Genomic DNA, 72,089 nt, shown 5'->3' with positions numbered 1-72,089 from the left:
TACCTTTAAATACAATAACATTTTCCACCACATCTATTTGAAAACATGTTTGGCTAACCCCATGTTTGTAAATTGTATTCACTAGCTGCATCATGCATCATGCTCAAAGTGAAATCATTTGGCGAGGGACTCCTTATCATGCTTGCACCCTCGAGGAGGTCAGTGTATGATATGGAGAGTACTTTGAGAGAAAATGATAGCCACTTCCTGTATAAGAGTGGAAAGTATCGTCAAATGGGCGAGGATGTTATTATTTTGCTAGCACCCTCGGGGAGGTCTGCGCAATTTATGACATTCTGAGATCGAATGCATCATCAAACGGTGAGGATGTCCATAATTTTTCCAGCACCCTCGGGGAGGTCCATGCACTTTACAATATTCTGAGATCGAATGATGGTTACCCTACACTACACCTCACACACGTTCACTTATGGTTCCACCAACCTCGTAGTGGTCCTTACCATCCCCTTGTGTGAAGTGATGTAGAATGGGGGTAGGGAGCTACACTCTTATCCAAGTACCCTTAAGGTGCATTAAAGGATCAGTATCTACAGATATCGATCTTGTCAAGGTAGCCTTGTTGGTCCTATTGCATTTATTGCATACTCAGCATCATGTAGAAAATAAATGGAGAAGCTAGGAGCACCACAAGCTAACTGTAGAACTTGTTTGTGGTCTTGAAAAGGAATTTTTCTACACTATATTCTTATCATAAAGAATTACTTTCCCAAGTGGGTTTTGTATAAAAGGTGTCCCTCCACCTTAAGAAAAATGTCTAAATAAGTGACTCAGGGGCAATCTCATCAAAGTCAAGTAAAGTCCCAAGAAGTCCCGAGAAAATCAGAAGGAAGGACACCTACTGGGAAAAAGAGCAAGGAAAGAATGACTTTATTACATGGAATGTCTTATGGGAATATTCTCGACTAGCCATTTGTATGAAATTCTCACCAATGATATCAAGTGGACTAGGGGCACATTCCCCTATCCACTTTCTATCATACAGTGAATTACCTTTGGTTAAAGTATTGATTAATCAAAATGAATGAATGATTGAACATGGGATGGGAATATCATAACCCTAAAATAAACTGTCTTTTGGTTTAGGCACAAGTCCACATCTCAAGTATTTAACGCAATCCATTTGGACACGTCAAGGTAGTCGGTTGACTCGTTTAAGTCCAGTGTCACCTACGTTGTCTCTCTGAGATTGTCTACTACCAAGTGAGTGCACTTTGAAAGATATGGATCCAACAGACAGTGAAACTCCAGTTCAGGCATGGGTACGTCCCATTGAGGCATTACAAGAAGAAATGATTGAGGTCAAGAATGGACTAGCACAAGTATTCCACCTAATTTGGAACCCTCCCAGGATCAATCCCACCCCAACTCCAGGAGAGCAAGAGCAAAATATACCTACTAGGCATCGGGGAGCTTCCCCCACCTGTCAGAATGGCCAGAGAGGAGTCTACTCTCAAGTCCCCCCTCCAAGGTGGTAATCGAGGATGAAGAAGAAGAATTTACAGCGCATGTCAGAATGGAACCTCTTGAGATGGAGAGAGAAAGAAAGCTCTGAGAGCAGTTGGAAAAGCTGGAGGATCTAATCCGAGTTGGAAAGAGTCAAGAAAGTCAGATGGTAGACTCTGATGAAATGAGTTTCTTATCTGGAGCAAGAATCCCTAAGAAATTCAAGTGGCAAACTGATAGATTTGATGGATTAGGGGATCCTAAGGGTCACTTGAAAGTTTTCCTTAGCATTGCCAAGTCATGGCAACTAGCAGACAACCAGATGGATCAAGCATTTATGTTGACATTATTAGGAATAACTTTGAGATGGCTCACACAGTTGGAGCCAGTACAGACATAGAATTGGGAAGTATTGGTGAAAGCCTTCACCAAACAATACTCTTACAATAATGAGGTAGATGTGAAGCGCTGAGAGCTAGAAACCTTAAGGCAGCAGCCAAGAGAAGGATTCACTGCCTTCCTCATGAGATTCAGGGATAAGGCCGCCAAGATGGCAGAGCGACCGTCAGAATCCAAGCAAGTGAAAATGCTAATTGAAAATATGTGCAAGCCCTATTATGATGTCCTCTACTACCAACATCTATAGACCTTTGAGGCATTGATAGCCACAGGGACACACATTGAGAATAGGATCCTAAGCGAAGCACAATACCTTGGAACTTCTCAAGATACAGGAAAAGGTACAAAGGTTGGACGAGGGAAAGGTCCCAAAGCCAACGTTGCTAGCTCAACCCAACAATCAGTGGCGGCCATCTCTCCATCACAACCATTTGTGATATAAGCGGATGCTCCGAATCAGAAGCCCCCTCGTCAAAGAAGACAATTTTTAGACTTGGAGAGGCCAATCATAACAGTATATGAGAAACTGAAGAAGCAAGGGTTGTTGGGAACAGTGGCTCCAAGAGTAATTCCTACTCCTCTCCCAACTTGGTATTGAGACCATGAGTATTGTGCTTATCATACCTAGAAGGGGTATGCCACAGAAAAGTGCCTAGGGTTACAACATGCAGTTCAAGATCTAGTGGATAATGGGACGATTAAAGTCAAGGTCAAACAATCTCCTAATGTTACCACCAACCTACTCCCAGATTATGGTATGGTCAACAAGTTGGATGATGATGAGTATAAAAAAAAAGTGACCCCACTCAGTTCATTCAGCCTAAGAAGCAAAAGGGTGGGAATGTCCACGGTTTTCCTCCATCCAACTATCCCCAATACCCGCCACATAACCCTCATCCTCTACCTCTACAATATTATCATCCCCTACAACACCAACAACCTTTATCCCCCCTCAAAGGGAAGGGACCCCGTCTTCATCCTACCATATGCAATCTTACCATTCACCATCTCCATCAGAACCTCCCATCTCCCACATAACACCATCATCATATCACCCCATTTCATACCCATCGTCAACTTCATATGACTCCCATTCCCAGGATTCAGTCTATAACCTAAGAGAAGGGTGGATTGGTGGATATGATTAGAGCAGCATGCAAGGATTGCCCGAATCCCCAAAAATGAATTCATAATTAGGTTTAGTCAATGCCCTTGAAGAAGATCAAGTCATAGATCCCACGCCTTTGATTCAGCAGAGCGTATCATAAGAGGATAGATCAGAGACCATTGAGGAAGTTACAGATAATCTCTTAAGGGTAGTAATAACACTATCAGTAGGAGAACAGATCAAAGAACGTACCTCCCTAATCCACATAGGGAGTGACACAGAGGAGGATGAGTCTGATTTGACCCAACTTCAAGCTAATAACAATGGGTCAAACCTCACAGAGATCTTTCAGTCCATACTTTCTGAGTATTATGAACGTTTGGACGCAGGAGAATTCAGGGGGCTTAATGAAGGGCCTGATGAAAGCCAAGTGAAGGGGGAAATCAGTGATGATGACGATGACGATGTGGAAGAGGAAGAAGATTTGAACAATGATGAGGAAGATGAAAGTGATGACAATTATCCAAACTGGGATGGTTACCTTGGGCCCGAAAATCAGGATGTGGATGATAAGTCAGATTATTACTCACCAGATCACCAAACATGTTTCTCAGTTTATGCTATTGGTGGTGATGACCTAATAGCTGATCCGACAGGTGGTATTCAGCCTTCCCTCTGCATAAGAGGAGATGATTCTACATTAAACTCAGAAAATGATGAGGAATCTAGAGAGCCGATGCAAGTTTATATGGACGAATGGGAATCCGCATTAGAAATGGAAGTTAAGTTGTGTGAAGTGTACTAAAACACATTGAGGATGCAGAAAAGAATAGAAGAAATTGACAATATGCTGAGTGAAGTAACTATCGGTGATCGTTACTACCGTAAATAGTTGAATAATCTGGAGGAAATAAGGCCAAACGACACATTCACAGGGGTAGTAGATGCCGCATTCCAACAGCTTTCTAATGCAATAAAAAAGTTACGAGCGAGGGCTATCAACATTTGTGGAGGACCTCGACTTCCCATTTCGAGTCGAGAAGGAGAATCTGAAGAAGATGATCAGATGGATGGAATTTTCACCATTATAAATAGTGATGATGAGGACCAGTACCCCATTAAGATTATTATAAAGAAGCCCGCCAGAGTGATGGAGACCCGAAGTGGGAAAGACTACAAAGGCAAGGCTCTAGCAGTGGAACAACCCAGCAAGTATGAGGCAGGGTCCAGTATCTTGAAGAAGGAACCAGAAAATCCAGTGTTGGCTCAACTGAAGAAGGCTCAAGCCAACATTTCCATCTGGGGATTGTTGATGGCCTCTCCCTCTCACCGTGAGGCAATATTGAAATCCCTCACTCATGTGCAAGCACCGATTGAGATAGACCTAATGTAGCTCTCCCACATAGTAGGGGCAACATATGCAGTGCAATCTCTCATAATCTCAGACTCTGAAATTCCCAAAGGGGGTTCTTACAACAAAGCTTTGTACATCACGATGGATTGTCTGGATAAGACCATTCCTCAGGTGCTTATTGACAATGGGTCCGCCTTGAATGTCCTACTATTGAGGTCAACCAGTAGCATCGGCGTCAATGTTGAGAAGATGAAGGCATTAGGTCAAACCATCAAAGCCTATGATAACATAAAGAGGGAAATTCTGAGAGTAATCACCTTGACTATGGTAGTTGACCTGGTGAAGTTTGATGTAGACTTCCAAGTGATTGATATACTGGCTTCCTTCAACATATTTCTAGGGAGGCCATGGCTACATTATGCCGAAGCAATATCATCTAGCCTCCATCAGAAGGTCAAATTCCTACATGAAGGGAAAGTGATCATTATCTCAGGAGACCCTGAAGTGGTCAATACGTTGGCTAACATAGAGAAAGGGGAAGAGCAAACAGATGATGTCCGCCTAGGTGGATTTGAAATAGAGGGGACTTGTGCGGTGCTCACAAAAGGGCAGCCAAAGAAAGCATCCCAGTTGAATATGAAGCAACTTTGAGCCCTCTAGTGGGCCGGATGATGAAAAATATGCAATACTTCCCCGGCATGGGATTAGGAAAATAAGCACAAGGTGTATCCAAGTTGCCCATTCCCATTGTCAACAAGGGTAAGAATGAATTGGGGTATATTCCTTCAAGAAATGGCAAGAACAAAATATTAAAGATGACCAAAAAAATATTTTCCACATACTACCCTACTCTTAATGGTATTTTGTGAAGGAAGGAGAGGATTTCCTGTTTTGTGGGAATGTTGAGCTGTGGTTTGATGAAACCACTGCCAAAATGCAATGGGGGTTTGAAGTGTTCTTCCAAGATGAGTTCGACTGGGTAACTCATGAGGTGGAACAACTACAAGTCAAGGGAAATGATCAAGAAAGCTGTATTACTGGGATAATTGAAGTTGCGATGATTGAAAAAAGATCTTCCAATAGCAATTCCACAGTTTTGATCCGATCAAAGAACCCACCAAGCCCTCGGATTCTTTTAAAGGAGTGGGAGAAGAAGATAAGACTCACCTAGAGCGTACCTCTTCCCACTGATCTGAAAGTACACATCTGTACTCTCTTGCAAGAACCTCAAGCTCAAGAGCTCCATGATCTCAAGCTGAGTTCAGAGGAAGAAGCGTCTATGCTAAACACAGAAGAGCCCAAAGATTGATGGTCTGCATGTACTATGCTAGAACCAATTGCAATAGGAAGGCTCGTGAAAGTGATCAAAGGTGTGACCAAGAAGCAAGGATGGCCTCACTCAACAAGCTCATGAAGTTAGATTACATCGAGAAGGGTCTGAGTAGTCTCGACTGCCACTCGGCTCTCAGCAAATTCGATTTTAAAGATCATAAAATCAGACAAATTCAGTAGGGCCCAACGAAGTAGCAAAGCAAGTACACTACAGTGGCGGAGATAGTAATTAGCTTGGAGGAAGAAGAAGATGGCCCTTTGCCTCACTTACTCATTCACCAATCTACTGAACCACTCTTGAACTGGATGAGCATTGGAGAGAACTTTAAGTTCACCCATGCTATTGAGTCAACCAACCAAAGTACCACTAGCATCAAGTCGGTCATCGAGTCTGTCAATGAACCTTATGTTTACAATTCTGTCATCGAGTCTTCTGTTTATGAGTCTATTGTTCTTGTAGAGGAAAGTCAAGAGTCCTTGTATGTTGGGTCTATTACTCCTTCATTCATGAATGAAATTTCCTAATCCGAGTATGACTTGCCTCCTTTTTTTGATGATGATCTTAATGCATATAAAACTTAATAAAACAATGCAAACCAAAGAAAGCCCAACCCATCTATGAGGATACACGGGTTATTAATTTGGGAACCGACCAATGCCCTCGAGAGATAAAAATTGGTAGCACCCTAGAAGATGAAGAAGCAGAACAAATGATCATCCTCTTAAAGGAATTTGCAGAAGTCTTTGCTTGGTCGTATGAAGATATGCCTGGAATCGACCTCAACATTATACAACATCGTTTGTCGACTTACCCTGGGGCAAGGCCCATCAAGCAAAAGCTCAAAAGGATATGTCCTGAATGGAGTGAGAAGATTAAAGAAGAAGTTATGAAGTAATAGAATGTTGGGTTCTTAGAAGTGGTGAAGTACCCCCAATGGTTGGCCAATATCGTTCGAGTTTCAAAGAAAGATGGAAGGATATGTATGTTTGTGGATTTTCGAGACCTCAATAAAGTGATCCCGAAAGATGATTTCCCATTACCTCATACTGATGTATTGGTCGACAACATCATAGGGCACGCCTTGCTATCATTTATGGATGGATTCTCAAGATACAATCAAGTGGGTATGCACCTAGAGGATTGTGAGAAGACAGCCTTGACTACTCCATGGGGTACTTATTGTTATAAGTTCATGCCCTTCAGATTGAAGAATGCTAGAGCAACTTGTCAAAGAGCAGCTACAACTATCCTACATAACATGATACATAAGGATGTGGAGGTCTATGTGGATGATATGATTATGAAGTCGAGAGATCAACCTGGGCACATTCCAGCATTAAGACGTTTCTTCGAAAGGATCAATAAGTATCAGCATAGGTTGAACCCCCAGAAGTATGTGTTCGGAGCGACAATAGGAAAGTTGTTGGGTTTCTTAGTGAGCGAAAGAGGCATTAAGGTCAACCCCATCAAGATCAAGGAAATCTAAGAAATGCCCGCACATTGCACGGATAAGCAGATACGAGGATTCTTGGGTCACAACTAGTACATTAGTAAGTTCATAGCCCATCTTACTATGAACTGTGAGCATATCTTTAAATTGCTAAAGAAAGATTAGTCCACAAAATGGAATGATCAATGCCAACAAGCTTTTGACAAGATAAAAGAATATCTTATGAACCCGCCAGTGTTGACACCGCCGGTGGAAGGAGAACCACTCCTGCTATACTTATCAGTTGGAGAAAGTTCCATAGGCTCTTTGCTAGCTCAAAAAGAAGCAGAGAAGGGGGCAGAGCATGCCATATACTACCTCAATAAGAAATTCTTGGAATATGAGACATGGTACATATCTCTGGAGAGAACCTATGGTACATTAATTTGGGCCACCAAGAGGTTGTGACACTACATGATAGTATATCCGGTACGATTGATCTTAAGGATGGATCCAATAGCATACCTCTTCGAGAAACCAGCTCTCATAGGAAGAATGGCTCAATGGCTGCTATTATTATCAAAATTTGACATCACTTATGTTGCTCAGAAAGCTATTAAGGGGCAGGCTATAGCTGATCATTTGGCTACCTACCTAACAGAAGATGGAAGAGCCTTAGATGATGCTTTCTCAGATGAAGAGATTTCAACAATTGAAGAAGAAGATGTATCCAATGAATGGTAATTATTCTTTGATGGAGCAGCCAATAAAAAGAGGGGTGTGGTGTAAGAATTTTTCTTATCACTTCAGACGACCTTTACTTGCCTTCATCATTCCGCCTTCATTTTCTTTGTACCAACAACATTGTTGAGTATGAAGCTTGTGCCTTGGGACTTGAGATAGCCCTAACCATTGGAGTAAAAAGAATCAATGTATATGGGGACTCAACCATTATCATATGTCAGACACAAGGAAAGTGGAAGACTAGAGATGAAAGGCTGAAGCCATACCAAGAACATCTGGAAGAGGTAATTAGACATTTTGAGAAGATCTCATTTGAATACTTCCAGAGAGATAACAACCGGTTTGCTGATGCCCTTGCGACCCTACCTTCAATGGTAGAATGCAATCCGATGGCCAAAATTTGACCATTCTTAGTGAAAAAAAAGAAGCAAGCCCATCTACCAAAATACAGTGAATTCTCTCACCATGGATGGCCGATCTTAGTTTGCTCACATTGTGGACTTCATCAAGGAAATGAATTATCTAGTTGAAGCCACCGACAGGGAAAAGAAGTTCCTGAGGAGATATACTACCCAGTTTATCCTCCAAGGAGATTTGTTGTACAAAAGATCCTATGATGGGATACAACTATTGTGTGTAGATGAAGAGCAAGCTCAAACAATCATGAAAAAAATTCATCAAGGCCTTTGCAGACCCCATATGAATGCAAAAATGTTAGCCAGGAAGATCCTCAGATTGGGATACTATTGGAATAAAATGGAAGTAGATTGTGTTAGCTATGTCAAGAAATGCCACAGGTGCTAGATATTTTCCAAAATCATACATATCTCGCCAACGGAACTGCACTCACTCAGTTCCCTCTGGCCGTTTTCCACTTGGGGCATCGACATCATAGGGAAGATCAACCCCAAAGCATCCAATGGGCATGAGTTCATCTTGGTGGCCATTGATTACTTCACCATATGGGTAGAAGCCCAATCATATATAGTGCTCACTTCAGCCAAGGTAGCAAAGTTTATTCAAGAAAACATCATTAGCGGGTATGAAGTACCACAAGAGTTGATATCAGATCAAGAATCCCATTTTTGGGGGCAAAACTGATAAGATTTGCACAAATTTTGGCATCAAGAGGCCTCGCTCTACCACCTATAGGCCACAGACCAATAGGGTAGTAGAAGCAGCCAACAAGAACATCAAGGTCATTCTTTAGAAGATGGCCGAAACATATAAGGATTGGGCAAACAAGTTACCACTTGCATTATGGGCATATCGGACTTATGTTCGGTCCTCAACTAGGGCAACTCCATTCTCCTTGGTATACGGAGTCAAAGCAGTGTTGCCAATAGAAATCCTAGTACCATCCCTAAGGATACTTTTAGATAGTCAGCTACCAGAAGGAGAATGGGTGAAGACTATGATGAGCTCAACTTTCTTGATGAGAGGCATATGAAGGCCATGGACAATCTAAGAAATTAGTAGCTAAGAATAGCAAGGGCTTTCAACAAGAATGTGAAGCCCTAACACATAGAAGAGGGCGAGCTTGTTCGTCGTGAACAAAGAGCCCCAACTCATGAACCCAGAGGAAAATTTTGATCTAATTGGAGTGGCCCGTTTACTATCAAAGAGATTCTACTAGGCAAAGCAGTGAATCTCACAGACCACAATGGTAAAAAAAATACAAGGATTGGTCAACATGGATTAACTCAAGAGATATTATGTTTAATTGGGTGAATAACTCGAACTATGCTAGATCTGACTCCTCCCAAGGGATATGTAAGCAACTTGACATGTGCAAGTGTGATCTTAACCATCTCAAGGTAAAAAAATTAGTTCCCAGATTAATAATCAAGGTACCTAAAAGATCATCATAGCTTGTGTCCCACAAGAATCACCATTTGGCACACATGACCATTAGGAATCTATCATTCCCCTATGGTCCATCACATCTCATCTAGAATTTTATTTTTCCCAATAATCACCATTCAGCATGTATGACCATTAGGAATCTGCCATTCCCCTATGGTCCTCCCGATACCTATTCAGAATTTCATCTCTCCCCAAAAGGTCGCCACCTAGCACTAGTAATCAAGGCCAGTTCATTTCCCACCCTTGATTAGTTAAGACTTTGATGTACAATGGTAAAAGTTTGGTTGTGTCAATAGTTGAAGGATGTCATCACATCTCTTCTATGCTTGCTTTGGTTTCAGGAAAGGTTATGGACTCTCTAAATGAGACACTGAGGAAGTGGACGTTTAACATTGGCATCTCTGCACCAAACCTGCTGAAATCAGTAAATTTGTCTATTCTTGACTGGATCAGATGTATGGAATTTCACTATGGCTTACTCAAGCAAGCACCTCAACATTGGGATGATGATCTCCATGTATTTCGATTTGGAACCATTGAGATATGTCCAACTCTAGAAGAATTGGTGGATTTTCATCCACCCCAAGAATTGTCTCCTCACATTGTAGCTCATCTTTCCTTCCTTTGGTAGAAGAATTATATTCATGTAATCCATTTGCTTTCACTTGGTAGTAAAGTATGGTGGCATTTGAATTTTCACATTCCTAATTGCCCTGATGGATGTTGGAGTTGTGGAATTAATCATGTCTAAATAACCAAAATATAGAAAAGTTTCTTAAAATTAAGAAATTCTTCATTACAAAAATGTCAAAGTACATGAAGAGAAGATAAATAAAAGATAAAAAAAAATGAACAAACATGGGGAGGGAAAAGAAAAATCCAAAAAGAAAGCAGTGTATCTGTGTCTTGCAAGGAAAGGATCGTTAAAGATTAACATCCTCTTTTGTACCATATTCGAAGCAATCCATGGTAAGCATTATTACATCGGCCCCAAGTGGCCAAATCTCATTACATCGGCCCCAAAGTGGCCAAATCTCATTGCATTGGCCCCAACTGGCCAAATCATCATTACATCGGCCCCAAGTAGGCCAACCTTGTTTGACCGGCCCTACTAACCCGCAATCATTTGCACCGGTCCAAAGGAGTCGATTTTCATTGTACATCCAAACCAAGATCCAGATAGCCCAGATTGTTTTGAAAGACTTAACTTGGAGACTAGATAGTCCAAATTGTTTTGAAAGACTCAGCCTGGAGACCAGATAGTCTAGATTGTTTCAAAAGACTCAGCCTGGAGACCAGATAGTCCAGATTGTTTCGAAAGACTCAACCTGGTGACCAAATAGCCCAGATTATTTTGAAGGACTCAACCAGGAGACTAGATAGCCTATATTGTTTCGAAAGACTTAGCCTGAAGACTAGATAGCCCAGACTGATTCAAAAGACCCAACCTGGAGATCAAATCCCCTAAGATCGAAGCCCGGTTAAAGAAAACTAAGGTGAATTTGTAAATCCCTTCTATAGAGAGGGTTCAAACCTCTGCAAACAACAATTCTGGAACGACATTGTCCAAACTAGATCAATTCAAGTACTAACATCTTTTTTAGGAACGGTGCGAATCCCTGCGAATGACGGCTCAATATCAACACTTTCTATAGGAATGGTGTGAATCCCTATAGGTAACAACTCTATTTATTTGTGGGAATGGCACGAATCCCTACAAATGGTAATCCAAGATCGGTAAATACTGATGACCTCCTACTACAATCTACGATGTGAGAATCGTGATACTGAGGAGATGAGGATCACCTCGAGGGTGGAGGGTGTCGATATCTCTTTTGGCATGGCTGAGTTGACCAACATACTGATGACCTCCAATGAGGGAGAGCTGGCCTACTACCCGCCTAGGACTCCATCCTTCGAGTTCCAGAACTTCAATGTCTAGGCAGAGATGGACATGATGCTCACAAAGGAGGCTTCGGGGTGGCACTTGACTGCTAATTATCGGACTACACCGAAAGTCATATGTAGGGCCATTTAGCTAAATGTCCTCCCTCCCAGCGGTCACTTCGATGAGGTATCCATTTTACAGGCCTATTTCATTTACTATTTCTACATAAGACTACAAGTTCACCTCCCATATCTGTTGATGTGGACCATGGTGACAAGGGCCGAGGGAGGGGCTCGTAGGGCTGGAAACCTCTACTACGGTCAGATTCGGACTGAGGTCTTCCTACGGCTTGGTGTGAACTTGGAGGTTGAGGAGAGCTTGGGAACCGTTGTCTTGGATTTCAACCAAGATTCTCTAAAAAATATGACTCTGAACATGGAGGAGGTCACTAAAGAGGAGGATAAGGTGGATCAACCAATAGATATAAAGAACCAACCGTGAGGTGGTCATGGGGGTGGCCACGAGGGTGATGGAGGTGTAATCCCTCCATATGTGCCTCCTGGTGGGGTGGTTCCACCACCTAATCCTCTGGCTATGGGGACTTCTGTGGCCTCTTCATCTCATGGCATTAGGGGTGCAAGGCCCTACGGACTAAATGATGTGATGGCCCGTTTAGTTGCCACCACTAACATACTAAGGAGGATGGACACTCAGTTGGAGAGTTTGGATAGGAGGTACTACCCATTGGACAATCGGTTGGCCTCCCTTGAGACACAGATGTAGGCAATGGTCTTCCACCTTGCCATTCCAGTGCCGGAGCCAGGAACACAAGGTTAGAACCAGGCTTAAGGCCGAGGGCAGAGCCAGTAGCAGGATCAGCAACAGTAGTGGCTTAGGTTGCCACTATAGCCTTAGGATTTCCCTTTTCCATGCTTTCTTTGAAATTTTATATTCTAGTTGTTAGTTAAAGTTTATTTTCTGTCATTTGCTTCTATTATTTGAATTCCTAGATTTAGGCTAGTTAGGATTTCCATTTTTTTGTCTTTTATTTTTAGAAAAATTGGTGTAAGCTTATGTACTTAGTTCTTGATTATAATGAAATGGCTTTGACACCTATGCTTGTCTCCTATTTGTGTAATTTCTATTATTTTTTGTCTTTAAGATTTTTATTTAAATCTTAATCCCCAAGTCATGGTTTGGTTGAGATTGTGAGTTAAGACAGAATATCGCGCTCTGATATCAAGCTATCACACTTCAATTTTAGTAGACCCAACCTACCATTAGGAATACCAGTGGTGTGAGTAAGACGCATACCCGTCTTACAAATCTACCAGGATCTCTGATAGTAGTACCTTAACATAAACAATCTCACAACACAAACCAACCAATAGCAGTGGAATCAAAGTATAATAACGGAATCATAATTAAAATGGGGAACATCTAGTGATATCACATATATGCATAACTAAGTTATTCCATTACAATCATTCATGACTTATAAATAATAAGTCCAAAAGTATACCATCCACAATTCTATATCAGAATAACAAATATACGCCAAGCATCTCATAGGGTAGTGTATGCATAGAAGTCACAAGCATAGTCCTGGTCATGCTTTCCTGCTTCCGGCATCCACCAGTCACTCACTCCATACTCGGGTCCAAAGGAAAGAGAGTCACAAGTCATGGGCATGACCGTACCTGCATCATCGTCTAAAAGGAGGCATATACGTGGGGTGAGCTTCCAACTTGCTCAGTGAGGAGGGGGGTTCATACACAGTAAAGCACAAACATTCAAATATACAATAATTGATGATGACATAAATACAGAAATTAAACACATAGTCCATAATGCGAATGATCCAATCCATTTGATTATTAATCCACCAAATATACAATTAAGTCTAATAAATGCTACTATGACACATTAGGCTAATCCCTGGTTTCAGAACCAACGTTGACTACACAGTGATACAAACCCTAGCCATGATTAGAAGCCCATCGAGCCTAGGATGTGACCATCGATCACCCAGCAAACACCTGATAACCCCCTCCTAGTAGTCACGGCATTGGTATCACCATCGGCTACACCGGACAAGTTTCTGCCTCCGACAATAATCACATCGTACTGCATATGTGGCATTCCGGGAAGGTTCATCGAACATACCACCATTGGGTTATCCAACACCTTACCCCTATTGGCAAGGGGATATAGCATGGGGAATGTCACCTAACCGCATTATTCTACATGTCTTTCATAATGGTATAGTTAGTATGGACCACGTAACACCGGTATCACCATCAGACACGAAGTGGGTCCATTTCCAAGTATAGTCCCGAGGTACATGATACCAAGAACACATCGGCCACAAAGTGTAATCCAAGACTACAACTAACTCTAATGCACATAATCAATGCATGAATGCAACAAACATAAGGCAATCACGGTACTGGTACCACCTCAACCACACCAGATTTCGTCTCACAAAATACATCTCATGTCATTTCCATCAAAATGTAATATGTCATAGGACATCATCATTATCTAATAAATTTAAATAATCATATAAAAATCCTACTCATATGAGCAGTTCTATAATAATTAAACAATCCAAAAATATGGACTACACAACACGGGATTCCCATTGGCAACGAAGCGTATGCATTTCCAAATGCAGTCCCATATTACACTATACCAAGAACACATCAGCCACAAAGTGTAATCCATGACTGCAACTAACTCTAATGTACATAATCAATGTATGAATGTAACAAACATACAACAATCATGGTACCTGTACCACCTCGGCTACACTGGATTTCATCTCAAAAAATACATCTCATATCATTTCCATTAAAATATAACATGTTATAGAACATCATTATTATCTAAGAAATTTAAATAATCATATAAAAATCTTACACATATGAGCAGTTCTATAATAATTAAACAATCTCAAAATAAAAGTCAACCATCCCTCACCTTGTTTAAGTTCGAAAGGATTCGGTTTCAATTACAGCCATCGAGTGTTCATCCAATTTTGGCCTCGGGATACATGCATGTCTTTGTCCTAGTGACAAAGGAAATTGGATGTTAATGGGTATCAAAAACATTGAAGGGGGACCCACAAGGTCTACCCCCAAGGGTACAAGCACTGTCAAAGTTGATAGCACTAGGAGGGTCACCAAATTCAATCACCAAAAAAAGATTTAGAACCCACCAGATTCATCAGATGTGAATCCGGTGGCCTTGGTAGATAGCTCCTAAAGCTCAGACACTTCATCGAAAATAGCCACTAGATCCTGTCCCAGTGTTTTCAGTGGGGTGTTTCCGGTGGAAACACAAAAATTACCTATGGGTATTGGGGCTTTCCGGCTCGGGTCCGATCTTCGGGATTTGTTCCATGGAGTTTGTAGGGGGTGTTCTTAGCATCATTTTATGATAAAGAAATCCCAATTCCACTGGCACCAGGGTGAGTTTCTTTCCTCCTTCCTCTTCTTCTTCTTCCTTTCTTTTCCCTTTTCTCCTCCCTCTCCCACGTTCTTGTACAAGTGAGAAATGAGGAAATGATTCCTCATTTCCACTTATATAGTAAGTTAGGTCCTTAAGGTCTGTTTCGCTGGTCCTAGTCCGGTCCAAGTAGGTTAATCCGACTTTTGGGACACGCGGGCCTGTCTCTTTGGACTCACAAGAAGCACAAGTTATGGGGAAAGTGTGGGAGGGTGTGTGTGTTCATCTGAGGTCGCTCCCGATGCTAGAGGTGGGGTCCATGGGCATCAGAGCCAGTTCAATAGCACAGATGGCCACCGGATTTAGCCCATCGAATTCAAGCCCAGGTGCTTCTAGTGGCTTATTTTCGGTCGTCAAGACAGTTTGCTATCTTGACTGCTTTCTGTCCACCAGGTGGTCTTGCACAGGTAGTTGCCCTAGGCTATACTCATTGTCCTCTGACAATTTTGGTGCATTCTGGGATTTAGGTGCGGGGTGTCGGGTCACTTACCGTCTGTGATCGGAAGGTCTGAGTCCCCTCCAGTTGGAATGGCAAGCAATACACAAACATGTGGTGTCATCTCTCCCCCTTTTGTAATGGGCAGCCACGAGCCAAAACCTGGTGGTACTTTTCACCTCCTGTCTGAGACCTATCACAACAATTCAAATTAGACCGGGGTAGGGCATGGGTGTAACATAATATCACTTGTTTTATTTTATTTTATTCAATAAAAATAGTGGAACCCACACCTTTCTCTCCCACTTCATCATTTCTTACTTCTTTCTCCTCTTACTCTACAGGTGGCAACGATGAGAAAGTAACACATCTCTGCATTACTAACCACCTACAAAGGAAATAGTCATTTCCTAAATTAGAAGTCGGTCTCTCTCCTCCCTTTCCGCTCTCACCCTAGCTACCCTACCCCCACCCTCTGCAACTTGCACCTCCACGCCTTCTCTCACACCACCATTCCCATCTCTTTGATACCTCTCGTTTCTCTCATTCCTGCCCCCCACTGGCCCCCACCGTCAACCTCACCCTCTAATTCTCCCTTATAAGGGTTTTTCCTAGTCAAAATCAGTTGAAGATTCTGAGGTTTTAGCCATGGTTAATGAAAGTTTAATTTCAATTTCAATTTCAATTTCTAGTCTTACTTGTGGGTTCAGACATGGATAATTAGGCTTAGGAGAAAATGTTAACTGTCCTATTTCAGTAGCAACCGCACCCTTATTTAATTAAGTATAAAATTAGAAAAAAATGGGTTGGAGTTGGTTGCAAAGGTAGGGGTTGGGATCGTGTTGGTTGCAGAGGGGGTCTAGGGTTGCTCAGAGTTGGGAGACTAGTGAAGTGGCAGAAGGGTAGGTCGGAGGTGGAGCTAACTAAAGAGAGGTGTAGAGAAGAGGGAGGGTGGGAGCAGGTTGTAGAGGAGATGGAGTAAGAAGTGGGATGTTCCGATTTGTACATGAAGATACACAAAGTGGGTGATGGTATTCTAAGAAGAAAAACATGGGGTGCGGAGGTTGTAGGACATGAACAGGGGACAAGCAAGGAAACAACTGAGAGAAGAAAAACATACCTAGGTAGTAGTTTCAAAGTGGTCTACGGTGAGATTTCTTCACGAGTAGAAGAGAAAATTAAAGAGAGTTGTAGGGTACGAGTAAAGGGGGAGAGAGAGAATATATGACGATTAACATAAAATGTACTACATATTCCATATAGTATATAATTTATTTTCGTACCATGTACGTTGAAAATATTACATATATTTTCATTTTTTATCCAACGGTAAATATTGCAACTTTATCATCTAACATTAGTAGATGCTAGCGTAGATTATTCCTAAGTAACCTGCTAGCATGCCCACCCTTTTTTCATATATATATATGTAGCTACCTAGGTTACCTACATACACTTACTACGAATCAAGTCATCATGAAGTTCAGGATATTTTGAAAAACAGTTTTAGAGCTATACTACAAACAACAACAACCGATAGTATAGTTTTAGAGCTACACTATGCATTGAAAATTTACTGGAAGTAAATAATGTCAACCTACATGCCTCGTCGATAGTTTGAAAATGTAGAGAATAGCAGAATACCTTGAACATAATTCCATGGCGGTAAGTTTCTTTAGATTTTTTATTTTTTATTTTTTATTTTTTTTATTGTACCGTGTTTGGTTGTTACAACCACCCCTTTATTTGGTAAATTTTACTATTTTGGGATGGAGATTGTCCTCCTCTGATATTGCCTAATAGAATTTCCTTATTATAAAAAAATAATAATAAAAAAAAAAATGTGATTAGTTGGATTTCTATTCACCATTGAACTCAAATAGTAATGACAAATCTTGTGGATCCGTCCTACGAAATTGGGTGAAGGGAACGGGTCAATGTATTCTATTGTGAGACAATGCCTTTGTCAATTCATCTAAACGACTAGTACGTAAAGGCGAGGCCAGATCCTCCCATGAATCGGTATTTTTTGTAATAATTTCATACTATTCAAGAGGTTTGAACCACCGCTGAGTATGAGACCCACATCCATAAATAATGTGAGATTGTTATAGAAGATCATGATCCAAGAGAGGATCTAGGTTCGGTAAAGGCCACTGAAATTACATAAAGGGCTGACTTTCACAATCACACTAGTTTGGGTAAAAGATGGCATTTAATGAGAGAAAGTCATGTGTCCTCGGGTGGGGAATTGGTCATTTATTGTAGCTTTGTACAATTATCAGCCAGCACTCTTCAGTCAATTTGTAAACCATAAATAACAATCTATATTGAGGGTCATTAGCATATACAATAAAAAAATGACTTTGGATGTTTTTTTTCTGGTGGAAAATGACTTGGATCTTACAACATTCTTTTGTGGCCTCAACCTGGCTGATCTGTTTTCGTTTTCCACGTGATAATCCTAATTCTTAATTGTAATTTTTAAGAGATGGGATCAGATTCATGTACGAGAATAATCGTACGTCCTTGATTCTTAGATTTGAAATCCATTTTTACCTTTTTCATTTAATAAATTCTAAATTCATAGATTAAGGACTTACGAGATTATTCTTGTATGTGAACCTGATCCAAATTCATCTTTTAATAAAGACCTTAAAAAATTTATCCACCCAACAAAATAATAATTCATTCAAATTCCAATTAATATCTGAATTTTCCAAAAACTTTCCACAAAATAGATGAAACTCCGTAATGTTTTTATGGCTTGGTCCTATCCTAAAAACATTTGTTAGGCAAAAGTAGCTTTGGAGAGGTTGACCTAATAAGTTCACTTAAGTTGGCATGACAATTTTAACCATATGGAAGAATGATGTGATCATACTGATAGGTCTAAGGTTGGATAAGCCATATGTCAAATTTCGTAAACTACTTCAAATATCCTTCCATGTATTAGCACTCACTAGTATACATAAATTGGTGAATAAAATTATGTACATGTGTGTGATTGTGTGGTCAATATTTGGCATATCAATTACAATGCTCACCTTATACATAGATTTTCTACGATATACTTATCTAATATGAAACAATTTCATTCCCATTATTCTATTAGAAAGCTTCAGCCATGATGTTGCCTCCAATAGCTTCAACCTTCACCTCTTCTTACGTCTGTCCTAAACTGTTCCACAAACTCACTTCCTCTTTGTTGTCGTCTTCTTAAACCTTAGTTCCATCTATTATTTCTATCGATCGTCGTCGGAGACTTTGCCCTAGAAAATTCAAGCAGCAACAGAGGAGCAACCGTGGCTTTTCAGTCAAAGCACTTACCCTACATTTCTTTTATTGATATTATGAAATGGCACGTGTAATGAGGGTATAATGTCTTCATCATAAAATAAATAAGGGGGAGAGGGTTTCTTACATCACCGGTTTGAGGTGAATCTCTCATACCACATCAATAGTTGCATAGGTAATGGTATTATCCGCATGAGATCTATATGGGTAGGGTAGGAGAAAAAAATGTGAGGGGGCGTATAGCACATTGGCTACATGGAAAATCTTTCCCCAAAACATAAAGTTTATTGAGATAGACAGCTCAGGAAACACAACAATGAAGAGCGAGGAAACAATTTTGTGAGAGGTCATTTATGTGGAGAGAGAGAGAGAGAGAGAGAGAGAGAGAGAGAGAGAGAGAGAATATCTAAAATAAATATGGAATATCTTGTAGAAACACAAAACAATGCAAAAAAATAATGAAAAAACAAGAACAAGGAATACACAAAGATTTTACGAGGTCCAACAAGATTGCCTGTCTTTAATGAGAAGAAATCTTGCTTCCTTATCAATAGAGAATAGGGTTACAACGTTTGTCCTCACACATCACTCAGCTTGCTTACAAGAAAAGAAAAACCTTGCTATAAATATATAGTGAAGTCCTAATACCAGAAAGTACAAAATTGCCCTAAATAAATGAATCTCAAATAAAAAATTTGATTACTCCCTAGATTAAAGTATCGGTATTGGTCGTCGTATCGATCGGCCAAAATTAAGATACGTATCGGAGGGTATCGTATCGTATCGGAGATACGCACATAAATGGATAGGAAACACTTTTTTATACACATTTGCATAAAAAAAATAGTTAAAAAAAGTTATATATAACATGTATTATGCATAAACAGTAAATTGAGAGTATCGCACTAAGAATCCAAGGTTTGTAATTGTCCCATAAATGTAAAATCCTTGTTCCCAACCTTGATTTCCACTTTAGTTAGAGAGAAAAATGGTTGGCAGCAACTTTGGAACAAAAACACCTCAAAAAATTATGTTTTTCTAAAAAATTACCCATTTTGGCCATTTTATGACCGTATCGGTGTGTATCGGTCGATACATACCGATACGCACCGATACGCACCGATACGTACCGATACGTATCGATACGTACCGATACATACCGAAACGTACATTTCACTTCAATTTTGAANGTCGTATCGGTCGGCCAAAATTAAGATACGTATCGGAGGGTATCGTATCGTATCGGAGATACGCTAAAGATACGCACATAAATGGATAGGAAACACTTTTTTATACATTTTTGCATAAAAAAATAGTTTAAAAAAGTTATATATAACATGTATTATGCATAAACAGTAAATTGAGAGTATCGCACTAAGAATCCAAGGTTTGTAATTGTCCCATAAATGTAAAATCCTTGTTCCCAACCTTGATTTCCACTTTAGTTAGAGAGAAAAATGGTTGGTAGCAACTTTGGAACAAAAACACCTCAAAAAATTGTGTTTTTCTAAAAAATTACCCATTTTGGCCATTTTATGACCGTATCGGTACGTATCGGTGCGTATCGGTGGTGTATCGGTGTGTATCGTAGGATACGTGTCGATACATAAGGGTTTTAAAATTTTCATGTATCGTATCGGTATGTATCGTGCCGATGCCTACCGATACGGATACGTATCGGCCGATACGGCACGATACGCACCGATACTTAAAACCATGAATACACCCTTAATTCTGCATCAGATTACAACATATTCAATTAACATATTTCCCTATGAACCTTGTAAGGTCAAATTCTATGCAGCAGAGATAGCTGATCTAGATGTCCCAATGAATGAGATATTAAAGTGAGATGCCAAGATCAGGTCTCTCTGATGAGATGATACATTTCATGGGCGACAAACAAATTAGAGAGCCAGTATATTGTCACTCTCCGCCAAGAGACTCTAGAAACACACGGATCTCACTAGCCTTAATCAGAGCAACCCGTTTGTTTTGTTTCCTGACTAAAAAAAAAAAAAAAAAAAAAAAAAAAACTTAAAATGTCATAATCTATTCTACTCTCATTTATGATTTTTGTAGATGTAGGTCCTCCGAAAATAAAAATTGAGATATGATTTTCATCCATTTATCCCCTTTTGACAATGTTCCTTGCAGTGAAGCATTCATTGATCCAGCTGCGATTTTTGCAATGCTCTTTGGGAGTGAGCTCTTTGAGGAATACATAGGCCAGCTTGCAATGGCATCGATGGCTTCACTTGATATTTTCACAGAAGGGGAACAGTTTGATGCCAAAAAACTACAAGAGAAAATGAGGGTATGTTTTATCAGTTGTCCTTCAGGTGGACTTTCTTCTTGGTTATTTTTTTTTCTTCTTGTTTTATGTGCCTAATATCATGTTGACTTGTGCCCTTTTAACTGCCATTGTTTTGTTTATCTTCATGAGTGTCTTATTTTTGTTATGGTTGTGATTAGTTGAACTGCCAGTTAGGCGCCAATTTGACTCACCATGGGTATATGGGACGATTGCGAGAATTTTTTAAATGATTAGGTATAGAAATTATGGGTTATGCTTCTGTAGTGCAAGGGTATGGGACTGTCTTTCCGTAGAGTGTTGGGTTCTTGTTGTAGAGGGTCCCAAGTGGACTAAAGATTTGTACAGCACCTGAGTCTACAGGTTGCTTCTGTTGCATCATCACTGTTACCAATTTATTACCATTCACTAAATAAAAAGTGTAGAATATTAAAACAAAGAAAAAGTAGCAACAAACCCAAAAAAAGTCACCAAGCACAAAATTCACTTGAACCCATTGTACCAGCAATTCCTTTCACAAGCCTAAGCGATGAATTCCACAAAAGGACTCAATTCTCAAGGCTCTCAAAATGGCCGATGTTGTGGCCATTAGACCCACTTAACAAATCTCATCTCCTTTCTTTTTATTATGATAAACTAGAGTTTTGGTCTTTAATTTTTTTTATTTACATTTATAAAGCCCAGTGATGTTGGTTGGCTAAGAAGAGAAGATGGTCCAGCCTGCCAGTCCATAGAGCCCAGCCCACTTAGCTAGCCAGCCAGGCTTTTAGACCCATCTTTTGGTCCACCATTGTGGGTCAGAAGTAGACCCATCACTACTTTATTCATGTCTTGTGTGGGAGGATTATGTGAGGATTTTCATTCTTATTTGTTTCTATTTTTAATTATACATATATATATATATATATGTTGGTAGTAGGTTGTTACTACATCTTAGTTTCTATTTTAATTAGTTTGCAATCTTTTGTAACTAGGTAGGATTATCTCATAAGTCCACCTACTGCGTAGGTAGTTTCTATTTCTTAGTTTCCATTTTGGAAGTTGTTTCTATTTTAGATGTAATCTTAGATTAGGATTAGTTTCCATTTTATTTAGTGTGCGATTTTGCAAAGAGAACTACCTCTCTATGCAAGGTGGGTCTTGTTTGTTGTTAGTAATAACAAGAGGGGCTGTATCTCTCCTCCCCCATGATTTGAGTTTGAAGAAAAGAGCTTTAATGCTTGGTTGTGTGAGAGACTGACCAAGGGCATAGGTGAGAGGCCTTGGTCAAATCCTTCCTTCTTTTCTTCTTCCATATCTTTGTCCTTTTACTACTTGTTTCTATTCTTCCACTTCAGTTACACGCAGACCAGCACTTGGGTGATCTTTGAGCTGTTTATTTACGGATTGAGAGCAGCTGTAATGGTATCTTAATGTCGTAAATGTTCCTTGTAACAATATCAGAAACTAGAAACCTGTAATCACACAAGAGAAAGAGAGAAGAAGAAGAGAATCGAAAAAGAAGGGGAAATTGCCAAAGAGATTGGCAGAATCGTCTATTGCAGCCCCACTTTAACGTGGTTATTCTTTATATGACACCCAATTACACGAGAGAGGAAAGCTTAGAGGCTTCCCTATTTGTCGTTACGATAGAAGTCTAACTAGAAGACCAATTAGGTATTTTTCTTTTTTTGCTGAAGATCAGCAAAACTAATTAGGAAATAACACAAAGAAAAACAACCAAAGATAACTAACTACCAACTAGACTTCGCCCATATATCTTCACATAGAAATATGTATCCCCACGGTACATATGTGTCATGCTTTAACATTCCCCTCAAGCTGGAGTATACAGGTCATCCATGCCCAGTTTGAAATAATCTTTTCAGAAAGTAGGACCAAACAGAGGCTTGGTAAACATATCACCAAGCTGATCAGCAGAAGAAACAAAAGGAGTAACAATCAATTTCTTCGTGAAAATACTCCGCACAAAATAGAAGTCAGCTTCAATGTGCTTGGTTCTCTCATGAAACACTAGGTTGTTGGCAATATTGATAGCATCTTGATTATCACAATACTTCTTTATAGGTTGAGTAATTGGGAAACCCAACTCTTGAAGTAGCTGTCGCAACCACATTGATTTCGGTGCATTATGAACCATCGCTCTTTACTTAGCCTCAGTAGTAGATCTAGCCACATTTGTTTGCTTCTTGCTTCTCCATGTGGCTAGATTGCTACCAAACACAAAATCCTGCGGTAGACCTATCGCCATCAACACTAGCCCAGTCAATATTGGAAAGTGAACGTCCTACTGGATCAATATTCTGATAATAAATGAGCCCACCCCTGGAGGCTGGAGCCCCCTTTCAGATACCTTAAGATACGATGATCTGCCTCCCAGTGGACCTTCTTTGGTGATTGCATAACTAGCTAATAACCCCAACAACAAAAGAAATTTTAGGTCTGGTAATAGTTTGATAAGTTTGGTTCCCCACTAATCTCCTGTGCCGGTGCTTATTGTCAAAGTCTTATCCATCATTAGTCCCAAACTTCTGTTGTGGATCTATAGGATTATCAACTAGTTTAGAGGCAAGCATACCAGTCTTAGACAAGAGGTCTGACACATATTTTCTCTGTGATAGACTAATTCCTTTATTACTTCGTAGTACTTCAATGCCAAAAAAATACCTGAGGTCGCTCAAGTCTTTCATCTAAATTTTTTGATGTAGATAAGATTTCACCTTTGCAATCATTGATGTATCACTCCCATATATATTAATGTCATCTACATAGACAATTAATACTACCACCGTAGAGCCTTGACTGATGCGGATCCAAGGGAATCGGATCGCTTAGGGCCCACTTAACACTCAATAAAACAAAGGCAACACCGAACAACAATTGTATTGAAATAAAGCTTCAACTAAATGGCAGAATTGTAATTAACTTGAAGTTTCTAATAAAGGGTGGCAAAATGGTAAATAGATGATAACTTGAACATAAGAGGAATTATCAATGGGGAAAAAAAAACAACGTACAAGATGGGAGGGGTATTCCTTGAAAGATGGGTAAACTGATACTTAAGGTAATAACTAGATAAGGGGAAGGGCAATAGAGGAATAAAGGATTAAATTACTAAATAGGTTAAACAAAACCACGATTCTGTTTGGGGGTTGTCCTCAACCTCTAGACAGAAATCAGAGGCGGAGCAGCTCACGAAACCAGAACCGGTTTGAGGGGAAAATCTCAGCAAACAGGGCTTCTTTTGATCTGAAATCTTGGGTAAGACCTCATAATCTTCAGGCCCTAAGGATCAACTGAACACAGCTCCAAACTCCAAGGGTTATTCAACCAAGGTGATGCTGAAACAAATCTGGGTAGTGAAAGGAAACCCAGCTCTGATTTCAAGTTCCAATCTTGTGCCAGGAAGTTTTTCAGAGAAAAAGATCCTAGGGGTTAGGTCGCCTAGGACTGAAGATCCTTCGCCGAAAGTTCCAGAACCGATGGATGGGTTCGTGACGACGTTACCGCAAGAACTTCTCTCAGATGTACCACCAGGAACAGAGTAGCAGCCAGCTAGGTGTATAACAAACAGGAATAAAGACCAGCAAGGAAGAAGAAGACAGGAGGAGTTTCAGAGGGGCAGGGAGGGGAGCATGCATGGCAGCCATGGCTTCAACCAAAAACACTTCATTCAATTCTCCAAAATCAAGTTCAAATCTCAAAACTGAGTTCTTCTCTATTACATGACTATTATAAAGGAAAAATCAAATAATTAATGGAAACTACTTGAAAATGGAAACTAATCTAAAATTAGAAACTAACTAATACAAAAGAAATTGTTTCTAAATCCAAAGAGAATCAAATCAAAAGATTTTTCTTTCCTAAGTCCATCGTGCAACTGCATCACTGACACTGTACAAACACAGAATGGTTGGAGTAACTTTGTGAAAATCCACAAGAAGTGACAATGGAGCTGAACTTGTTAAACCAATCTCTAGGCATAGTTATTAAGGCGGTGAGGCGACGGAGGTTTTTGAGGGTCTTTCGGAGCGACTTAGCAATAAGGTGGGCATAAGGCGTCCCTTATTGACTAAAGCGTTCCTTTGTAATTTTTTTATAAAACCATTTTATTTGACTCAATTACTAGTTGAATCCTACTACTCATATGTTGAATAATATTAAATAAATACTAGCAAACAAAATTAAAAATTGAAATCAAAATAGGGCAGATTAAGAACAAAATGCAATTCAGCAACTGGCCAACTGATGACCTACTTAATGGCAATCTAACAGAATAAACTAGGCAGTAATAAACTCTATATAGCTGCATATAAGAGGCTATAAGCATATTGAAATATTGAATTAATTAATTAAAAACAGAACCACAGCCCACAGGAATAACAGAAGAAAATGAAGAAGAAAGAAGAAGTAAAAAAAAAAAAAAAGGTATCGTATGCAGAAGTTGCAGAACAGAAGAAGAATGAAGATCAGAATAAGAAAGAGAAATAAGGAAGAAAAAAGAAGGGAAAAAAAAAGAGACAGGAACAAAAAAAAATAGGGTACAAAGCTCAATAGCTCATCCGCTCAGTGAAGAACAGAAGAAAAAAAAAAAAGGTATCGCATACAAAGAAGTTGCAGAACAGAAGAAAAAAGCGAGAAGAAAGAAGTGAGAAGAAACAAGAAAGAAGAAGAAGAAAGAAGCGAGGAGAAAAAAAAAAAAAAAAAGCTCGCTGTAGCTGCATGAACAAGAAATAAGATGAGAAAAAAAAAACTTACCTATAGAGTGGGTACAACTGTTTGCTGGAGTAAGCTCACCGCTGCCAGAGAAGAAAGACTGAAAGAAGAAGCTGGGGCAAAATGGTCGTCTGGTTCTTCTTCTCAAAACCCTTACTCAAAATCCAATTCCAAACCCTTTGTGAATCATATTTCACTGTTTTGGTTTTTTTGTGGAGTAACTTTAGTTGTTAGAAGCTGATCCCATGCATCGCAAGTGTTAACAAGATCATACACCAACCAATAAAAAATCTATATTTGGAATCTACTTAAAGTAATTTTAAAAAAATAGTAAATTATAAAATGGTTATAAGGCATCTGCCTTATGTGTAAGGCGTCATAAGGTGACCGCCTTACGTGATACGCTTAAGGTGTACTATTGCCTTACGGCTTTTGGACCGCCTCAGCGCCTAAGCGTCGCCTCAACAATGCCTTACCAACGCCTTAGTAACTATGGCTCTAGGTGATTGTGTCTTACTTAGAGGCAAATCCACCTCAGTCCATGTCTGAAGAGTTGATAAAGCATCCATTTTTGTCTCTATTGCCCAGAATGAGATAAATCCTTATGTAATGGTTGAAGATGAAACATGAAAACAGAATTTTTAAATGAATAAGTAGTCATGAATTTTTGGGTGCAAGAGCGAGTAACTTTGCGAAGGGAAATCGGTAAGTCAGTAGGAACCTCAGCACTAGGATTAGACTATATAGTGGGCGGAGTAGGGACTGGAGCTGAAGTGTAAGGCACTGTCTTGCACCACTGATATACTTCTTGTGGAGGAGATGATGTAGTGACTAGAGCATCCTCATATGGCACAAGTACGAGAATGGGGGCACAATTAGTATTAATAGTAGAAGTAGGTGTAGATGCAAGAAGAGAATAATATTAAGTATTCTTGAAAAGGGTAACATCAACACTGATAAATTGCTGATGAGTATGAGTAATAGAAGCATAACACTTGTAGCCTTTCTGAATTCTAGAGTAACCAAAGAAAATACACTTCATCCGGGGAGACAATTTATCAATGTGAGGTTGCAAGATATGAACAAAACACACAACCAAAGACACGTGGTGATATAGTAAATAAGGAATCATTTAGATATAAAAAAAATGGAGATCGGTTAATTGGAAGTTAGAACATAAGAAGGCATCCGGTTAATTAAAAAAACAAGCAGTGAGAATACCATCACACAAAAAATGTTTGGCAACATGTATAGGGATCATAAGAGACCGAGCAATCTCCAACAAATATCTGTTTTTCTATTAAGCCACCCCATTTTTTTAGGGGGGTTATACAAACTGCTTGTTTGATGTATTATACCATTAGCTAAATAGAATTTATAAATTTCACGCTAAGTGTATTCGAAGCATTATTAGACTGGAAAACGTTAATGGAAACATCAAACTGGGTATATATATATATATATAAAACAGAGAAACTTTAAATGATCTTTCAACAAATATACCCAAGTCAAACGGGAATGATCATCCACAAAAGTGACAAATTAAGAAAAGCCTAATCTATTTATGACACGATAGGTACCCAAAATAACATAATGAATTAAAGAAAATGAAGGCTAACTACCATACACACTATGAACAGGAAAAAAAGGTTGATGACGTTTCCTTTCACATGCTTCACTGAAGTTACTAGTATTACTGAAGTTAAATCTTATCTTCATTAGCATTTCCAGATGAAGGACTTAGGATCGCTTCTGTATTTTCTTGGCATTGAAGTTCTTTGAAGTAAGAAACGGATTAGTTTATCCCAAAGGAAATATGTTCTTGATCTTTTATCTGATACAGGAATATTGGCATCCAAACAGGTTGACACTCCTATGGACCCTCATTAAAAGTTTGGGGCTACTGATGGTGAAGACTTTGAAGGCAAACACCAGTATAGGAGATTAGTGGGAAAACTTATTTACCTCACAGTCACTAGAATGGACATATCATTTGCCGTTGGAGTGGTTAGTTAATTCATGCAATCTCCTAAGAAGATACATTGGGAGGCAGTTTGTCTTATGAAAGGAGCTACAGGGAAGGGGCTCGTCTATTGTCCCCATCAGAGTGTTGATTTGATTGGCTTCTCTGATGCTAATGGTGATTGGAGATCAACCACCAGATATTGCACAGTTGTGGGTGGTAATCTTGTTACTTGGCGAAGTAAGAAACAACCTACAGTTGCTCGGTTCAGTGCAAAAGCCGAGTATCGAGCCATGGCTCATATTGTAGCTGAATTGATGTGGTTAAAGTCATTGCTTCATAAGTAGTTTTCTGGTCACTCAACCTATAAAGATGTTTTGTGATAATCAGGCGACTTTATATTGCAAGTAATCCTGTTTTTCATGAGCGCAGTAAGTACATTAAAGTAGATTGTCATTTTGTGTGTAATGATGTCATGAATAAATTAATCGTCACTCCGTTTGTTGCTTCCGCTGATCAACTCGGTGATATATATATCAAGCCTTTGTTTGGCCCTGCCTTCAGAAAAGGATGTTCCATGCTGAGCATGGGTGATCTGCATGCTCCAACTTGAGGGGGAGTGTTAAAGAATGGACCCTTGTATGGTGGGGATACAAAGGGCACAAGTTAACCTAGTTCCAAAACAGCAGGATACTCTCAAAGAACACCCAATCAATCACTAAATAACTCAACAATAGTACAATAACAACCTCAAAATTGATATTCATAAGGCTTTTGACTCCATCTGATGGGATTTCCTTTGTAACGCTCCTCCAAATGTCCTTCCCGCCAAATTTTGTCCGATGGATCTTTGCTTGCATCTCCGCCTCCCAATTCTCCGTTCTTGTCAATGGTAGCCCGGGCCAGGATTAAAGTATAGGTATCGGTTGCCGTATGGATCGGCCAAAATTAAGATACGTATCGGAGGGTATCGTATCATATCGGAGATATGCGAAGATACGCTAAAGATACACACATAAATGGATAGAAAACATTTTTTAAACACTTTTGCATAAAGAATTTGTTAAAAAAAGCTATTGATAACATGTATTATGCGTAAACACTAAATTGAGGGTATTGCACTAAGAATTCAAGGTTTGTAGTTGTCCCATAAATGTAAAATCCTTGTTTTCAACCTTGATTTCCACTTTAGTTAGAGAGAAATATGACTGGCAGCAACTGTGGAACAAAAACCCAAAAAAAATCATGTTTTTCTGAAAAATTACCCATTTGACCATTATATGATCATAGCGCACTGTATCGGTACATACTGATACGTACCAATCGATACATACTGTTACTCACCAATTCGTACCGATACTCACCGATACATACCGATACATACCAAAACGTATATTTCACCTCGATTTTATATTTTTCATAGAATCGTATCGATGCATATCGTATCATATCAATGTGTATCGGTGGTGTATTGATGCATATTAGTATGTATCATAGGATATATATCGATACGAAAGGATTTTAAAAATTCCATGTATGTATCGGTGTGTATCATATCGGTCGGCTAAATTTAAGATAGGTATCAGAGGGTATCGTATCGGTATCGGAAATACTTTAAACCATGAGCCCGGGTGGTTTTTTCCACTCATCAGTTGGAATCTGCTAAGGCTGCCGCCTTTCACCCTCCCTCTTTTGCCTTGTCCTGAAAGTTCTCTCTAGATCTATCCAATCTATGGACCTTCACATCATCTCCCCCATCCCCAAATGCAAAGCTATCTCCCTTACCCACCTTACTTTCGCGGATGACCTCATGATCTTCTCCAAAGCTGATCCAACTTCCATCTCCTCTATCATGGATTCCCTCCACCCTCCACCTCTTTGAGAGCCTCTCGGGTTCTCAGTATAAATCTTCTCAAATCCCGTCTTTTCACCTCCGGTATCTCTGAGGCGCTGAAAGCTCATCTCCTTTATATCACAGGCTTTTCCCTGTGCTCTGTCCCGGTCAAATATTTGGGCCTCCCTCTTATCCTTGCAAGGCTTTCGGGCCATCACTGCACCCCTATCCTTGACCTCTTACGGAAGAGGCTCCAGCTTTAAAAAAGCAAGTTGCTATCCTACGCGGGTCGTCTTGAGCTATCCAGATCTGTGCTCCAATCCATGTACCTTTGTTGGTTTGGGATCTTTGCCCTTCCTCCCCCAACCATCAAAGCCATTGAGTCTCTCATCAGTTCTTTCCTTTGGAAAGGATTTGACACCTCCAGGTACCTCCGCCCATCCAGTTGGAGTTCTGTCTGCCTCCCTAAAGCTGAGGGAGGCCTTGGCCTTAGGTGTATCAAAGACATGAATGAGACCGGCATCCTTAAGCTAATCTGGAGAATTGCGTCTAAAAGGAACAACATCTGGGTCTCCTGGGTCTACTCCCACCTTTTGAAATCCAACTCCATATGGACCATAGTGCTGGGCCTGGACTCCTCCTAGGTTTGGCGTGGCATCCTCCGCCTTAGACCGTTGGCACTAGAGGCTATCTCGTACACCATTGGGAACTGAGCCTTCTCTTTGGCTGGACCCCTGGTACCCTCCCGGATTAGACCGTTGGCACTAGAGGCTATCTCGTACACCATTGGGATCTGAGCCTCTACTTCTCTCTGGCTGGACCCCTGGCACCCTCCCGGGATCTTGCTTTACCAGCTCAGTCCAAGAACTATTTATTCCACCAGGCTAGACAGGATGACCTTTGTCTCCATCGTCCTCAATGAGGGGTGGACTCCCTCCCCCCTCCTCTCTTTGAACAACATCTGGACCTCTCTTCCTGCTCTTCCCCCAAGACATAGAGAGAAGGAGGATTCCATTCTCTGGAACCCTTCTCCCACCAAGTGGTTTAGTTTCTCCTCTACCTGGAACTTTGTTAGGACTAAAGCCCATCCTGCCCTATGTTGCAAAGTCCTTTGGTTCAAAGGCCTCATCCCTTGCCACAGCTTCACAATCTTGCAGGCTCTCACCAACTGCCTTCCTACGTAGTCCTTACTCATCGACTGCCACATTCAAGTCCCCCTTGCCTGCTATCTCTGCTGGAGAGAAACAAAGGATGTTGATTATTTGTTTTTCTCCTGTACTTTCTCCTCCGCCTGCTATCTCTGCTGGAGAGAAACAAAGGATGTTGATTATTTGTTTTTCTCCTGAACTTTCTCCTCCGCTTGCTATCTCTGCTGGAGAGAAACAAAGGATGTTGATTATTTGTTTTTCTCCTGAACTTTCTCCTCCACCATTTGGAAGAAAGTACTCTCTTGTTGTTGGCCCTATAGTAGAAGGGTTCTCCCTCTTAGTAGAGAATGGATTTGGATCAATATGACATTTCACAACCCGACAATTTGTGATACTGTCAGCAAGCTCACTTTTTGTGCCACCATCAACCACCTTTGGATGGAGAGGAACCTCCGTAGATGGATGTCCAACTCCCGCACTTTTGATGGGATTTGAAAAGCCATCTCTTTTGAGGTCTGCACTAAAATTGCAAACCTCCAATTCCGCATTATCCCTGACTCCCCAAAAAATAGGCATATTGTTGATTCCTCGAAGCTCCCATCTTCTATTCTCCCTCGCAATCCCCTTGAGAGCTTGTATCCGTTAGTGATTGGCTCCCAAAAAATATTTTGATTGGGCTTCCTTAACAATAGGAAATTAAATTTAAGTAATTGTGGTAGTGAATTAATGTTAGGTTTGCACGATATGCTTGAGGTAGAACTGTGCTTTCAATGGAATAAGCTTGTCAGCTTGAGTACTTCAGCTATTGCGTACAAGTTAAGAAGGCTTGTTTAGAGCTCGTTTAATGCCCATTTAGGGATAAACAAGTCTGTAGCCCGTTAAGGCAGGTTAAGGCACCGTTTATGGCAGCCCTATTATAGCCCGAGACCGACCGAGCTGATTATAAACCGTACCATGTTCGCCCTAGCTAAGCCTGTTTTGCTAAACAGGCGTTCACAGTGCAACCCTAGAATTTGGCCAAGACTGGCCAGTCCGGACCGGTTAACACCCCTTCTCCCAACTGTCCTTGATAATCTTTAAGAAGTTCTTACTGCCGCATGGCGTCATAGTCTGTCATCATATCCACAACAACATACAAGCATGGCATGGTGGGCTTGATAGCAGAATCCACCATCTTCAGTCCATGGACAACAGGGGCCAAAACTTTCACCAGCTTACACAGCTGGTGCCAAAACTCAGATGAAATGGTTTCCTGTGTTGCTAGTAACTAGGGGATCCTAGCTCCCTCCACCCAAATCACTCAGAGGAAAACATAGATCTCAATATGACCTTCTTTGGCTGAACTTTTAAGTGCAACATAATTTATGACGAATCTTGTGAGAACGGGGCTGATTATGTCCCCGTCACACTTCGCTCGGCCTACTCTACGATCATCCCTCCAATCAATTCAAAGTTGTAGATCAAAGTTGTGCTTTCTCTTTCTCAGAAGGTTTTGTGAAATCCATGGTTGTATACAAAGGTGCTCACCTGTCTCCCTCTCTCAACCACACTATGCGCCAATTTTAACTTCCCTATGTCCTTTAACATCAGGTTATTGCAATGTGCTGCACAAGGGGTCCAGAAGAGTCGATACTGTTATTCATCAACTTTTGACCTGCCTCTTGTAGTTTCTTCCGTTGTTCGTCACCGTTTGGACAACATTCTCTATTCCCACCCCATGAACTACCTCCTTTAACAAATTATAAATGTATTTTGCATCCTTTTTCTCTTTAGATCTCCCACATGACCCTCAAGCCATCTATATACTCCTTCAACTCTTGTTTCTGTTGAGGTAAATACACATTCATCACCTCGTATGCGTTGGGCCCCTGTACCCTTGGGTCAGCCTCAACAACTGCATCAAGCTTCATTTGGTTATAGGGGGCCTGTAGTGGTTTTTGCTGGGATGCTATGGAATAACAACCATTTAGACAGCCTAACTAACCATTCCCCTCATATTACCCCACATTCCCTTCAATTTGCATAGCTTGTTTCCTTTTTTTCCTGTACCTGCCGGGATCCTACTCTACTATGGGCTCCACTCGTGGTGGTACTACTGGAGATGGAGGTGGAGCAACCCTCGTACTCTGTGATCTTCTAAAGGGCAAAACAAATTGTCTCATCCTTTGAGGTTGTGTAGATCCACTACAACTTGCTCTAGACAGACCAGCTCCTTCCCTAGTATCTCTTAAGTCTATTGGTCTATCCTACTCATGAAAAGTGGCTATGCTCCTTGCTAGTGCGCACCAAAAGTCTCTAGCCTTTGCCTCTGTTTGTACATCATCAGGCACATACACAAGGTCAACACTGACATTGTCACTATTGTCATCATTCGGACACTAGGTCACATTAACTACTTAAACTCTATCCTCACCTTCTCCTTGCCTCCTTTTCTTTGATTCCCTCCCTCATGTGTGCAGCTATGGCCCCCCACCACCCAGAATCATCTTGTGACAATACTTATATTGTATTTTTCTCTTGCCACCATCAGTCGTCACTTCATGCTTCATAATGAATTTCAACGCTATCATGGCACCTATTACCGAGTGCATGAAGGAGAGTAAGGGAAAATTCCAATGGACACCGGTTGCCCATAATGACGTTTGCTCTGATTGAATAGAAGATGACGGAAGCTCCAATACTCATCTACCTGATTTTGACTGAATCTTCAAAGTGGCTATTGATGCATCCCAGGTTGGGATTGGAGGTGTATCGATGCAAGCGAGGCACCCGATCACATTCTACAGAGAGAAATTGTACTATGCTAAGAAGTGATACTCCACTTACGACTTGGAGTTGTATGGCATGATCCATATTCTCAATCATTAGAGGCATTACCTTATCGACAAGTAGTTCATACTCTAATCGGACCATGAGGTCTCAAGTACATACACTCTCAAAGGTCGATAAGCAACCAACATGTCAAATGGGTTGCCTACCTCCAAGAGTTCATCTTTTCCTGGAAATACAAAGTTGGAAAAGAGAACCAAGGGTCCGTTTGATAATGTTCCTGTAAACTTGTTTTTCCTTTAATCTATTCTAAGAAACGGAAAAACACCCCAAAAAGCGTTTGAAAAAATTGTTTCGTTTAACCTGTTTCTTGAAACATAAATTAAAATTTATGGTTTAAGCAACAAGTTTGACGAAACAAGTTGAACTTGTTTTTCTATTTCTTGAAACAGTTGGAAGGGGAAAAGTTTGGGGGTGTGCCTGATAGAAAAGGGCCCCGAACTTGTGAAACTCCAAAAAAAACTAGAGAATATTGGCTGCAACTCCTTTTCAAGTTATATCATCCAAACTGACACTGCAACTCGTCTTCTTATCGCAAGCTCCATCTCCCAAACTTAGGCTGCAACTCATCTTCTTCTTGCAAGCTCCATCTGCTTTCACATTTGCCTGCTCCAAGTCCAAACTGACGCTGCAACCCGTCTTCGTCTCACAAGCTTCATCTCCCAAACATTCACCTGCTCCGAGTCCAATGATCTCAAGGACTATTTGCTGCAACTCCTCTTCCAGGTCCAACGATCAACTCCTTTCACATTTGCTTGCTCCAAGGTATTATTGATCAGCTTCCAAAACCATCGTAACTGAATGCCTTATTGTTCCAAATGTCTTCTGGAAATTTTTTTGGAAACAGGTTTTCCAAACGCTTTTGAACACCTCAAAAACTATTTCTCAGCACAGAAACGGAAAAATCTGTTTTTGCTGTTTCTTGGCACAGAAACTGCTGAAACATCATAAAACGGTGTCCAAGTGGCTGATACTTTGAATTGAAAAGTGCTTATGATGAATATTTTCACCACCAATAACACTGGCCTTATCACATTAAAGACGAGTATATATCTGATGCTGATTTTTCTGAAGTTTATGAAAATTTTGCAGCAAGATGGTACTGATGCAAAGTACTCATTATATGATGGCTTTCTTTTCCTAGGATTGTGTCTCTGCATTCCTAACACATCCTTGAGGCATCACTTCGTTCGACAGCGACATGGAGGTGACATGGGTGGACACTTTGGCAAGGACAAGACACTGTTATAGGTTATTGATTTTTTATACTGGCCACGCTTACAGAGAGATGCTGCGTGTGCCAACTTGCGAAAGGAGAGAAGTAGAACACGGGTTTATATTCAGCTCTACCTGTGCCACATGTATCGTGGTTGCACATCAGTATGGACTTTGTCCTCGGCTTACCATTGACATGAGAATGGCATGATAATAATTTTGGGGTGGTGGATGGGCTCTCAAAAATGTCTTTCTTAAACCCACGTTGGAAGATGTTCGATGTGAGTCATATAACCAAGTTATTTTTCAAAGAGAAGGTACACATACATGGACTGCCGGAATCCCTAGTTCCTGATCGTGACATGAAATTTATGAGTTACTTTTGGAAGACCCTTTGGATGAAGACACAAATTCAAAGTTGAATTTCTCTTCAGCATTCCACCCACAAAATGATGGTCAAACGGAGGTTGTAAATCGAAGCTTTGGCAATCTTCTTTGTTGTCTTGTTCGTGATCACGAGATGACGTGGCCCTCAATCTTTGACATTGCCGAGTTCGGGTATAACAATTTCGTCAATAGGACCACCGGTCGTACACTTTTTGAGATCGTGCTAGGTCTTCAACCTAGAAGGCCCCGTGGATTTGGTATCATTACCCCCTCACGTTCAAGTGAGCGTTGTTGCGGACGAGTTTCTGAGACACATTACAAAGGTTCACACTGATGTTTGTCGTCACATTGCCATTAGTAATGATGGGTACAAGGCAGCCACTGACAGACAATCGACGTCATTGTTTTTCGTCGAATTTCAGCGGGGAGATTTAGTTATGGTTCGTATAGCTTCAGAATGATTCCCTCTGGGTACCAATCTCAAGTCGCATCCTCGCCAAATGGGTCCATTTAAAGTATTGAAATGCATTGGCCCTCATGCTTACATGTTAGAGTTGCCTCCACACTTTAAGATAAGCAATGTTTTGAACGTGGTTGGCCTTACTCTATATGTGGGTCATGATTCGGACGAAAGTGACATGGAGCATGCTCTACGGCTCCCCTAATTTGAAGCCCCGTCGATGAAGAGGTAGAAGATGTCCTTGACAACAAGTTCAGTATGATGCGGGATGGCAAGGATTACTCTACTCTTTCCTTGTCAAATAGAAGGGATGACCTAAGCTTGACTATATGTGGATCCATGCTGATGGTTTCAAGTATCTCAACCCGGATCTCCATGAGCGTTATATGTCATTCCTTCATTCATTAGAGTCAAATGATTTGAAGGGAGGGGTGGGGGGAGCTGATGTAGATCTTATTCTTGGGCTTGAAGTATAGCTGTGCAATAGTAATAAAGGGACTAGTCCATAAGCCACCTAAAGCGGCCAGACCCTTGGGCCATAGGGCCAACCAGCCTTGGCAGGGCCAGCCCCAATCGGGCTGGGTGTTTTTGGCTCAACCGAAGTCAATCTTGGGATTAGGAATAGCTTGGGCTACAAGCTATCTATTGTTCTTTTGTTTCTTATTTTATTTCAGTCCATTCACTAAGTCAATGTTTGACTTTATTTTTCTTAGGGAACAAGCTTCAGTCTTTTTTGTAAGAGGCTTCTAGTTTCATACCTTTTTATGTTTTTTCTATTTTCAGTTTTGGGAGAGTTTCTTACTACATATTCAAGGGGACCTTAGAGTCTTCCCCACAATTTATTGAATGAAAATATTGATTTCTCTGTGCAAAGAGAAATCTGTGAGAGACCTTTGGGTGAGATAGCCTTTATCTTTTCCCCCCTTTCTTCTCTTCTCCAATTGGTGCCCATATTCTGGGTTTTATTGCTGCCTTCTGAGATCCATCGATTCCACTGTTGGAGTTGCTGATTTCATCCATCGAAGGCACCATTGAAGATCCCAAGTATTGCTGGTCCTTATTGCGGTTGTGAAAAGAATTCCCCGACCTGCGGTCCTGGTTCTGGATGGTTTCTTGAGGAAACCTTGAAGGCCATCGATCTCACTCTTCAACCATCAGAATCTGCCCTGCTTTTGAGGGTAGAATCCCCTCTTAGGGAACCTCACCTCGAATCGATAGAAGTTCAGATTCAGCCATCAGTTTTGTCTGAGTTTTTGATGTTTGATTCTTTCTATCCTTGCCTACATTCGATTGTAATCTCACCCCCATTCTTCTTGTGTGCTGAGGTTCTTGAATTTAAGTTATTTTCTGATGTTGATATAACCTATTATTACATACTGTTGAGAGCATATTCTTATACTGATGTCAAGTCTGAAACCAGTACCTGTTTTGGGCTTATTTTTGTGATGCTGTCTGGGGTTAGGTTGTTGAATCCAAGCTTTTTACATTAAAAAGTGCTTATTGAACAAACAAAAAGTAGTTCAAACCTTCATTTGGAAAAGTAATATGGTTAAAAAATTTGGCTAAATATTATTGTCACAAGGGTCTACTATATTTTGAAATCTCACAAAGCATTTATTATGCCATGTGGACAGATGATGTGACCATTCCGACATTGGATAGTGTTACAAGTACTTTTTGTTTGTTCAATAAGAACTAGTGCTTTACAGTCCTAATAGGACTAGGAAAACCTAGAGTCCTAAAAGGACTAGGAAAACCCAAGGGAGGAGTCTGCGACTTGCGCTAGACTCCTCCTTTCTATCGATAGACTTCTAACACTCACCTTGAAGCTGGAGTATTCACATAGCAACATAAAGCTCCAACTTGGACCAACAAGAACTCCAATGAGCACAAAGAGAACTCTAATCAACCATCATAAAGCCATCAGCAACTCCAAAAACAATGAAAGCCCTTCCAAAGATGGCACTCCAATACCCATGAAAGCCCTTCCCAAAGAAGGCAGTCCAATAGCAATGAACACCACCACCAAAAGCTCTTCCCAAAGAAAGCACTCAAACAAAATTGTAGCATCCGACAACTACATCAAAAGACCTTCCCAAAGAAGGCACTCCAACAGAAACTGTAGCTCCCAATAGCTACAACAAAAGCACTCATGAGCCTCAAACAGAGATCTCCCAAATAGATGTCCCAAAAAAAAAAAAAAAAAAAAAAAAAAACTCATAGATAAATAGGCAGCATTAGATCGCTGGGGACCAAACAACATGAGGTTGTTGGATATACCAAACAGCATAAGGTCAACTGAATATACCATCTTCAAAAGATAAAATAGTTTTTGAGGACAAATATGCGCATATACGTCTTCAAACGAAATAATCTTGAGCAGACATAATCTTGAACCGAGCAGACAATGACTTTAATCTCCCCATCATATGTAGCAGTACACATGGACAAATAATTTCCAATAATCACCATCACAAAGAATCCCATATCCAAGAGTACTACAATAAAATAATTTCCAATCTCCCCCTGACAGTAGCAAATCTATAACTTCTTCAACCTACAACCGAGAAACTATGGAATAAAACTTGAAAAGAAGAATCAATTAACTCCAAAACCTGGGGTTGGAGAGTAACGTCCAGAACATAGCAGCAAAAAACTTCGCCATCGATAGCATCAAGTAGCAAATATCAACCCAAACAGTAGCATAATCGATTGGATGTCCGCCAACAGTAATCGAACAAGTAGTTGCTTCCAACAAACGAATTTCAGCAAACGACGAACAGGAATAAGAAAACTCCACAAGCAAATGATAACATCAACGAATGAACTTCAGAAAACGACGATCTTCGTCCTCCACAACCACACAAAACAAGACAATAAGGTAAATATCAAATGATATGGTTTGCATCAAACCTTCATTGAAACCCTAGTTCTTATTTTTCTAAGAACTAGAGCTTCACCAGTAGTATGATACCTTTGAAATTGATATTATCCTCCTTTATCTCGATAGCATTCTAACACTCCCCTCAAGCTGGAGTATACACATAGCAACAGAAAGCTCCACCTTGGACCAACAAGTTATAGTCCTATTAGGACTCTGGGTTTTCCCAGTAGTTTTAGGACTGCCCTAGTCCTATTAGGACTAAATACAGCTAAAAGTTTGCAATTAATATTAGTTTTCTATTTTGTTCTATTTTTTTATTTCCTATCCCTAGTGAGACTTGTAATAGCTATTCTATTTAATGAATGAAGGAGGGAAGCTCCAATCTAATTGATTGGGACTCCCTTTGCTCCACAATCGCAGGTCTCTCTCTTTCTCTGTTTTCTTCTCTTCTCTTTGCAGATAGAAAGGACATAGTCTAGATTAGCCACATGTTAAAATTCTGAGTTTACTTCGATCAAACCCCTCTTGTATTGGCATGCATCCTGGGTATGTCCATGCATGTTTGTCGGTACCTGGACATTACTGTACACCCTCCCAAATCTTATCAGGAACAAATGGTTTATATAGAAAAAACCACGAAAATGGATGGCTCAGATATGTCTTGTGACTTTTGGAAACGTCACAAACAGTTGATATTGATGACTACCCTTAAAATTTCATCCCTAAGACTATGTTTGGTACTTAAGAAAAGAAAAGAAAAGAAAAGAAAATAGTACAAAAGACAATTAGACAAAAAGAATGATTACATAATGATTTTTTATGTGCATCTCTCTCAAAATTTTTTTTTTTGAATTTTTTCTCTTCTTTTGTTTTCTTGGCTTCCAAACATAGCCTAAATTTTAAAACCCTGATTGCTCCTCACATGCCAAAATTCCAAATAAGGAAAATCTACAGTTGTGCTCTATTCCGCATCAACCTATTTTAACCTTACAAGGAAAAACCTTTTTGTAGCTTCTAAGATTCTCAGTCATTGGGTTTATGTCCCATGGAATGGCTCAAAACCAAGATGCAGCCACTGAGCCACTTGTGTGGAAAGCCACACTCTCTCATGAGACATGTAAGTAAATTGCATTTAACTACTTTCAGAACCTCTAATGATGTGCACAGCCATATCTATTATCTATTCAAAATGTTATATTTATTATATTGAGCTTGTACATTTAGCTTGGTTTTCATTATTGTTAAAAAATGTCACCCTTCTTTTTAATCTGTTGTTAAACCATGTTGTTAGCCTACCCGATTAAGTTCGGATACGGCTTTGTTGTTGTTAAACTATGTTGTACTCGGTAGCAAAAATTTTGAAATCTTGATTTCCTGCTTTTGCATTGCACAAATTCTACTTTACTATAGGTTCTTCAGAAGGAAAGAGAAGAGAAGCTTGCAGAAATTTTAAAGGATCGACTCAATCAATATGTACAAGGAAACAAGGAGGGTTTTATTAGTCATGCAGAAGCTGAGGTATCAAGACTTTCTAATGCAGGTAGTGCTTTAACCAGCTTCTTGCTTTTTCTGAATCTTATTAACCTTTCACTGTTGTGTGCATTACAAATTTCTGCTTTGTAACTGTCATGATAAAATTTCAGATTTAGAAGTACTGAGAAAAGGAGTAAAACCCTTTTTTTTCCCGGGTGGTGGTGGGTGGGGGGACCCAAAAAAAATTGTGAATTGCATTAAGCATTCCCAGTTTATGACTTGGTAAGTTACATAATGTCACTTCTTACTGTCATCCTTCTTTCTTTTGCTTTTTATAAGGGCATGCCATAAGTGCCCATCAAATTGAGCTTGAGATTGGACTATGCTTGGGCCTGCATCACTTTTTCTTGTAAAGCGAAAGACACCCAAGACTGGATTCAGTGCAGCTAGGCAATCCCCAGGAGACAACAATGAGCATGTTCATTGGGGAATCCGTTACAAGGTGATGGGGAAGCATAGCAAGCTTAGAACTAACATAAAAAAATGGCTTTCCAAATCACATCAAAAGATCTAGAGTTGGAAGTCCATCTTCGAATATTACATTCCATCCAAATATGGTTGATGGTGGCACAAAAAGCAAGCTTACTAGCAGTATTGCACATGGAACTACTTGCGAACGTCATGCCAAGCCAAACCCACTCTCTTAAAAGGGGGAGAACATGTCTCCTAGAGGGCCAACAGCTATTGAGGACATGCTTCCAGATGGAGGACGTGAAAGGACAAGAAAAGGAGAGATGATTGGCATCTTTAGTACCATTCCAACAAATATAGCAAGTTGGGGGAACCTGAATGTGTCTGTAGATTAAGAATGAGTGGGGAGATAGCAGGAGAGAGCACGCCAAACAATGAAGGAATGGCAGGGGATATGAGCTTTGAACCAAACAATCTTCCTCCAGGAGACCAAGGGACCTCTAGCTTTGATCATATCCTAGGCAGAGAAAGAGCTAAAGAGGCCAAAGGGCGAGGGGGCCGGGATAGTTTATTAACCTTGCCACGGTGGCCCGGGGGAAGGGGGAGGTCCGACTAGAGATCAGAGAGGGGGAGAGGAGGGAGGAGGGCACCAAACATCATTGGAGATGATGTAGGCAACATGGGCATCTCGGGGATACTGGAGGAATAGATGATTCTAATGCTGACCAGGGAAAGGACACCTGAAGGATGCCAATGCTAGCCAAAGGGAAATGCATGAGCCATCCCCAATGGAGGAAATGACACCAAAGGTAATGTCTGGCTAGAAGGATGTTATGCCTAACCCAAGAAGCATCAATTGAGGTGGAGATCATCCAAAGGGAATCCTTGTGAAGGAGAGTGGAGAACTAAGAGGCCCAAACGCTACTCTGTTTGGAAAAAAAATTCCAAATAAGCTTGAGGATGCCCGCTGAATTAACATCTTTGATTCTTTGGAGGCTAAGACTTCCTTCATTTTTAAGGAGGCAAATGGAAGACCAACTAAGAGGATGAAGCAATTTGGTAGTGTAAACCCCTTTCCAAAGGAAGGTGCAGAGGAGGGATTCCGCAACCTTGATAGTGGATTGAGGAAGTGCAAAGACACCTGACCAATAGAGATAGCATGATTGGAGCACAAATTTGACAAGGACAAGACAATCAACGTAGGAGAGGAGCTTGCCCTTCCAAAGTTGAAGTCTTTTTTTCATGAGATCTAGCATAGGAGTGCAATGGTGAGCAGGAAGCCTAGTAGTGATGAGAGGCAAGCCAAAATATTTGACTGGAAGAGAACCAAGAGAAAAGCCAGTAAGCTGGAGAAGGCATGCTTTGGAAGAATCAGAGACTCTAGTAAGAAAAAATTGGAATTTAAGGAGATTTATACAAAGACTAAACATGGATTCGAAGAAGTGCAGAGAGGACATGATAGCTTCAGTGGAGGGGGAATCCCCGCTTTAGAGAAGATCATTAGATCATCGGCGAAAGCAAGATGGCTTAAATTAAGGTACTTGCATTTGGGAAGGGGAGAGATGAGGTGGAGATCAACACTAGATTAAATGGATTTAGAAAGGCCCTCAAGGGAGAGGGAGAAGAGAAAAGGGGAGAGGGGGCAGCCTTGGCGAATACCCCTTGAGGAATAAAAATAACTAGTCAGGCTACCATTGATTTGGATAGAGAACCAGGAGGGAATACAAGAGTATATCTGGTGCACAAAGATAGGGGGAAGGCCATCTGGAGTGACACCTTATAGATGAAATTCCAACTAATGGAATCAAAAGCCTTGTGGATATCAATTTCGAGGAGGGAAGTAGTAGGGTGGGATTTTCTATCGAATCCTCTGATAATCTCATGGCAAAGGATAATATTATCAGAGATGCTTCTCTCAGCAATGAAGGTGGATTGATTGAGGCTAACCAGGGAATTAATGACAGTTTGAGGACGGTTGGAAAGGATTTTGGCAATGGACTTATATAGATACTTGCAAAGGGAAATAGGTCTAAAGTTAGACATGGAGGAAGCTCCATCTTTCTTAGGGATAAGGCACAAGAAGGTATGATTTACTCCTTTGATTTGGGCAGGATTGAAGAAGAAACTTCAAATAGCCTTGATGAGATCCACATGGATGATATCCCAACAGAAGGGAAACAAAATCATGTTAAAGCCATCGGGGCTAGGGGCTTTATTGGGTTTGAGAGAGAACCGCATATAAGATTTCATCAATAGAAGGGAGAGCCTAGAGGGAAGCCAAAAGGTGGTTGAGAATGAATTTGTTGAGGAGCCGGGGAAGAGGGAAAGGGAGGGTTGAGGGGAGGATGGATTAAAGATATCCCTTAAGTAGTCAACAACCTTGGCTTTAATGCTCCCAAGGGAGAGGAGAGGAGAGCCATCCCTAGCAATGAGAGAATGGATGGAGTTGGGATTGGACCTAGCTTTAAGGGAACGATGGAAGTAAATTGAATCGGAATCTCCAAGCTCCAACCATTTGATCCTAGATTTGTCTAAGGAAGCCCTCTTCTTAAGCAATCAAGGAGGAAAGCTCTGAAGAACTGGCTTTTTCTTCATTAGCAAGGAGAGGGTTATGGATATCTAGCTGGAGGTTGGACTGAATGTGAGTCAACTTATCTCTACAGACGTAGATGAGAGAGAGAATGTTTCCAAAGACGTTGAAATTCCAAAATTTAAGAGCAACTTTGACATTCCTGAGCTTCGTGGAGATGGCTAAGAGGGGAGAGGAGAATGCATGGACCGGAAGAGTGAAAGAAATCCTGGTGAAGGGTTCACATGTCAAAGAATTTGAAAGGTTTGTGACCGAAGGAGATATAACTAGAAAGTTGAATATTGTGGGAGATAGGGCTATGATTAGAGATAATAGGAAGGTCGAACGATGCATGAGAGGAGGGGAAGACACAAGCCAAGCTTCATTGACAAGGACTCTAAATAACTTACAAGCAACTCTGTCGGAACCACTTCTGTGATTATGCCAGGTGTGCTTGACTCCAGACCACCTTATGTCATTTATTGCGATGTTGTCAAGGCAGCCATTGAAGGCTACAACAGAGTTAGAATCAGTAGGAACACCTCCTACCTTTTCATGGCTAAATCTAAGCACATTGAGATTACCTCCAAGGCGCCAAGGGAGGGGACCGATAGAAGATGAGGAGCGAAGGTCATCCCAAACAGGAGTTCTATCAGAAAAACGTTCCAGAGCGTAAACCATAGAAAATAAAGTGTAAAAATAACATTAGATTCAGAAACGGAAAGATGGATGGACTGGGCGGAAGAGGAGATTACCAAGATGGAGATCTTGACAGGGTTCCAAAGAACACAGATACGACCATTGGGGCTGGAAGCATAGTTGGAGATGAACAACCAAGAAGGGGCAATGCTGGAGACAATGTGGGAGGCATTTGGCTCAAGGACTCTGGTCTCAAAGAGGCAACAAAGATCGGGGTGAACAGATTTGAGGCAAGATTGAATATTAGCATGCTTTGCTGAGGAGTTGACGCATCGGACGTTCTAGATGGTCCAGAAGATCATTAAGAGGTCAAAGAGAGGGGTGACTGACGCTCAGCTGAACAAGAAGCATTCTTGGCAGTCTTGACTTTGCCAGCAGTAGACTTGTTCTTGTTGTATCTGCTGTATTCTCTGATAGGGGCAGCAATGGAGGGGGATTTTGGAGCAGAAACTTCTTAGATGCAGAGGCAGAGGATATGCTGATAGCAGGAAGAGTAGTGCGAGAGACCGAAACACCTGGAGCAGTCAGAAGGACTACAAAGGCCAGATGGGCCAAACATGGGGGGTTCTTCAGGCGGAGAGGGCTTGCTAATCAAAGAGGAAGGAGAGCTGGAGAGGACTATTGTTGGCGGAAAGCCACTGGGATCTTGGGAGGGAGGTGGTAACTGTGGAGCCGAAGAAAAGCTGGAGATTATGGTTGTTGGTGGAGAGTGACGATGTAATTGAGCAAGGTCTGAAGAAGACCTGGTAGTGAAGGAGCTAGGCGTGGAGAGACAGCTAGCCTGAGGATACGGGATTAGTTAGTTAAGTGTCGTTATTTTTTATTTTAATTGCTATTAAGCGTTTTAGTTAGGCTGGATTAGGATTCTATAGGTCGACTCCTATTTTGAGTTAGTTTTCTTCATTATTTTAGTTTCCTTGTCAGTTTATGATTTTATGTTACCTTATTAATTAAGGATTGGGGTCGGTCTTTCCTTTTAGTTTCCTTTTTATGTTACCTTGTACTCGGATTTTGATTAATGAGATTTTGGCTGAGCCTTTTCTTTTGCTGCTGAGAAAGTATGCATGTTGTGGGAGATAGTGAAGAGTAAGAAACTTTTGGGATTGGAGAGCTTCTGATTTAGGCCTGTTGGTGGGAAATTAAAGGTCATATTCTTCTCTATGTTTTGTTTTTCTTCAGTTAAGTATTGTTTTTATCTATCATTTTTCAAGCTTTTTGGAATCTTATTTAACCCGAGTCTGGAAGGGTTAGTCTTCAACTATTATTCCCGTTCATATCCTGTTCATATCAAGATTTAAGTTGCAACTTAAAACCACCAACTAGAAGCTGGCGGCAGTTCTGTTTTGGGCCCTATTTTGCTGAAGTTGATATTGGTGATATAAGGGAATGTCCCTTAGTTGCTGCCCATGTTTGGGGCATTGCAGATCCTATTGGAAGTGACCTTTGATCAGGATTTGGACCTGATCAGATCTGCTGATCTACTGATGCAAGAAATTCCCTAAATTACGGTTTACGAGGTTCAAACTTTTACTGTTTTGATTATTGCCGCAAATCCGACAGTTAGGACATTGCTATATTCTGGTGTATGCTTATTCCAACAGTTTATGATCATTGACCAGAATCTGACCTCCGTCAGATAAGGTTAACTTTGTTCCTATTGTTGGCCTAAAAATTCTGTTTTAGGGTTTACTTGTGATCCTGTTACGGAGGTGTGTAATTCTGAACCTAGGGTTCATTCTACCTACCCCCCCTCCAAAAAAAAATCAATGCCACTCCACTAAAGAAGTGTGTGTTTTCTATTAGGCACCTACAAATTAGATGTACATGCTTTGCCTCTTTATAAATGGGGGAGATTGTCCCCACACTTCTACACGTTTCATCATCATACACTTGTTCGTATTTTCTTTTTCTTCAGCTCTTTACTGACTCACTCAAGTGGCAAGGGTGTACATGGCCCAAAACCCCATACAAACGTATGCTCCACACAGGAAGGGCTTCCTAGATGGTCCAATCAATTTGTGTCATTTGGAAGGCTGCAGATTGGCGACATTTCAAATTTCACGGCCAAAATCAACCGTATATACCCTCTTGTATTGGCATTTTTTCCTTTTTATTTTCAGTCATCCGTTTGTTGTCAACCAATGGATTTTCAATTCACATTGTTGCTATGTGGCCAACTCTGTTATAGACCTGAAACTTGACATGTGATTAAGGGACCTGAACCCTACCTCTTCGCTAAATCTGGGTCCACTTGGTCTGCCATACAGTGGATACTGGGGCCATGTAAGAAGCCCTTCCTATGTGGACCATGCAGGAAACCAGCGGCCTAAATAATTATTAGTCTTCGTTGTTTCTTTTTTGTTTGTCCATTCCCCGGACTGTGCTTTGGAAGCTCTTGAAGGTCATCATTAACATTCTTTTTTGTAGCAATGGAGAAACTATTTGTTTGTAATGGAGATCATAATTATAACAATGGAGAAACTATTAACCAGTCAACAGGACAGAAGAGAAGGAGAGAATGCAGTGGAGGGAGAATAGAGAGCTGAACCATGATAGATTGAATGTAAACTATTGTGGTCACTCCCACCTTTATTTATTATATCTATTATAAGCTAATAGGAAGTGTAACCCAAGTAGGAAACTTTCATAGCCTACACAACACTAATTACAATCACTAAAGGAAACTAACAAGTATATCATGTTAGAGATTAATCCCAAAAAGTGATTAACAAACACACTTTTTTCGGGTGAATAAGAAATTCATTACCAAGGAGGGAGAAAAAAGGGGGGGGGGATGTACAACCCCGAAGGGCAAAAGAGAGAAACCAAACAAAGAATAAGCTACATCCCAGAAGGGGAAGGAGGAGACAAGAGGGGGGGAGATTCCAGGAAGAGACAATGTGCATGTTCTTGGGGGTGCTGGCGACTGGAGAAGGCGGTAGCGAAGCAAGCTTGAAGAGACCTCAAAGTAGATGGCTTTCCAATTTTGTCAAAAGACCTGGAGTTGGGAGTCTATCTACGGAGGTTTTGCTCTATCCAGATATGGGAAATGGTGGCTCCAAAAGCAAGTTTCCCGGCGGTGTCACAAATGGTTTCCCCGGCAAGGGTCATGTCAATCCAAATCCATTCACGGGAGAGGGGGAGGGGTGATCTACTGGAGGGCCAACAAAGGGCAAGGACTTTTTTCCATATAGAAGAGAAGGGGCAATCAAAGAAGTGGTGATTGTTGTTTTCAAGGCATTCCAACAGAGGCAACATGGAAGTGTGACAACGGAGGGTGGCCAGACATTCGGATGAGGCTCCCCCCTTGCCGGATTCTCCCCCTTTTGCCTCTGTTCCTTATTCTTCGACCCCTCCACCTCCAGCACCCCCTCTTGGCGCTCCTTGGAATTCTCATTTCAAGCAGCCCCCCCTCCTCTCCTCTCGACAGCCTTTCCCTGCATTTCGTCCCTCCCACCATTCTTGGGGACTCTTGAGTTGCTGTTTGCCCCAAGGGCCTTATGGATTCTGAAGCAACTCAATGGCAGAATTCCCTCGTTGGCCACTTTTTGGGGAAGAGACCGCCGTTTCACCTAGTTAAGTAGTCCCTCTTGAAGCAATGGCGCTTTGTGGGCTCTTTGGACATTATCCTCCTTGATCATGGCTTCTTTCTGTTCAGATTTTCTAAATAACAGGATGGACTTAGAGTTTTGGAAGGAGGTATTTGCCGGGTGGGGAGAACTCCGATGTTCCTCAGACCTTGGCATCGACATCTTCTGCTCAACCAAGTGGATCTCTCTTCCATTCCCATTTGGGTCTCCCTTCCTGGTTTACCTCTTCACTTCTAGTGCTTCGAGGGGTTGAGTACTATTGGTTCAGCCCTTGGAACTCTGATTTATTCCGACACCAAAACCTGTAAGAAGGACCGTCTTGCTTTTTCGCGTATCTGTGTTGAAGTCGATGCCGCTATTGTCCTTCCTACCTCCATCTCTGTCCAGGATGGAGAGGATTTCTCTTTCCATCAGCAGGTTCTCTACGAATGGAAGCCCCCCCAATGTATTCACTGCAAAGTCTTCGGCCATGACACGAAGTCCTGTTCGTCGGCAACTTCTCTGAACCCTCTTGTTGACTCACATGCCGACTTTGCCAGACCCTTGCTTAGCCATGACCGCTCACTGATGACTAAGTTGGCCGTAGATCGCCATCTTTTCGTCCTCTGGCACGAGGTAGAGGTAGGAACCAAAGAGGAAGAAAGCCCTTGAGAGCCGCCATCACTGGCTGGCCGCCCCTTCAAGCAGGGACCTCTCAGGGCAGTGATCGGTCTTTGAGCCCTGGCTGATGTGGCTGATAACATCGGAGACTCCACCCTACTTGTCGGTTCGGTTGACGTTGACGCGTAGGTCACTGCTTCGAGATCTGCAGTCTGTGAAGAAAGCTCATCCTCTGCTGATGAAACCACTGCGGAATCTGACGAAAGTTCCTCCTCAGATGGTTTATCATCTAGCTCTTCAAGCTCGTCTTCCAATGATGACTCCTCGGACTCTGAAGAAGATATGCCAGATGGAGAGACCTCAGACCTGCTACCTCATTCACCGCTGAAGGAGACCCAGAGGGAGACGTCTGCTAACACCCCCCCTCTTTTGTCTGTAACCTCGGAGGAGGCACGTGACAATGTGGAACCACACCCGGGAAATTTGGGCTTTGTAAGGATCGATCCCTTTGGGCGCATCTCCAAGGGAGAGCCCCTTTTGTCCAGGCCCTTTGATCAGCCCATTAGGCTGTTGGAACCCTCTTCACCTCTTATCCTTTATCCAACCCATATTCCCACCCCCTTGACTTCGACCCTTTCTCTGGCCCCTGTGAACCTGGGCTCCACAACCTCACCTTTAGCCCAGTTTGCGACTCCTTTGATCCAGGAATCAAGCCCTTTGTCTTCAGCCCAGATCCAGGTTCCTGCAGACCTGAACTTGGTTCTGATCCGACCCATCCGCCTCCTCCCTCTTCTTTGCCTGATAGCCCCTCCCTCCCTGCCAACTCCAAGAGAATCCTCAAAAAGGAAAATGGAAACCTACAACCTCCTCTCGTCAACCTCGCATCGCCTCCCCTGGCTTCGCAATCCCTCTGCTACTCATCGCTCTTATCAGAGAAGGAGCAGGTCTCGCCCAACCCCTGCTGTTATCGGCTCCTCCTCCAGTGAGCCTTTGCTGCCTTCCTCTATCCCTGGCCAATGACTCAAGGCCTTTTATGGAATGCTAGGGGTCTCAACTCCCCCTCCAAGCATACCTCTGTGCGATCACTCATTAAAGAGCTCAAGTCCTCCTTCTGTTTTATTCTAGAATCTCTTGTCAAAGAATCCAATATGGGTAAAATCTCCTCCTCTATTGCTCCTGGATGGTTATTTCTGTCCAACCATTCTGCTCATCCTAATGGGCATATTTGTTTTATGTGGGACAACTCTAAGATCAATGTTACCCTCATTTCCTCCTCTGCCCAATTCCTGCATCTTTCCATTACTGATACTGCTTCCAGCACCTCTTTCTTCCTCACCTCTGTTTATGCTTCCAACAGGCCTGCTGAAAGGGAGATTCTTTGGAATGGCCTTCGTCTTTTGGCTAATCAGATTGGGCAAACTCCTTGGGGTATTGGGGGAGATTTTAATGTGATCAGATTTTCTCATGAAAAGCAAGGTGGGGGGGTACCTTGGATAGTGAAAATATGGATGCCTTAAACTCTTGCATTGACGACACTGCTTTTGAGGGCCTTGGATGGTCAGGAATTAAATATTCCTGGAATAATAAAAGATTGGGTCAGGCTAGAATTGCTTCAAAGTTGGACAGATTCCTGGTCAATGGAACTTGGTTTAATGCCTTTCCTTCTTCCCATGCTATTTTTGGAGCCCCTGGCATATCTGACCAAAGCCCCATTTTGCTCCTAATCCAACCTTACACCTCATTTGGGCCTAAACCATTCAAATTTTTTGACTTGTGTACCTCCCACCCAGCCCCTGCATTGTTAAAGAAGCCTGGCTGAAGCTTGTCCATGCTTTTTCCACCCCTCTTATTGCCTTGGCTAGAAGGTTGAAGAATGTCAAATCTGCCCTTAAATTTTGGAATACTAACTCCTTCGGGAATATATCTGCTCAAGTTAATGATTGCAGGAACAAGCTATCCTCCATTCAGTGCTAGCTTCAGTATGACCACCTCAATGCTTCCTTAGCTACTGAGGAGAAGTCTATGGTAGCCAACCTCTTTACTCTTCTTGCTCAAGAAGAGAGCTTCATGAGACAGAAATCTACAATTGATTGGCTTGAACTTGGAGATTCCGACACTGCCTACTTCCATAGATCTGTGAAAGCCAGGAATAACTTCAACTCCATTTCCAAGTTGACTACTTCGGATAGCAGCCAAGTTCACAAAGTGGATGAGATTAAAGGCGTTGCTGTCACCTACTTCAAGAATCTGTTTAAGATGGATCCACCCCCCCCCTCCCTTCATCCCTGTGGGCCTTTTCAACAAATTTATCCCGGGCAACCTTGTTGGTCCTATCATGGCTATCCCCACTGACAAAGAAATCACATCAGCCATCCTCTCCCGTAAGGCTTGCAAGGCCCCAGGCCCGGACGGATTTAGCATGGGTTTCTTTACATCCTTTTGGGATCTCATCAAAATGGATATGATAAAGGCTATTAAGAGTTTCTTCTTTAATCCTAGCCAAGTTGAAGGAATCAGCCACACCTTTCTTTGCCTCATCCCAAAGAAAGAGCGAGCTGAGGAGATGAAGGACTTCAGGCCAATCTCCCTTTGTAATCGTATCTACAAATTTATAGCAAAAATCTTTGCTAATAGAATCAAGTTGGTGGTGGATTCCCTTGTCAGCAACAATCAGTTAGCTTTTATTCCAGGAAGTATTGGGGATAACATTCTTCTCTGCCATGAAATTGTTAGGGGATTTGAAAGGAAATCTCACTCCTCAGCTGCCCTTTTGAAGATAGACATCCACAAGGCTTTTGATTCCCTGAGATGGGACTTTATTGCTTCAGTCTTCAACAATATGGCGTTCCCTCCAGTTTTCTCAAATTGGATTCATCATTGAATTGCTTTCCCTAGATTCTTTGTTTTGGTGAATGGAAGCCCGACTGACTATTTTCCTTCTTCTGTGGGCATTAGACAGGGATGCCCCTTTCTCTATACATTTTCTGCCTAGCTATGGAAGCCCTTTCAAGAAGTCTCCAGTTGGCCTCAAACTCGAACCTCATCTCTGTCATCCCTAAATGTAAGGCCATTAAGCTTACACATCTTGCTTTTGCAGATGATTTGATGATATTCTCCAAAGCTGAGCCTGTTTCCCTAGAGAACATCATGCTCTGTCTCTCTCAATTTGCTACAATGATGGGGCCCCGCATCAATCCAGCTAAGTCCCTCATCTTCTTGTCTCGGATCTCTGAAGATGCCAAAGCTTCCATCCTGGAACAAACGGGCTTCACCAAGGGGCATCTTCCTGTAAAATACCTTGTGCTTCCTCTTATCCTAGCTAGGCTCACTGCTCACCATTGTTCCCTTATGCTTGACCTCATCAGGAAGTGCCTCCAACTCTAGAAGGAAAAGATCCTCTCATATGCAGGTCGGCTTGAGCTTATTAGATCGGTCCTCCAAGCCTCCTACATCTATTGGTCGGGCATCTATGGTTTGCCGGAAGCCATCATCTCCAAGCTGGAATCCATTTTTGCTTCATTCCTATGGAAAGGGATTGAGTGTTCCAGATTCCTCTGGCCCATTAGCTGGGCGGCAGTTTGTCTTCCCAAATCTGAAGGTGGCCTTGGTTTGAGAAGGATAAAGGATGTAATTTGGCTGGTACCATAAAATTAGCCTGGAAGATCATCTCCAAAAAGAAGAGCATCTGGGTTGACTGGATCTATTTGAATCCTCTCAAGTCGGATTCTTATTGGACTGTGAAAGTGCCAGCAGATGCCTCATGGGTTTGGCGCAAAATGATTGCCATCAGGCCAACCATTACTCTTACTATATCAACTTAGATTGGTAACGGCAACAACACATTTCTTTGGCTGGATCCTTGGCATCCCATGGGAATCCTGCACCCATAGTAAAATACGTGTATAATACATGCATCCGAACGTTTGATTGAAAAGTTTGTAATTTGGCGTATCAATCCAAAAAAACCGTTTAATACGCGGATTTTAAAGATAACTGTATTATACACGAATAATACTCGTATAATACGTTACATACTCAATAAAACTTTTGGATAAAAAAAAAAAAAAAGAGATAAACCCAAATGGGCCAAATCTCGATTCCTGACCCTTGTCTTTTCTCACGAACCTTGATCGATCGAAACTATAAACCTTACCTCATCTAAGTAAAACCAAAAAAAGGAGGAACCCTTGCCCCAGTGACCCCTTCTCCCTCATCTTCATTCTCGGCAGCTAGCGACTGAGGGCGATAGGTAAGACATCAATACCCCCTGCTCTCATTATCTTCTCCATTTCTCTTCCCGTCGATTGTTGAAAACCCAATTAACCTTCCTCTTATCCGTTTCTCTTCCCATTGGCAGTTGAAAATCCAATTGAGGGCGATTGCATTTGCAAATAATTTTTAACGAGAAACAAAAAAGATTCAAAAGAAAGACTCACATGGACAAAGATGGCCAAGGGTGGGATTCTCCAAAAGGGGTTGAAATGAAATCCTTTCTAGGAAATTTAGACAATCGCTATTTGAATTGGACCGACAATTATTTACAAACATAGTTGCAGCTAGACAATGTGAAGAATTAGAAAGAGGGAAATGACATGGGTGTTCTCTCTCTGTTCTTGCAATACTGTATCTAAGAAATGAAAGGAGTTGAAGGGAGGAGGTTCTTGAGCCTTAAAATTGAACCGTGACCGGTCTTAGATTGTTCCCCCATGGAAATTTCAAGAAAATCCAAGCGCATCTCTGGGATGAACGATTGCAAATACTTATTCTCCATCTTCTTGAACCTTGTTTTCATACCAAGAAGAAGAAGAGAACATGTAAAAGTTACGAGACGAGATGAGGTTTGATTCTCCTCTTAGTTCTTTCTACCATAACCTAAAACTACCATAACCTTTTTAGGGGTTAAAATTAATTAATATTAAATGTGAAAATTCAAAAGAATGGGAAATGATTTCATATTGGATTTTAGTGTCCATAAAAGCATGGTAGATTAGAATTTAGTTTCAAACAGTAATTTTTAGTCCTGGATTTTTGCTCCCGGATTTTTATAGAGCAACCGTATTAAACATGTATTAAACACGTACCATATCATTGCCGTACGTGTTTTATTGCACCAGATTGTTTGAAAAGTATTATTACCGTATGGTCCATTTAATTGCCGTACGTATCCATTCCCGTATTATTACCGTTCCCGAACTTACTAACTATGCCTACACCACATCTTAAGTGCCAGAAAAATGTATGATTTGGGTCTCTCCAAGTTTGCCCTTATGGCAGACATATTCTCCTCAGGTGATTGGACTCCTCCGGCCCACTCTATGATCCAACTTGAGGATATTTGGAATTCTCTTCCGACTATTCCAATATCTCAGCATCTTAGACCGTACACTATCATCTTCTGCTTCCAAGGCTTTCTCCTCAAAGGCAACTTGGGAGTTTGTGAGGGCTTAGGGCATAACCTCTCCATGGCACCGGCTCATATGGTTCAAGAACCACATACCCCGTTAGAGTTTCTTGGCTTGGAGAGTCTTCACCAAGTTTTAGCGCACAAACTTCTTCCTCATTCAAAGAGGCATTCCAGCAGACCCATTGTGTATCCTTTGTGGCACTGAGACGGAGACTATAGTGCACCTCTTCTTCGCTTGCCACATTTCTTCCTCCATATGGAAAGGGATCCTTCACAAATGCTGGCCAACTGAGAGGACAGTACTCCCTTTCCATCGAGAATGGATTTTCGATGGATTTGGATGGATATGAGCTTCCAAGGAAAATCCATTTGTGACACTGTCAGAAGGCTTGCCTTCTGTGCTACTTTAAATCAGATTTGGATGCAAATGAATCATAGGAAATGGACCTCCAACTCTCGCTCTCTTGATAAGATTTGGAGCTCCATTTTCTTTGATGTCAAAGCATAAGTTTCTCAGTGTGTATCCACTTGTATCCCCTCCCTTAGAAATTATAATATTGTAAATTCCTGGGAGCTTCCAAACTCCATCATCAGGAATAGCAATGCTCTTTGAGCTTGTCTTGCTTCCCTCTTTCTCCCATTTTTAGGGGCTGTAATCTGTTTCCTTTCTTCTTCGTTTGGTAATGAATTATTTATTCACCAAAAAAAAAAAAACAGAGGCAACAAGAGGGGGAAACCGGGATGTGGCGGTGGATAAGGAAAGCTTGAGTAGGAAGACAATTGGACAGGGCTCTCTAGAAAGTCAAACTGTGGCGGGGGATGTGGATTTGAACTAGGTCATTTTGTGCCAAGGACAAAGGGAGCCAGGGGTGCGGACAAGATGCCAAGCAGAGAAGAAGAGAAGGCTCTAGTGGCGGAGGGAGTCTAGATAACTCAATCATCCCTGGGAAGGAAGGGGGGCAGGGAGGACCAAAAGGGGAGCATCGGGTTTGGGGGGAGGGCAAAACCCATGAACCATTGGTAATGATGGTGGAAACTAAGGAGTTTTTAGGCATGCCAGAGGAATCGACCGACCTAGGCCCCACTTGGTGGAGGACACCCGATAGTTGCATTTGTCAAGCCAGAGGAAGTGGATTGGCCATTACCAATTTTGCTGAGGATAAACCGAATGGCAAGAGGCCTGACCTGAAGAATTTTCCGCCAGACCCAGGAGGCATTGTTTGAGGGGGTAGTTCGGAGGGAGTCCTTACAGAGGGGGAGAAGTAAACCTAAGAGACCCAAACATTTGATTGCTTGGAGGCTATCTTCCAGATAAGCTTGAAAATGCCTACGGAGTTGATATCCTTGATTCTTCCGAGGCTAAGGCCACCCTCAGATTTGGGTAGACAGACAGAGGACCACCTGATGGGGTGGAGGAATTTGGAAGCTTCCTCACCTTTCCAAAGAAAGGTGCGGAAGAGGGACTCAATGGCTTTGATGGTTGTGTTGGGGGGGCAAAGACACCCGACCAGTAAATGTAGGAAGATCGGAGAACATATCTGATAAGCTCCAATCGACCAGTGTAGGAGAGGAGCTTGCCCTTCCACAACTGGAGCCGCTTGCGGATGTTATCAAGCATAGGGGTGCAGTGGTGAGCAGTCAGCCTGTCGAAGATGAGAGGGACGCGAAGATATTTGACCGGAAGGGGACCAAGGGAGAAACCAGTGAGGAGCAGAAGGCGGGCTTTTGTGTCAGCAGAGACACCTGCGAGGAAGATGCTAGATTTGAGGTTGATGCTGAGGCCTGAGATGGACTCAAAGAGACAGAGGGAGGAGAATTTGGGCTCAGTAGAACGGGGATCGACTTTAGAGAAAAGCTTATAAGATCATCAGTGAAAGCAAGATAGATGGGTGAGGTTGATAGATTTGCATTTGGGGATGGGGGAGATGAGGAGGTCGCCAGTTTTAGATTGGAGGGATCTGAAGAAGACTTTAAGAGCCAGGAAGAAGAGAAGGGGGGATAGGGGGCATCCTTGTCTGATCCCCACCGAAGTGGCAAAGTGACCGGTTGGGGAGCTGTTAACAAGGATAGAGAGAGGGGGAAGAGATGTAGGTATAGATCCAGTCCATAAAGGGGAGGGGGAAGGACATGGAAAGGAGGGCACGGAAAATGAAGTCCTAGCGAATGGAATCAAAGGCTTTATGAATGTCAAACTTGAGAAGGGCAAAGGGGGAGTGAGATTTACGGTCAAATCCTCGGACAATCTCATGATAGAGGATGATGTTGTCTACGATGCTCTTGTTGGAGATAAAGGCAGATTGATTGGGGCTGACAAGGGAATCAATCACTCCCTGAATATGGGTTGCCAAGATTTTGGTAATGAATTTATAGAGGAGATTGCATAAGGAGGGTCTAAATTCGGACAGAGGGGAAGCCCCATCTTTCTTGGGGATGAGACAGGAAAGTATGGTTAATTCCATGAATCTGGGAGGGGTTAAGGAAGAAGCTTTTGATACCGGAGATAAGGTTAGGCTCAATGATATCCGAACTGGGGTGAAAAAGCCCATGTTGAACCTGTCAAGGCAGGGGCTTTGCTGGGCTTGTGGGAGTGGATGGCAGCACAGATTTCAGGGTCAGATGGGATGGCACTGAGAAGGGGGATGAGATCAGGGGGAACAAATTTATTGAGGGGGAGGGGGAGGGGGAGGGGGGAGATGTTTTTTTAATAGGGTATAGCCTTAGCCTTGATGTCTTCAGGGTTGAGGAGGATGGTTCCATTAGAAATCAGGAGGCAGGGGATGGAGTGAGATTGGTTTTGGCTTTGAGGGATTTGTGAAAGAATGCAGAGTTGGAATCCCCAAGGTCAAGATGTTTGATGTGGGATTTTTGCTAAAGGAAGCTCTCTTCATGGGCGAGCAAGGAGGAGAGCTCGGACAAGAGGGATTGCTCCTCGAGAGCAAGGGAAGGGTTATGGAGGTCCGACTGAAGGCGGGATTGGATAAGGGAAAGCTTGTCCCTACGGAAGGAGACACGAGACGAGATGATCCTAAAAGTGGAGAGATTCCAAGCTTTGAGATCAGACTTCACCTTTCTCAACTTACGAGCGAAGGCAACGAGGGGGGAAGAGAATGAGTAGGTGGGCTTGAGCCAAGCAGAGTGGACAACAGGGAGGAATCTCGACTGGGAGGTCCACATATTAAAGAATTTGAAGGGCTTGGGACCAAAGGGAGACATAGGGTTATACGAAGAGAGAGATGGGACTGTGGTCAGAGATTGAGGAGGTGTCAAAGGATGCATAGGAAGAGGGGAAACAAGAGAGCCACATATCATTGACTACAGCTCTGTCCAGTTTGCAAGCAATGCAATCAAGGCCAGATCTATTGTGCCAGGAGAATTTGAGGCCAGACCATCTTAGGTCATCCAGGTCGATGTCCTTGAGACGGGAATTGAAGGAGTCCACCGAGTTTTAATCGATGGGTGAGGCACCGAGCTTCTCATAGCTATAGCGAACCATAGTAAAATCTCCACCCCAACCCCAGGGGGAGGAGTTCACCCCACGGGCGAGGGAGTAGAGGTTGTCCCATAGAGAGGATCTATCAGGGGTGCGATTAAGGCCATAGATGATGGAGAAAAAGGAGGGTGGGCCTCCATTGGGGTGGGAGATAGAGAGGTGGATGAGTTGAGAAGAGGAGATGACAGGAGTGAGATGGATTTTGGAAGGGTTCCAGAGGATCCAGATGCGTTCGTTAGGACAGGAGGAATAATTGGAGAGGAAAGATCACGAGGGGACAATGGAGGAGGCGATGCGGGGGGCATTAGCTTCGGAGAATCTAGTCTCAAAGAGGCCGCAAAGGATGGCTCAAGAATCCTTAAGGCGGGATCAGATTTCAGCGTGCTTAGGCAGCGAGTTAAGCCCCTGAACATTACCGCAGGGTATTGGACTATAATACCCTTGAGGTTACACTTAACAACTCAACAATAATCAATGGAAACTAGGAAATTAGGAAATATGAATTTGGAGAGACAATATGGTGCCAAGAATGCAGTTTCTTATGTTCTGACTGTACAAACACCAGGTCTGCTGAAACTATTTCAAGTTTCTTCAGGTTGCATAATTCAGTCTAGCTGGTCCTGTCATTCTATAAGTTGATCATTTATTCTTTGCACCTTCAAATTTTCTGTGGTTATGCTCTGATTTCTATCCCTGCATTTTTCCACCTTCAAATCTTTGAGTTGGCGGCTAGGAACTATAGTGTTTAGATCTGATTGTTAGGGTTTGTGGTTCTCTTCCTGGTTTTGACTGGTTTTCCCTTCTCTTCTGGTTGGGCTTCCGGGCCAGGTTATAGGAGTTTTTTAGCCCATGTGGGCCTTGGATGTTGCCCTTTATGGGCATTTGTTACCCTTATTGGATTAGTAATTTCTCCTTTGGGGCTGTATTTTGCCTCCCCCTTCTTTTAATGCATTTACTATTCACCCAGATTTTTTTTTATTAATATCCTTTTTGCTCTCATTTTTGTAAACTTCAAGCTTTATTAGTTTCTTGGTGTTGCAGCTTATGGAGTTGATATGTTGAATACGATTGGTTATATATATTCAAGGCAGGCAGCTAAGGAGCTTGGGAAGAAGGCAATATATTTGGGAGTGCCATTCATAGCTGAGTGGTTTAGAAATAAAGGCCACTTCATTAAATCCCAAGTAACAGCTGCAACAGGTAAAATCATCATACTGCCACAGATTGCTGTGTCATCTCTGGTGATTTTTGCTTTTATTTTTATTCTAATTTCTTTTATGCTCCCTTTCTTCATGTGTGTTGGAATGGTTGTAATGCAAGTATTACTCCAGATTTGTCACCTTGGGTTTTTTGTTGGCTATGGGGTAGCTTCCTAGTACAACTGTATTAATTTTGGATGAAACAAGATATCCTTTCCTTATGGTAGGTGAATTTTTTCCATCTTGATGACTGCCAGGTGCAATTGCTTTGATTCAATTGCAAGAGGACATGAAACGGCAGCTCAGTGCAGAGGGAAATTATACCGAGGAAGAGCTTGAAGAATACATGCAGTCTCACAGAAAATTGATGATTGATTCTTTGTGGAAGCTTAATGTTGCTGATATTGAAGCCACTCTTTCCCATGTTTGTCAAATGGTTTGATTGCCTTCATTGTTCTTGTCAAGTTGTTCACGTGATGTTAACTAACCCTGGGTCAATCCCCAAAATGTTTTTTTCTATTATTAATATGGTCAAGGTTGGAGTGCAGGTACTCCAAGACAACTCTGTGAAGAGAGAGGAACTCCGTGCTCGTGCGAAGGGATTGAAAACTATGGGGAAAATCTTTCAGGTATTGTTCTTGTATTTGTATCTTCAATGTTCCATCTTCTCTGGACATTTTTAACTAAATTTCTTCTGTATGGAACCATATGCACACAGAGGGTTAAATTGGCCAATGTGAATGAGAATGAGGCTGCATTTAATAGTTCAATCCATAAGCTTGATGACACTGAACGTAGTTATGATGCTAGTTCTCCTGATACGTCCCTAAAATCTCTGGCTCCTGAACAACCATGTGATATGACTAGTGCACTAAAGGTATTTTTTTTTTCTTTGCTGATGTGCATAAGGGGTTAAGAATTTTGTTTTCTGTTTTGTATTGTTTTAGATCTCAATTAGTGGTCTATATGTAATCTTTTACTGAAATTGACTCACTCCTCCCCAACCCCACCTTTTTTTTTTTATACAATTATACCTCTTAGATCCCATATGTGGAGGCTCCCCAGTTTGCAGGTGTGCAGTATAACGATAACTTCCCAATGCCGACAGCACCTCCTGGTGCACAAAGATATCCTCCATCTACTGGCACAGAATGAAGTTACGGTGTTTTATCACATTGTGACTTGCTTGTAATATAACACCACAAGTAAGTTTCTGTGGTGGAGGAAGCTGAGAGCTCATTCATTTGATGCTTTTGTTTGTAACGAGTAGAGTGATGGTGGATTTCATGCCTGCCTCTAGATAATTGGGCATGTTCAGAAGCTTAGATGTATCTTCATGGAAATGTTGCAGGCACCATGTGCCTACCTTAGGGGAAAAGAGGGGGTGAGGGAGGGTTTAAATAACTTTCAACTTCACAGGCTAGATAAGGTTGGAGTTGGTTTATCTTATTTTCTGCTGCTTATTTATGTTCTTTACATTCAATCTCTGGCTCCACCTTGTATATCTGAGGTTTCCAGTTTGGCTTGGCTTGAGTTTCAGCACTTGATACAGTTGTATGGGATCACATATTATATGATGAAAATGAGTCCTGTTTGTTGTATAATATTTTCATCCATCAGCGATACTTGGCATGGGAATGCATGGTGCGTTTGGTTGTGTTTTTTCCTATGAAATAAGTTCACTTCCATGAAAATGGACCTATTATTAGAGTCAGCAGTACCATATTATAGAACTTTGTATGACTATGGTTGAAAATATATTGGAGAGCTTATAGGAATTGACAACAGGTGATGGAAATTCCATGTGTCAGTCAGAGGAGAAGAAACAGGAAGTGCAAGCCCAAGGGCGCTTTTCTTGAGGCTGAATTGAAACTGTAAGCTCGAGGGCACCGGAATAGTGGTCTCTTGAGGCTGAAGTGAAAATGACATGAAAAGGGGGGGTGGGGGTGGGTGTGGGGTTGTCTCCCCAAATTTAGTGTCTGATGATGTGAAGACTCAAAACTGAGTGTGAAATATACGAGCGACAGAAATCCCAAAAGATAAAAGTGCCCTCAGCTGAAAAAATTCCGTTTTTGTAGTGTGGGAATTTCAGCCTTGGGGGGTGTTTATATTTCTCCGCTGTTTCTAGAAATAGATTTAGAAACTGTTTCTATATAGGAAAGACATGCATTCCAATGTTTTATTTCGACTTTTATATTGGGAAAGCCATTTGGATTATTATTTAAATTTTACCGCAAGTCACTTTTGATAATCTTAGATTTCTATTACTCCGCTGTTTCTCGAGCATTAAAATGAGGCTTTTAAGTTGAACGGTTTAGGTTTAGGTTTAGCTTTGATTTTAGCTTTAGACCTTCAGATCGTTTCGTGGCGAAGGCAGAAAACACTTTTAGTAGTGTTCTCATTGACCCTTGTGCATGCCTTTCAGGGAAACCGTGGAAACCTCTCCTTAACTAAATAAACAAAGAAGGATATTATTACAAAACTACTTAAAATTGTTTGCCACCTTTTCAAAAAATTTTAAGACACTTTTACCCCTAACTTCTTTCTTTGCTCACCAGTTCCGTTTCGCACCCAAATCCTCTCTAACATGGGGGCGGGGTGCAGTGAACATCCCCCTGGCGGGAGGCCCTTGGGTTGCATGCCCGGGTGCTCCTAGCCGAGGGATGCTCACTACACCCTGTCCTGTGCTGAAGAGGATTGTTCATCTTCTTAGAAGCAGTGGCTGAGTCACAAAAACAATCGGGGACTCGTGAGTTGGAATTGCCTCGATAAAATGAACTTAGTTCTTAGAGGGGTGCCATGAGGAAAGTGACATATGTCGACGATCGTCTTGAGCCACCATCACAAAGTTGGTGAAGTAACTTCGTTAACGTTGCCTTTTGTTTATCGAGACGAGAACATGGGTGGGGCATGCAGATAAGCGAGAATAGAGGTGGGGAATGCAGAAAAACTCTTTCAATTTCAAATTGAAATTGCATACACTCTTGCTCTTTAATGAGCACATGCATGGTTAAAACAAAATTTTCATTTTTGTTAGGATCCAAGGATTATTGAACTCATGAGTCATGATGACCTCCTAAATTTGAGGTGTTGGTCTTTGCCAACTGAGCACAACCCCTTGGGGTTCAAACGGGAAGCCACAAGGCACAAGACTTCCTTCATCTTACGCCATAGGCTACCAAGCCAAGTGGTCTCACCACCACCATCATCGCCGTTGCTACCGTTACCACCACCGCCCCACAACCACCCCCTTCCCAACCCCGTTTTTGTGCCTACTCCTACGGCCCTACCCTTGCCCCGTCACCACCACCATCGTCTCCCAAAAAATATAATCTATTCTCATAAATTGAACCATCAAATGGATTTCTTATTCTTATTCTTGAACTATTTCAAATTGATTTAACCAAACAATTTCGATTTCTTGACCAAAAATTAATTGGTTGACTATTTCATGAAAATAAAGATTTGAAATAGAATGCATAGCAAATCAGGGCTAGTACATAATCATTGCCTCACAGGATGGTGTACCTACCTTTAAAACATGCCTACTAAATTGTACAATACTTGTACCGAAAAAAACAATACAATAAGATTCCACTGATTTGAAAAGTAAAATGAATTTTACATGTGAGAAATATAACTGCCAAATATGGTAAAAGTTTTAGGTTTAGGTTACATAATCTGAATTATAAAACTTTCATCTTTTCTTTTCAACAGAGATTTCACTTCCTAAACCGGCAACCAAACTGAGCCAAAAAAGGATTCCAGCTCCTTTTTTTCGGGAGGATAGATTGAAAAAACAAGCATCTCCACCTTTCACATCAAGCATTCTGTCTTCCTCATTTAAGAACAATACTGTAGAAATATTTGCTGCAGCAAGAAGGGCTATCAGGCTAACTAATAGAGGAACCGGCAAAGCCTGCGTCGCTGCACTGACACTGAACACGAACTTGCATAAGCCCAACAACAAAGCAGCAGTTGATTCGCTAATAACAAGGACCTTAACATTCTCAACAGAAAACCACTTGACCTTTATTTCAGAGGAACACTTACCGCATAGGCATGGTCAGCTGCATAAATTGGATTTTTGATTGAACATCACGCCCAAATTTCTATTAAGATGCAGAGAATTGCAAAAAGCTCAGACACAGAGGCTTCACTTCACAGTGCATCCACCGAAGTATTAGGTCGCTGCCTTCCAGGTACAGAGGACAGACACAGAAATTCTCTGGTTGCTACAGCTCTACATTAAAAAAATGCAAAGGTGAGCCACGGAAAAAAGAAAACGGGTCAGTTACCTGTCACAGGAACAGAAATGGGTACGGCACAATAAAAAACATGCTTTCTTTTGTAAGTGGTCAAACTTAAACTACCACTACAAAAAAAAAAAAAGAGAAAGGAGGGTCCAGCACGCCCACAAACCAGGCACAATAATACACAGTAATTCTATAGAACACCAATAAGAGAAGTAGGTAAGAATGCCTGCAAGTGAGACTGATACATTCTCTGTCCAAGAGACCAATTGGGTACCCACTGTGATCTTCCACATGTTCCGAAACAACTGGAATTTCATTCGCACCATGCTTATTCATCAATGTAAGTGCAGAGAGAAGATTCATGTCTGGCGTTGCTGTACAAAGGACAATACATTTCCCGCCATTCAAACGGCACAATTCAGATACTGGAAGCTTTTGAACCTGATACACAAAGCTAGTCAAGCAAACAGCTGATATGCAAAAACAGAAGGTTAGATTGTAGTTCAAAAGTTGTTAAAAGATACAATCCAAACTCAAGCATGGTAGTGTTTCCTATAGTAAACTTCCATCAGTATTGGTGTCTAGGATTGTGGGAAATGAAGTGTCATATTTCCATTGGCTGCATTAGATCCATATCCTTTTTCATATCTAAGCATCCCAGCCATAGGAAGTTGCGGGGATTGAGTTGCTTTGAATCAAATCAGCAAAACAAATTTTGAGTTGATATTTAGTCTTCAGAATTGGACAGTGTGTACCTCAGTTTGCCCATTTCTTATTTCAGCTAATCTGCTGAACTCCTGAATGTCTCCAAGAGTCAGGAATCCAATCAGGAAGTTGTCATTATTGACTATCATTGCACAAGACTGCTTCTCTGCTAGCATGAGTGTCACTGTATCTGTCAGCAAAGTGCTCATTCGGATGCACACGTATCTTGTTCGCATGGCTTGTGAAACAAAAATCCTTGCGATTAAATCTTTGGATTCAATAACAGAGTCATCTGGACAGAGTGAACTCTCAAGTTCACACAGGTCAGTTTGAAGATATGCTTCCCCAGAAAGTGAAGAACCAGAAGATGGCATACTTGAATCCAAAAGAGTTATTTCAGGTTGTTCCCTCAGGCCAGCCTTTCCTTCTAAGACAGCTCTCTTGTCATCAGAACTCCTTTCCCCTGTCTGTCCAGATGCAATCCAAGAAGACAACCCCACTGCAACCAGCAGGGGTAGAACTATCCGATAATCTTGTGTCAGCTCAAATAAGAGGAGAACTGCAGTAAGAGGTACCTGACACACTCCTGCAAGGGTTGCAGCCATCCCCACCTGCATACAGAACCATTAAAATGAAGCTAACTGAGATACTAGAAATTTTGACCATGACTAATTTTTAAGTGAAAATGAGTCGATAGACAAATGTATGTGAACAAGATGATCGGTCTAAAAGGGCACGGCACGGGTCTCTATTTCAGAGCTGATCTGTTCCATGAAGTAATAGTACTTTATGTACATGTTGATGTGTTTATATGAAAGGATGTAAAAGGGAAGTATATATAATAGAACCCGAGGCGTTCTAGTCAATTTGTATTATATTGCAATATGTCAGGGTGAGGGGTATGGCTGACATACACATATCTCACCTTTTCTTCTCACTTCTCCTGCCTTCTTTTCCTTCTTATCATCCTCCTCCTAAGCTACCCGGTCAATCCAAAGCAACTTGGTACCAGAGCAAGGAGAAAGTAAACCCAATAAGGAGGCTTAATTTAAATAGTTTTGTCAGTCCATATGGCTAAAGAGCCATAGTTGCATTGGCAAGTTTGGAGTTTGACTCAACCATCACTAGGAGGTATATGAACATGAATTTTAGATTGGTTTTGATCAAGTTTAATAAATGAAAAATCAGCTGTTATTATAGTTTATAACATCTCTTCAAATATAACAAAAAAATCTGAAGGTATGAAATCGGTCCAGTTAGAGTGCTGACATGTTTGACCCTAATTGGTGCTATCTGAATTGTTTTTCTCTTTTTCAACCAAAGGTGGTTTCACCTGAAACCACTGTGTAGTGATCGACACAGTGTTTTCTAAGACAGATTTACAGCATGGTCTGTATAGACCCAAAGTTGAGTTCTGCTTATTTCAAGTTCAAAACTTAGTGATGCTCATACATTTTTATGAATGTGCAATCTACCACAGTCCGTGCTTGATTTTAGTGATTTTGGAAAGTGCATGTTGGTGATGAGCGTGACTGTATTTGTCAACAGTATTTGTCAACAGGGACTGCAGTAGCCACGTGGTGCACAACCCTTGTAGAGTTGTTGCCTGATATCTATGGTGTGCTGAAGCATTGAAGGTGTTTTAACGATAATACTTCCTATTCAACTAGAGTGCCTATGATAGTGCAACAGAAACAGTTGAGAGCCACAAAATGAGAGAATGATTTGTCTTGTCTAAATTGACAGAGGCAACCTTTATTTATAGAAGGAATTACAAACATGATAATATGATATGTTAGGTAAGGTTGAGTCACAGTCCTTATCCTAACTTACATCAAACCTAGACACAAACAATGAATCTAGACATTGACACTCCCCTTAAAGTTGGTGTATATATGTCTCTCAAGCCCAACTTGCATACAATAGGATGAAACACCTTACAATTAAAAACCTTTGTGAATACAACTAACTGATTCTCAGAGAGTCGGAGGTAACAAACGGAATGCAAATTGAGCCTTGCTCGAGCTTCTCTTTGATGAGGTGTCCGTCAATCTCAATATGCTTGATCCTATCATGCTGGACCGGGTTATGAGCTATATTGATTGCAGCCTTGTTATCACAATAGAGTCTCATAGGCCCTTCAACAGTCACCCCTAGGTCACAAGCTCACAGACTCTGTGTGCCATTGCTCGGTATTCTGCTTTTGCATTGGATCTGGTTGCTTTTTGCTCCTCTAAGTGACTAGATTTCCTCCAAGAGATGTGTAGTATCCTGAAGTAGAATGCCGATCATTATGGAACCAGCCCAGGCAGCATCAGTAAAGGCTTCTAGCTTCAAATTGTCATCGTTGAAAAAAATGATTCCTTTCCAGGGGCTGATTTCAAATATCTCGAAATCCGATATACTACATCGAGATGAGCAGTCTATGACTCATGTAAGAACCAGCTAACAATCCCTACAACATAAGAAATATCTAGTTGAGTATGAGAGAGAGATATATCAATCTTCCAATAAGTCTCTGTTAGCTTTCTCTATCTACCGGATCACCACCCTTGCCACTGAGATGATGATTGACCTCAATAGAAGTTTATGTCAGTTTACATTTGAGCATGCCAGTCTCACTGAGAAGGTCTAGCACATACTTCCTCTGGGAAATAAAGATACCATTGCTAGATCGGGCAACTTCTATTCCTAGGAAGTATCTGAGAGGTCCCAAATCCTTAATCTCGAACTCATTGGCTAATTGGGCTCTTACCTTGGGGATTTTTGTATCATCACTACATGTAACCACTATATTATCAACATACACGATGAGTACCAATAACCTTATTCCCCTAATGTTTGAAAAACTAGGTATGATCAGCCTGGCTTTGCTTGTAACCAAATTTTTGTATACCCTTTGTTACAATCTCAGATACCTGTAATCAAACTAGAGAAAAGAGAAAAGAAGAGAAGAGAGAGAGAGATGCGATTGAAAGACTCCCAAAAAGAGGAGTAACCTGCAATCAGTCCAGAATAGAATGATCGTAGGTTAGTCTCTGTTTTATATAATAAAACACAAATAAAAAAGAGTACAAAAATACCCCCACAACGGCACAACCATACGGCAGAACCCTAACACAATAACTAAAACCGATAGGACAGAAATGCCCTTATCGGTCTGGGAATTAGCACAAAACCCCTATCGGGACTAGCGCTAAACTCAACACTCCCCCTCAAGTTGGAGCATACACATCACCCATGCTCAGCTTGGTACAACTATTACAAAAACTAGGAGCAAAAAGAGACTTGGTAAACATGTTAGTCAACTGATAAGATGAAGGAACCAAAGGGGTCTCAATCAACTTCTTTAGAACAGCATCATAAACGAAGTGGCAGTCCACCTCAATGTGTTTGGTCCTCTCGTGGAAGGCCGGATTACTAGCAATGTACGCCACAGCTTGGTTGTCACAATACATCTTCATAGGCTTAGTCATTGGAAATCCCAACTCCAAGAGTAAAGACCGGAGCCACATCAACTCAGCAGTGGTATGAGCCATGGCTTTGTATTCTTCTTTGGCACTAGATCGGGCAATGGAAATCTGCTTCTTACTATGCCATGTAACCAGATTATCTCCAACAAACGCGCAATAACCCGTAGTGGACCTACGATCACTAGTAGAGCCAGCCCAATCAACGTTAGAATAGCCAACTAGTTCCATATGCCGATTAGGACGATAGATCAACCCTTTTCCAGGAGCACCCTTTAGGTAGCGAAGAACCCGAACAACCGCGTCCCAATGTACTTTCTGAGGAGACTGCATGAACTGACTGAGGACTCCAACAGCATAGGAGATGTCAGGATGAGTCACAGTAAGATAAATAAACTTGCCAATCAAACTCGTTCACTGATGCACATCCTGGAGAGGTTCGCCATCATTAACCCCAAACTTTTGGTAAGGATCCATAGGGATATCAACAGGTTTAGATGCAAGCATACCAGTATCAAATAAAAGGTCCAACACATATTTCCTTTGAGACAGACTGATCCCTTTCTTGCATCGGATCACTTAAATCCCAAGAAAATAGTGAAGTTGGCCCAAGTCCTTGGTCTGAAAGTGTTGCTATAGATAAGCCTTCACTTCAGAAATTCTTGCCTCATCATTACCAATAAAAATAATATCATCAACATAAACTACCAATACCACCAGTTTATCACCTCTGCGACGAACAAAGACATAATGATCAGAATAACACTAAGAAAATCCACAAGTAACTACGGTAGCACTGAACTTGTCAAGCTATGCCTGAGGGGACTGTTTAAGTCCATAGATAGCTTGTGTAAGCGACACACGACCTTTATTCTCCCCCTGAGCAACATAACCAGGAGGTTGCTCTATATACACCTCTTCCTATAGATCACCATATAAGAAAGCATTCTTGATGTCCAACTGAAACAAGAGTCAATCAAAATTGACAGCAAGAGAAATAAGTAGACGAACAGAGCTCAGTCTAGCAACCGGGGAGAAGGTCTCAAAATAATCAACTCTATATGTCTGAGTATACCCCTTGGCAACCAAACGGGCTTTCAACCGCTCAACAAAGCCATCAGAGTGGTACTTAACAGTGTACACCCAACGACACTTCACCAAATCCTTACCAGGAGGTAAATCTACTAGACTCCAAGTACCACGACTCAAGAGAGCATCCATTTCTATATCCATGGCAGCTTTCCATCCAGGGATACGTAGGGCATCATTATGGGTGCGGGGAATAGGGTTAGTAGAAAGTGACAGGGTAAGACCATGGAAGGTCGAGGGAAGATGAGACAAGGAAACAAAGTTATCAATAGGATACACAACCATAGATTTTTTAGTGTAAGAGCGTGTACCTTTCCTTTGAGAAATTGGTAAGTCATCAGGCAGAGAGGGAGGAGCTTCACCAGAGGAAGGCAGCAATGGAGGAAGTGAATCATCTGGAGTATTGGAATTTACACTCGGCTGTCCAACCTTCTTTTTGCACTAATAAACCTATAAAGGAGGTGAGTCACTAGCACTAGGAACATTAGGAAAGAGAATGAGAGAAAGAATGGGTGGAAGAGATGAAGAAGTCCACTCCATACCAGGCGAGGAGGAGGAGCTTCACTAGAGAAAGGTGGCAGGGGAGGAAGTGAATCAGTTTGTGTATTGGTTTCTCCACTTAGTTGTCCAACCTTCTTCGTGCGCTGATTAACCTGTAGGAGAGGTGAGTCATTGGCAACACCATGGATGGGAGAAGGAAGATGAGACAAGGAAACAAAGTTATCAATAGGATACACAACCATAGATTTTTTAGTGTAAGAACTTGTACCTTTCCTTTGAGCAATTGTTAAGTCATCAGGAGGAGAAGGAGGAGAAGCTTCACCAGAGGAAGGCGGCATGGGAGGAAGTGAATCAGTTTGTGTATTGGTTTCTCCACTTGGTTGTCCAACCTTCTTCGTGTGCTGATTATCCCGTAAGAGAGGTGAGTCATTGGCACTGGGAACATCAGGGAAGGGTATGAGAGAGGGAATGGGTGGAGGAGATAGAGAAGACCACTCCATACCAGACTAGGACACCTGAGGAGAAAAAAAATGATGTGCCCTCAAAGAAGGTCACATTGGCACTAACAAAGTTCCTATGAGTAATGGGTCATAGCACTTGTACCCTTTCTGAGTATGTGAATAACCCAAAAAAATGCACTTAGTAGACCTAGGAGATAGTTTATCTACTTGCACATGCAAATTATGAACAAAGCACACACACCCAAAGACTCAGGGGGGAACAAAAAAACTCGGCAAAGTAGGGAACATAATAGAAAAAGGAGACCTTTCCGAGAGAACTGAAGATGGCATGCGATTAATCAAGCGACATGCAGTCAAAACCCCATCACACCAAAAATGCTTAGGAACATGCATATGAATCATAATAGCTCGAGCTACCTCGAGAAGATGCCGGGTCTTGTGCTATGCTACCTCATTTTGCTATAGGGTATAGGCGCAACTAGTTTGGTGTATCATCCCATGGTTGGCAAAAAATTAGAAATATCATTTTGAGCATATTCTAGGGCATTATCAAAACGAAAAATCTTAATTAAAATACCAAACTGAGTTTTATTTCATTATAGAATTATTGAAACACAGATAAAAATTCAGATTTGTCCTTTAACATGTAAAGCCATGTATGGCGAGAATGATTATCCACAAGTCACAAAATAGCTGTTAAGTTTAGCGCTATGTGCTAATCCTAAACAGCGACAAGGTCGATAGGGGCATTTATGTCCTATCGGCCCCATATCTCTGTGATTAGGTTTTTCTTCTTTATGGGGGTATTTTTGTACTTTTTTTCAGCACCATTTAATATAAGTTTTGAGGCATAACCTACGATCATACTATTCTGGTCTGATTGCAGGTCACTCCTCTCTTTTGGGACTCTTTCGATTGCACCTTTCTCTTCTTTCCTCTATTTCTCTGTTTTGATTATAGGTTTCTAGGATTGTAACATGGTATCAGAGCCTCTGTGATCAAGCCTAGGGTTTATACATTCCTCTCTATTGACTTCATTCTTCTGCTAACCTCTCTAGTGTGCAGCCGCCTACTGCTGCGTTTGCTATGGCTTAAATCACATGGGTGTTAGATAATGTCCCTTTGCTCATTTTATTAATTGATAAACAAAGACTGATTTTAGACAGGGTTTTTCATACCTCATTGATTTTTGCCCCATGGTACATAACCCAAAACTCTAAACCCTAAACCCTACAAGTGATGACTATGGAGAGATCAGGTCTTAATAATATGGCTTTGTAATAGAATCCCCCATTCTATAATACTATATAGATCTACATACAGGTGATTGTTTGTTTGCCTCTACATCAGCAATCCTTTTTTTTCTACTTTTTTTTTATTTTCTCATGGCTGAGACCAAAACTACCACCGCTACATCTTCCTCGGACAATGTCAATGTCCAAATTACCTCTATCAAGCTCAAGGGAAGTTCAAATTACCTACTTTGGGCTCAATCTGTGAAGGTTTATCTTATGGCCAAGGATAAACTTCAGTATACTACTTCTAAACCTCCTACATCATTTGACAAGAGTTATAATGAATGGATGAAGGAGAATGCCTTGATTTTAATCTGGTTGTGGAATAGTATGGAACCAGATGTTGCTGCCAAAGTCATGTTTCACTCTATAGCAAAGGGTGTTTCCTCTCAGGAAAAGAACATAACTCGTATTTATGATATTTATGAGAAGCTGGTCCAGTTTTGCCACTCTAACAGATCTCTTCCAAAGTACTATAGTGCTTTCAGGGGAATGGTTTAAGAACTCAATGTTTTTCAGCCCTTGACCACAGACATTGACAAATTGAAAGCTCAATGCAATGAGTTTTTTGTTTCCAAATTTTTTGTTGGGTTGAATAATGATTTGAAGGCAGTGAAGGGCCATCTACTTGCAAGCGATACTGTTCCTACTCTGAATGACACTTATTCATGACTGTAGCGTATTACTTCATCAACTAAACCTGCTCAGTCTTCTAAAGACAATTCTGCCTTCCTTGCCAACCGTGGATGTGGTTGTGGGTCGGCTGGTCGAGGTTCTAGTGGACAGTCGTCTGATCGTGCATCTCGCCGTTGCATTTACTGTGGGAAGTCCAACCATACTGTTGAGACTTACTGGGCAAAGCATGGCAAGCCAGAGTGGGCCACCCAGTTAGCTAATCATGCAGTGTCAGACGATGGTACTGACACAGTATCTTCCACTGATACGAAGCCGATAACTTCCTCAGGAGATTCGTCTACCAGTCTGCATGATGACATCAATCAGTTGCTCCGGTGCTTACACACTCTCGAGGCAACCTCTAATATATCCAGTGGTAGGTCTACATTCGCTGCCACCTTAGCTCATGCAGGTACCACAGCCCTTCTTACCACTACTGCTAACCCCTGGATCATTGATTCAGGTGCTTCTGCCCATATGACAGGTAAGTCATCACTTTTTAAAACCTTTTCTTTTAGTACCAATTCTACATCTGTTATTCTTGCCAATGGTGCTTCCACATCGGTTCTAGGCCATGTTACTATCTCACCTACATCCTCACTGAATTTATCTTTTGTGTTACATGTACCACAATTTCCATCATGTCTACTCTCTGTGAGCCAGTTAACTAGTTCATTAAATTGCTCAGTAACCTTCCTTCCCTCTTACTGTGTTTTTCAGGATCTTCACACGAGGAAGACGATTGGTGGAGGGCATGAAAAAGCTGGTTTATATTATCTCAACTGTGGCTCTCCTGCTTCTTCTACTGTTGCTACTGCTGTTAGGGATGTGACTCCTTTCCAATGGCACTGTTGTTTAGGACATTTGTCTTTGTCTAGGTTGAAACTTTTATTTTCTAGTTTTAAGCCTGTGCTTAGGTTCGAATGTGAGGCCTGTGAGTTGGGAAAACATCACCGTGTGTCCTTCCCATCTCGCTCTGTGTCTTGTAGTCCGTCTTTATTTTCTTTAGACCATTCTGATGTATAGAGTCTTTGCAGAGTTAGTAATAGATTTGGTTTTCGCTATTTTGTGACCTTTGTGGATGATCTTCTCTTCTTACATGGTTGTACATGTTAAAGGATATATCTGAATTTTTATCTGTGTTCTAGAAATTTTATAATGAAATAAAAACTCAGTTTGACATTTTAATTAAGATTTTTTTATCTGATAATGCTTTAGAATATGCCCAAAATGATATTTCTGATTTTTGTGCCAACTGTGGAACTAGTTATGCCTATATCCCACAGCAAAATGGGGTAGCAGAGCACAAGAACCGGCATCTCCTCGAGGTAGCTCAAGCTATTATGATACATATGCATGTTCCTAAACATTTTTGGTGTGATTTGGTTTTAACTGCATGTCATTTGATTAATCGTATGCCTTCTTCAGTTCTCTCAGATAGATCTTCTTTTTCTATTATGTTTCCTACCTTGCCGAGTTTTCCTATTCCTCCCTGAGTCTTTGGGTGTGTGTTTTGTCCATAATTTGCATGCACAAGTAGATAAATTATATCCTCGGTCTACTA

General features: G+C 41.4%; 2 protein-coding genes across 6 annotated transcripts; one reads left to right on the top strand and one right to left on the bottom strand.

Moving 5' to 3' along the window:
• Nucleotides 1–20,962: 20,962 nt before the first annotated feature.
• On the top strand, nucleotides 20,963–59,677 carry LOC122068966 (chaperone protein dnaJ 10-like). 3 transcript variants are annotated; one of them, XM_042632875.1, is made up of 7 exons: nucleotides 20,963–21,145; nucleotides 39,989–40,118; nucleotides 57,916–58,074; nucleotides 58,331–58,509; nucleotides 58,622–58,702; nucleotides 58,792–58,950; nucleotides 59,139–59,677. In XM_042632875.1, exons 1-7 carry the CDS (start codon nucleotides 21,020–21,022, stop codon nucleotides 59,226–59,228), a joined length of 924 nt encoding a protein of 307 aa, XP_042488809.1. In that variant the 5' UTR covers nucleotides 20,963–21,019; the 3' UTR covers nucleotides 59,229–59,677. The 3 variants fall into 3 exon arrangements, with proteins under 3 accessions (XP_042488809.1, XP_042488808.1, XP_042488810.1); XM_042632874.1 differs by having other exon boundaries at nucleotides 20,964–21,145; nucleotides 59,115–59,677; XM_042632876.1 differs by lacking the exon at nucleotides 57,916–58,074 and having other exon boundaries at nucleotides 20,964–21,145; nucleotides 59,115–59,677.
• Nucleotides 59,678–61,637: 1,960 nt separating this feature from the next.
• Nucleotides 61,638–67,455, bottom strand: LOC122068959 (chloride channel protein CLC-e-like). 3 transcript variants are annotated; one of them, XM_042632866.1, is made up of 4 exons: nucleotides 63,085–65,984; nucleotides 62,556–62,770; nucleotides 62,127–62,316; nucleotides 61,638–62,011 (listed from the first exon to the last, which is right to left on the bottom strand). In XM_042632866.1, the coding sequence occupies exons 1-3, from the start codon at nucleotides 63,649–63,651 to the stop codon at nucleotides 62,235–62,237; spliced, it is 864 nt and encodes a 287-aa protein (XP_042488800.1). In that variant the 5' UTR covers nucleotides 63,652–65,984; the 3' UTR covers nucleotides 61,638–62,011; nucleotides 62,127–62,234. The 3 variants fall into 3 exon arrangements, with proteins under 3 accessions (XP_042488800.1, XP_042488801.1, XP_042488799.1); XM_042632867.1 differs by lacking the exon at nucleotides 61,638–62,011 and having other exon boundaries at nucleotides 62,175–62,316; nucleotides 62,575–62,770; nucleotides 63,085–67,451; XM_042632865.1 differs by lacking the exon at nucleotides 61,638–62,011 and having other exon boundaries at nucleotides 62,180–62,770; nucleotides 63,085–67,455.
• Between the last annotated feature and the right edge of the window lie 4,634 nt (nucleotides 67,456–72,089).

The sequence above is a fragment of the Macadamia integrifolia genome, unplaced genomic scaffold, assembly GCF_013358625.1.
Source record: "Macadamia integrifolia cultivar HAES 741 unplaced genomic scaffold, SCU_Mint_v3 scaffold500, whole genome shotgun sequence".
Lineage (NCBI taxonomy): Eukaryota > Viridiplantae > Streptophyta > Magnoliopsida > Proteales > Proteaceae > Macadamia > Macadamia integrifolia.
Note: the sequence above shows the minus strand (reverse complement) of the source record. Positions and strands in the feature narration are given on the sequence as shown.

Bases quoted from the DNA above. Each gene is read 5' to 3' on its own strand.
- LOC122068966 (XM_042632874.1), top strand. From the start codon at position 21,020: ATGCTCTTTGGGAGTGAGCTCTTTGAGGAATACATAGGCCAGCTTGCA. The intron at 58,510-58,621 runs GTTTGATTGCCT...GTTGGAGTGCAG, and splicing joins TTTCCCATGTTTGTCAAATG to GTACTCCAAGACAACTCTGT. The intron at 58,703-58,791 runs GTATTGTTCTTG...ATATGCACACAG, and splicing joins CTATGGGGAAAATCTTTCAG to AGGGTTAAATTGGCCAATGT.
- LOC122068959 (XM_042632865.1), bottom strand. From the start codon at position 63,651: ATGCAGGTGGGGATGGCTGCAACCCTTGCAGGAGTGTGTCAGGTACCT. The intron at 62,771-63,084 runs GTACACACTGTC...TTTGTGTATCAG, and splicing joins TAAGAAATGGGCAAACTGAG to GTTCAAAAGCTTCCAGTATC.